The 66,025-nt window shown below is 30.4% G+C and overlaps 9 protein-coding genes across 10 annotated transcripts; 5 read left to right on the top strand and 4 right to left on the bottom strand.

Moving 5' to 3' along the window:
- Positions 1-1,561: 1,561 nt before the first annotated feature.
- LOC126664925 (cyclin-dependent protein kinase inhibitor SMR2) lies at positions 1,562-2,647 on the top strand. The gene is made up of 2 exons (XM_050357556.2): positions 1,562-2,008; positions 2,387-2,647. The coding sequence occupies exons 1-2, from the start codon at positions 1,694-1,696 to the stop codon at positions 2,399-2,401; spliced, it is 330 nt and encodes a 109-aa protein (XP_050213513.1). The 5' UTR covers positions 1,562-1,693; the 3' UTR covers positions 2,402-2,647.
- A 12,204-nt stretch (positions 2,648-14,851) lies between these two features.
- Positions 14,852-16,001, top strand: LOC126665111 (uncharacterized). Its single transcript, XM_050357814.2, has 2 exons — positions 14,852-15,310; positions 15,657-16,001. The coding sequence occupies exons 1-2, from the start codon at positions 14,902-14,904 to the stop codon at positions 15,974-15,976; spliced, it is 729 nt and encodes a 242-aa protein (XP_050213771.1). The 5' UTR covers positions 14,852-14,901; the 3' UTR covers positions 15,977-16,001.
- Positions 16,002-20,210: 4,209 nt separating this feature from the next.
- Positions 20,211-21,959, top strand: LOC126674549 (uncharacterized). The gene is made up of 5 exons (XM_050369019.1): positions 20,211-20,431; positions 20,514-20,646; positions 20,724-21,020; positions 21,109-21,216; positions 21,528-21,959. The coding sequence occupies exons 1-5, from the start codon at positions 20,211-20,213 to the stop codon at positions 21,957-21,959; spliced, it is 1,191 nt and encodes a 396-aa protein (XP_050224976.1).
- Positions 21,960-26,511: 4,552 nt separating this feature from the next.
- LOC126665042 (RING-H2 finger protein ATL57-like) lies at positions 26,512-27,585 on the top strand. The gene has a single exon (XM_050357717.1). It carries the CDS (start codon positions 26,687-26,689, stop codon positions 27,425-27,427), a length of 741 nt encoding a protein of 246 aa, XP_050213674.1. The 5' UTR covers positions 26,512-26,686; the 3' UTR covers positions 27,428-27,585.
- A 2,202-nt stretch (positions 27,586-29,787) lies between these two features.
- LOC126658789 (uncharacterized) lies at positions 29,788-35,696 on the bottom strand. 2 transcript variants are annotated; one of them, XM_050352689.1, is made up of 8 exons: positions 35,565-35,696; positions 34,001-35,055; positions 33,501-33,619; positions 32,150-33,040; positions 31,759-32,065; positions 31,225-31,390; positions 30,638-30,743; positions 29,788-30,346 (listed from the first exon to the last, which is right to left on the bottom strand). In XM_050352689.1, the coding sequence occupies exons 2-8, from the start codon at positions 34,802-34,804 to the stop codon at positions 30,229-30,231; spliced, it is 2,511 nt and encodes an 836-aa protein (XP_050208646.1). In that variant the 5' UTR covers positions 34,805-35,055; positions 35,565-35,696; the 3' UTR covers positions 29,788-30,228. The 2 variants fall into 2 exon arrangements, with proteins under 2 accessions (XP_050208646.1, XP_050208647.1); XM_050352690.2 differs by lacking the exon at positions 35,565-35,696 and adding an exon at positions 35,161-35,523.
- Positions 35,697-46,869: 11,173 nt separating this feature from the next.
- On the top strand, positions 46,870-51,260 carry LOC126674559 (uncharacterized). The gene is made up of 6 exons (XM_050369029.1): positions 46,870-47,256; positions 48,525-49,143; positions 49,309-49,882; positions 49,980-50,593; positions 50,720-50,983; positions 51,255-51,260. The coding sequence occupies exons 2-6, from the start codon at positions 48,526-48,528 to the stop codon at positions 51,258-51,260; spliced, it is 2,076 nt and encodes a 691-aa protein (XP_050224986.1). The 5' UTR covers positions 46,870-47,256; position 48,525.
- A 701-nt stretch (positions 51,261-51,961) lies between these two features.
- Positions 51,962-54,777, bottom strand: LOC126674567 (uncharacterized). Its single transcript, XM_050369040.2, has 7 exons — positions 54,442-54,777; positions 53,768-54,037; positions 53,557-53,691; positions 53,222-53,481; positions 53,014-53,137; positions 52,216-52,733; positions 51,962-52,124 (listed from the first exon to the last, which is right to left on the bottom strand). Exons 1-7 carry the CDS (start codon positions 54,775-54,777, stop codon positions 51,962-51,964), a joined length of 1,806 nt encoding a protein of 601 aa, XP_050224997.1.
- Positions 54,778-54,861: 84 nt separating this feature from the next.
- LOC126665658 (uncharacterized) lies at positions 54,862-57,557 on the bottom strand. The gene is made up of 5 exons (XM_050358512.2): positions 57,190-57,557; positions 55,785-56,618; positions 55,401-55,706; positions 55,164-55,223; positions 54,862-55,094 (listed from the first exon to the last, which is right to left on the bottom strand). The coding sequence occupies exons 1-5, from the start codon at positions 57,490-57,492 to the stop codon at positions 54,906-54,908; spliced, it is 1,692 nt and encodes a 563-aa protein (XP_050214469.1). The 5' UTR covers positions 57,493-57,557; the 3' UTR covers positions 54,862-54,905.
- Positions 57,558-58,692: 1,135 nt separating this feature from the next.
- Positions 58,693-59,557, bottom strand: LOC126664490 (uncharacterized protein At1g08160). The gene has a single exon (XM_050356893.2). The coding sequence runs from the start codon at positions 59,507-59,509 to the stop codon at positions 58,895-58,897; it is 615 nt and encodes a 204-aa protein (XP_050212850.1). The 5' UTR covers positions 59,510-59,557; the 3' UTR covers positions 58,693-58,894.
- Positions 59,558-66,025: the final 6,468 nt, after the last annotated feature.

Below are 66,025 nucleotides of genomic sequence, written 5' to 3' on the forward strand. Positions count from 1 at the left end.
GTTCCCTTAAATTGTGAAATAGTGGTGCAAAAAACCAAAAGGGAATCCTATGCCACAACTATAAATACAGACAATCTAGGAAGAGGGTGTGATATGACAGCTGAAGAAACACAGTAAAATACAATACAATGAAAAGAATAAAATAGACATTAATTCTTCAATTTCATGGGATATATTCAAGAGCAACAAATAAATTAGCAACTCTTTTATATTTTTAGTTTTTGGGATTATTTAAATTGTATGCTTATCCAACTAAAGACACAGGCACATGGTTTCAGTAATATTTAGAAATTATATATAAGATTGTCTTGTTCATGTAGCTAGCTAGATAGTTATTAAACAAATAAGATGATGATTAGCTCGTTTAACTATTACGTGGTTTCAATTTTTGATATAAAAGATTATATAAAATTATTTATAAAAGGTTCTTGTAGAATGAATTTTAGCAAAAGATATCCATTCTTTTACAATAAATACTATATTTTTTTAATAATATCTTTAGTTGATATAAATAACATAAATAACATAGAATATATGTGACATACAACTTATGTATTTCTTGATAAAAATATTACATTTTCCCTTAATGTATGTTGAATATTTTATATTCAATAAATAAATATTAAGGTAAGTTTATAGAAAAAAATTATATTCATTGATAATGTTTCATTGTATCTTGTTACTGGAATAGTTAATTTATCCATCTCTTTAACAGAAGTGTAGATAAGTAATAATGAAAAGATAATTTCAGTAATAAAACGTGCACAATCACAATTACTTAAAAAATAATGGAAATTTTGAATTTACATTTATGTATCGTGCTTACACGTTCTATAGCTTAATACCCTTGAGATAGCTTTGTGTATAATGGCAAAGTTAGGATGCTATCATTTATGTTTCACCATAGTTTTTCCTCATAGGTCATAGCCATACATAATGAGTTATTTCAAATTGTATGTTCCCTCCAATCCATTTTTTAAAATTATTTTCAGATTGTCTCATTTTAAATAATTTGTTTCTAATTTTAGTTAAAATTATATTTTAACCCTTATAATTTTTTAATGAATAATATTTTAAATATAAGGCGAAACTCATCTAGAGGCACTTATACTATATCATTTTTGTTTTTAGTTCTTCTGTTCCCTCTACTTATATAATTTTTGATTTTCATGTCCTTTTTTAGTTTTTTCCAGTACCTCTATTTACAATTTTTTTTATTCCTCCAGTCCCTCCAAAAGACTTAAAAATCGAGATTTTGCCAAATACAGGGACCCAAATATAAACAACTTTAATTAGACATCATTACAAGAGATAAATAAAAAAAATACACATTGATGTTTTCATAAAAACATTGTCGAATATTAATTTCTAATTTAAATATCAATTTGTCCCCTCAACTTGTAAGGAAAAATAATATAGATGTAAAAAATTTATATATATTAAGTGAAAAAATACATAGTAAAACCAAGTAAAAAATATTCCCTCTATCTAGATATATATATATGGAGTAGTATATATACAGAAAGAATAATTATAAAAAAGACCTCTACTAAGAAGAAAACTATATAATAAAATTTCCAAATTAAATATAAGAACGAAAATACTCTCTTACAAGGAGAATACCAAAATTGTCAAAACTCTCTCTCTCTCACTAAAACTTCTTCCTTCACAAGTTTCCATATATTCCTATTCCATGTCTAAAGATCATCATCATCAACTTAACCCACAAATTCTACCTAAACTTCAAGAATTTGCATCACAACACCACGAAGAAAATCAAGAAGATGGTGATGATCATCATCAAGAACAAGAACAAAAACAAGATCATAATCAAGAAAAACAACAACAAGAAGAAGAAGAGTGCAAAACACCAACTTCAAGTGATCATAAGATACCAAAAGTTCAAAGTTGCCCACCAACACCAAAAAAGAAAAAACCTCAAAAATCATTATTGCATAAAAGAAAATTTCCTGAGTTTGAGTTCTTTGAAGCTACTAATAAAGAAGAGGTAGAGTCTTTCTTTTTGTCAAATTTTGAGATTTCTAGAGTTCAATCTCGTCCTATCAAGAGAAGGTGTAGAAGTTTTTAATTATTTATAATATATAGTTTTAATTACTTTCGTATCATGATTATCACCATCTTTCGTATATGTTAGTATGAATGTTTTGTCATAGCCAAAATTACTTGTTAGTGAAAAATTTAATTAACTAATTAAATCATATTGTCAATATTATTTTAGTCGTGTCGTGTGTTATAATATCATCGGCGCTGTCCGTAAAAGATCGATATAGTGAACATAATCCATGTAATTATTTTTCTGTTATTTATTCTTTTGATGATTTGTATATCTTTGTTGAGTTATGAATTTGTTCATGATGTTTGCTAGGTCTATTGTAAATGATGACAATCCTAATATATTTATGATGGTAATGGAGAAAAGGACGGTTTCATACCTATAGAATCAAGACAGGATTCTTTAAGTGGTTTTATTTTTCTTTTCTCTTTTCTTCTCAATAGTTCCTTTACAAAATGTGCAAGTTCTCTTATGGTAGTACAATATTCTTTTTATGTTTCTTTCCCCTTTCTATTTATATCGATTTATTTGTTTTGTCCTTCTTTATATATGTAGTGCAATAAAGAGAGAAAGAAAAATTTATATATATTGTGAATAATTAAGAGCTCTTGATCATATCATAAAAGATTTAAGTGCTTCTTTGTTAGTTTAATTGATTAAGGAATTTTGTTAACAATTTTCTAACTTGTTATTCCTCTTCTATCTATGTACGTCTTCAGTAGCTTGAAAGGAAATCTTTGTCCTGCCAAAGGTTAATTTTGGAGATAAGTTTGGGACATTTTAATTCAATTTGTAATTACAAGACCTTAATAATTTCAATTTTTACATTATAATTTTTTTAGTCCAAATGACTAAAAAAGATAAAAACTTTTATGAAACTTTCACAAAAGTCCAAAGAATTCAATTTTATCAATTTGTCCTGAAACGCATGATTCTGTTTCAATTATGTCCAAGTATGCAATTTTATTTATGTGGCGCATGCCACATCAGCGCCACATGAGTAAAATCATGTAGTTGGACATTATTAAAACGAAATCATGTGTTTCCAGATAAATTTGATAAAATTGAAAGGTTTGAATTTTTGTATAGTTTTTTTTAAAGGTTTGACTTTTTATGGTTATTTGACCTTTTTTTTTCTTCTTTATTTCTTACGGATATGTATATCCATATTATATCTTTAGCTCATTCGATATTATTGATTTGGGTTAATGTCATAAAAATTCACCAAGCACGTTTTCTCATTTTAATCACGCAGTTTAAATTTTTTATTTTCATGCATGAACTACCACTTTTTCTCATATTCATGCACGATGCTGAGGTGTCACGGCTTCATTAGTGTAATTCGCTGAGATGGAGGTCATTTTACACCAATGAATGAGTGCCACCTCAGCACCGTGCATGAATTTGAGAAAAAGTGGTAGTTCGTGCATGAAAATGAAAAAATTTAAACTGCGTGATTAAATGATAAAACGTGTAAAGTTCGTGATTTTTTTTAACATTAACCCTATTGATTTTTGTAGTTTGATATTATATAGTATTTTTTACTCTTCTCATTATTAATTGTTCCTTTGGATCACTAATTTGTTTTGTGTTCATTTGCCACTAATGACATCTCAATTAAACTGCAGTCATTTTTAAAAGGACTAATATTGAAATAAATTCAAAATTTTACATGCTGTAGTAATTTCAAGCAATTTTTTTTAAATTTTTGTAATAATGTTTTTTTAATATTTTGTTGTAATTTTAATCATTTTTTTCAATCAATTTAATTTTTCATTCTTACACCTTAATATAATACCTATTAGTTTTATATGGATTTTCCGGTTATTTTTAACTTCAAACCCTTTTTTTACTTCATCCACCGAAAAATTAGAAAATTTAAAATTTGATTTGATTTGATTTGATTTTTCATTTTTCAAGATTGCCAACTAAATTTTAAAATTATACAAAAAGTGGATTTTGCTACTTACGGAGTTAATGTACAAATTTAACTAAAATTGAATAATTAAATTGATTAGAAAAAGAATTTAGAATTACAGCCAAAATAAAATTGGGACATTATTATAAAAATAAAAATATTGATTAAAATTACAACCGCAAAGATTTAATTTATTTTATTATTAATTTATTTTTTAAATTATAAGATATTCATTTCAAATGTCGGAACTAATTTAGAAAAAATAAAAAATATGCTCATTATCTGAATAAACTCTATGGAATGATTTTAGAAAGGTTTAATCACCAAAAAAACCCTCACCTTTTAGCCCCTTTTCAGTTGCACCCTGACGTTGCAATTTTGTCAGTTGCACCCTAATTCGCACCTTTGGATTTCAATTCCACCCTCAAAATCAAATTGGACTTTTTTCACTTGGAAAAAATTCATAAAAACCCTTATAAAGTAATCGTTTGAATTCTTTTCTACATAAAAAGTTAAAAATGGATGACTTATTTTAACTTTTTTCAAATGAAAAAGAGATCAATTTAGTACTTGAGGGTGAAATTGAAAACCAAAGGTGCGATTAGGGTGCAACTGACAAAATTACAACGTCAGGGTGCATTTGAAAAGGGGCTAAAAGGTGGAGGTTTTTTTTGGTGATTAAGCCTTTTAGAAACAAACGTGCCCACATAGTCAGATCAAAAGATTCTAATTGATGGATTTGGTGTGACTAAACTTATTCTTCAAACTCTCTACATCTATAATGTTTATTATTTTTAGGCCTAATTACTTAAAACCACCCACCTTATAACTTTTTTTCATTTATACTATGATCTAGGAAAATTTTCAATTGTATCCTATTTTTGATTTTTGTGTTTCATCTCTACCCTAGTGAGTTAAATTGACCTATTTTTTTTTTAAAGAAATTTAAATTAGTCCTTTATTTTTAACATATATTCTAATAAAACGTTAATATTAATCATTTATATATCTTGTTATTAATATTTTTATTCTTAAATTAATTAAATTATTAAAAAATTTAATTTTGGGGTACAAATGAAACATAAAAATCGAAAATATGGTACAATTGAAAATTTTCCTAGGTCATGGTATAAATGAAAAAAAGTTATTAGGTGGGTGGTTTTTAAATAATTAAACCTTATTCTTATGATACGAAATTTGATTTACGCGCAACATCTATCTTACCATCTTATTCGAGCAAATATTATAAATATTAGGCCAAATGTTATAAAAAGGCCAAACCTTTTACAAAAGTTTCACAAAAGTCCCGATCTTTCAATTTTGTCCATTTTGGCCAAAAACAGATTGTTTGGTTTCAATTGTGGCCAACTCTTAATTTAATTTCAATTTGCCTATGTGGCGCCTATGTGGTATGCATATATATTGAAAGGTTACGACTTTTTTGAAACCAAATAATCAGTTTTTGGCCAAAATCGACAAAATTAAAAGGTCAGGACTTTTGTGAAACCAAATAATCAGTTTTTGGCCAAAATCGATAAAATTGAAAGGTCAGGACTTTGTGAAACTTTTGTGAAAGGTCTGGCTTTTTTACGACATTTGGCCTAAATATTATGAAAAGATTACATCGCAAATCTTTAAAAAAAAAAATTAATAGACAAAATGAAGAATTGTATCCATAGTCTGAATAAAATTAATAAATATTAATAAAATATTTTAATAATATGGTCCTGTAAATTGATAAAAATAAGAGATAATTCAATAATTTAAATTATTTTTATAATAAGATTGTGCATATGAAGAGTATTTCTTTAATATAAATTTATATTATAATTCAAAAGAAATTTAAAAAGAAGCATAATATGCTGGATTAATTGCAAAGAAATTGAACTTCTACCATTTTAGCAATTCAAAATATGAACTAATATTTTTTACATTTCGCAATACTAAATAAGTTTTTGATAAAAAAAAATATTGATGTGAACACTATAAAATATATTGTTCCGATGTCCATATTAATATTTTTATCGAAAATTTGTCAGGTTTTTTGAGTTGAAAAAATTTGGTTGTTTGTATTTTAATTTGTCAAGATAAAAAACTGATGTTAAAATAGTAAAATAATACTAAAATTTATAAGCTGTTTTGCAATTATTTGTACATTTTTGATAAAAAAAAACAGAAATTATTTTAAAATTTTATGAGTTTTTTTAATTATGAATTATTATAAAAATAAATTAAGAGACTAGCAATGAATCTTCGGGGTCAAGTCATGTGCAGTAATGGCACCGAATCCCTCCCTACCCGAAAGTATAATATGAATATACTGAATTGCTCCACAACTTTGACCCCGAAGATTCAGTGCAGGCTAATAATCATTCATCATCTCTGACTTTTAGGGCTCCGAACATAAAACCTCCCGATATTTAAAAACGAGCACAAAATTCTCTAATTTTTATAGCGGCACTCACAAAACCTCCTGAGACTAAAAAAATCAGCGATTTTTGTAAAAAAAAAAGGTGACGTGGCAGTGATTTTCAAATGACAGACCCAACAAATTCTGATCCCATGTCAGCTCATGTCAGATGTCAGGTGACACCTCATCAAAAAAAATCCAAAAACCCTAAAATACTCCCAAATATTCAATTAAAAAAATTACAAAATGCCCAACCCTGACCCAATTAACCAAACCCAATTAAATTCAACCAAACCACAACACTCCTAACCTGGCCGGAATTTTTTTTTCCAGCTATCTTCTTTTTCCATCTGTTCTTCATCAAGAACAGACCCAATCTGGGTCTGTTCTTCTTTGGTGAAGAACAGCTGGGTTGTTCTTCTTGATGAAGAACAAATTCGTTCTCCATCAAGAACAGACCTAGATGGTTCTGTTCTTGATGAAGAATAGGTGGAAGAAGAAGACCACGGCCGGAAAATAATTTCGGCTATGGAGGCGGCGGCGAGAGGGTGGTGGTGACCGGAAAATAGTAGGGTGGTGGTTAGGGGTGAAGTGGTTGGTTAAGTTTAATTGGGTTTAATTTGAATGGTTGGATTTTTTGATGAGGTGTTACCTGACACCTGACATGGGGTCAGAATTTATTGAGTCTGACATATGAAAATCGCTGCCACGTCCCTTTTTTTATAAAAAATCGCCGATTTTTTTTGTCTCAGGAGATTTTGTGAGCGCCGCCACAAAAATCAGGGGTTTTGTGCCCGTTTTTAAACATCATGAGGTTTTATGATCGAACCCTAAAAATCAAGGGTCATGGATGATTATTAGCGTTCAGTGCAATTATATTAATTTGATAATTTTTAAAATCAGAATCAAGCTAAATAAATAATGAACTAATAAATTTATTTTAGTTTAATGTGACAATTTTAACTAACTTTGAACTAGTTTGTAATGTATAAAAACCAAACTAATAATTATTTAGACCATAATTTTTAGCTTGATTTGGTTGAATTAGTTTGATATTTTTATATAGCTTTTTTGATCAAACTAATTTTTATCTTGATCTGGTTGAATCGATTTGTTCTTTTTTTTATATAAACCTACTTATTTTCTTCGTCTTCTTCAAAGCCACAACACAATGACGAATCTAGACCGTGATTTGAAGTAGGGCACATGTATTAGTTCTTAGAATCTGAGTTTTTGCTGGAAGCCCCTTACTAAGTTGAGGTGCTTTATTTTCTTTGAATTTTTTAAGACATTTAATTATCTTCTCTTTTTCTGTTTTTATGAATATTAGCTTACCTGATTAGTCATAGCATTTCATATGCGTATATTTTCATGTGGTCAGGGTCTTGTTTATTTACCTATCTTAATGGTAATTTCTTTTAAATCAAAATTGGGGTAGGGCCTAGGCACAACCTGGCCCTACCTTGGCTCCGTCTCTGCCACAACAGATCAATTTTTTGATCGGTGATGGTCTTGTTTCTTTTATATTAATATTGATCAGCGATGATTTCATTTTTTTATTTGTATTTTTATATTTGGTGATTATTATGTGTTTCTTTTGAGTTTTTTTTTCATGGTTGTTTCTATGTCTCCTATGGAGTTTATTTTTTTCCATGTGGAAATTTTTATATTGTCCTTTATGTGTTTTGGTGCTCCCTTTGTGGATTTTGTAATGCCGTGCAGATATGAATCGTGTATACTAGAATGTTTGTTTTAAAGTTTTTCAGTCGAATTCATCAAAAAAATGAAAAATTGTTATATGGTTTATAAAAGCTATCAAGTGAAATGGACGGACTCTTAAGATGTACATTAAAATAAACTCCATCAAAACATGTGAAAAATAAATGTACAAATTTTCTTAATTCAGTTGAACAATTCAGATCGAAATTACCATAGATGCAGATTTTGTTATTGATAAATGTAATGCACAATTAACGAATACAAATCAGTTGTTTGCCAAAGATATTGTAATATTTAGTCTAACATTTTATAATTTTCGATTTCATATGCTATTATCGAAAATTCTTATCTCATTTATTTTATACAAAGAGGATTGTAACCTTTGATTATTTATTTGTATATTAATATATTTACACCAAATGCTAGTGCTCTTGTAGCACAGTGGTAATAGCCACAGGCATCTTGTTAAGAGGTCTCATGTTCGAACCTCGCTTCCCTCCTTAATTATCAAAAAAAAATTACACCAAATTATATGCCTAAATTGTAATTTTTTTTAATATTATAATAAAACTCCATTTTTGTTGACTAAAGGCCTTTATCCTTAGTCCCTAGTTTTGAAGGATTATACAAATACCGGAAAAATAGAAAATATTTATAAAAATACAACCTCAAAGCTTTCTTCACAAACAATACCATATTTCCAAGAATATTTACAAAAATACAATTTTTTTTATATATAAAAATATGATTTTGTATACATTCAGTACAAATTTCGTATATATTCAATACAAATTTCGTATATAAATTTAGATAATATGCATATATAGTTTTATTGTATATAATCCGTATATAGTACAAAATTATATACGAATAATATACGTTTTTTTTTCAGATATGAAAATATCATATCTAAACTTTCAAATCTGAAATTTCAGATCTGATAAGGGGTGGCGCCGTGGAGATGGACGAGCAGCGGCGTGGAGGAGAAACAGCAGTGACGATGGCATGGAGGAGCAGCGGACGGCGGCGTGGAGGAACTGACGAGCGGCGGAGCAACAAACACATGACAAAGGGCGGTAGCAAAGGTTAATAGGTGAAGGTTAATGGTGGTGGTGGATATTAATGGAGGAAGAGAAATAAATTAGGGTTGAAAATAAGAAAGAAAGAAGATGAGGAGATGGTATTTCTATAAATATTTTTAAGAAAAAAGTTTTATTTGTAAAGAGAAAAATGAGGTGGTTTTTTTACAAATATTTTGCCTTTTTTGATGGAGGGTATAAATTTTTCTAGTTTTGATGATAGCATAAATCCACTAATTTGTTTACTTAAGTGTTGCAAGGCCCATGTTTTAGAAGGTTCGTGATTAGTTTATCTTGGAATACAAGAAAAATTGATGGAGAGCTTTTGGAAATTAGCCTCAGCAATTCCAGCTCAGAAGACCAGATCAGCATGATAATGTACCTCAACTTGACCATACAGACTGGCAGTCACTAGCAAATAGAATTATCAGTGTACCTTTGTTAGCCCGAGTCACTAGCAAATAGAATTATCAGTGTACCTTTGTTAGCCCGAGTCACTAGAAAACAGTATGTTCTTAGCATGGTATTCCACCTCAGCATTCAATAGGCTCCTCTATTTGTCATAATGCACATCTTGCATTGAAGATAAGAATTGAAGAGATATTAAAGAATGACTCAGCCCTACTCTTTAGAAGATTCTTGAAGTCTATATAAAGGTCTCCTTCTACCATTTGCAAGGGTGTGAAATATCAAGAGAGAAAATCTATCACCACCACCATTGTGCTTCAATTTAGTTATCCCCCTCAAAAAAACTAGGGTTAGTTTTGAGTGAGAGTACTTACCACCAAACATATGTAAACAACTTGTGAGTTATAAACTAATTTCTGGATAGAATTAGATTTATATTCTCAAAAGGGATTAGTTTGCTGAAACTAACAAATCAGCTTGTTAGTTATAGACTAATTTCTGGATGGAATTAGAATTGTATTCTTAAAGCTTTATTTCTAACCTGTAATAAAGATTGAAGAGTGTAATAATTAAGGATGGGGATCGTTAAAACATGGATATTAGTAGAGTTGTCGAATCACTATAATTCCGGTGTGCTTCTTTATGCTTTATGCTTTACTTAATTTCTGGTTAATTGGTTTTAAAAAGAGTGTTTTTCAAATTAATTGTTTTCAATCCATTGGACCTTAACACTTGCACAAAAACAATTTTTCAATTGATTTTATATAGCTGACAAATTTATCTATATTTGTTCAGTTTGTCAGAAATCTATCTTATCAGTTTGAACTAATCCAATAGTTTATCGTATTTTAAAAAACGTTCACCTTCTTAAGCTATTGCTGGATCTAATAATTTTTTTAAAAAAAATTATAAAAAAGGTTCGTTAACTAAAAATTCTCCAACCTTATATATTAATTATTTTTTAAAATTTATAAACATTCAAATGAATATTTAGATAAATTTTTTAGTTGGTCTTCTAGTTTTCAAATTATATCATTTGTTAATTTGTACTCTTATGTGACTATTTATTACACTTTTTTTATTGAATGCATTTATCAATAAATGTGACCAATAGTTTAAAAACCGAACCAGCAGTCAAAACGATATAGCCATTAATTTACGGTTTAACTGTTGATTTAACCCATTAAATTTAAAATAATATAATATTTTTAAATAAGTCTACATATTTAAAATTTATACACACATATAATTATAACAAGTAAATAAATTAAAAAAAGGAATAAATTTAGTAAAAAAAACTAAACCAAATTCACTTTCAGTTTCTGGTTGAAATGTCCGGTATTTTAAAAGAATGATGCGTAATTATGGATAAACACAAGATTCAATGCTAACTTAAGCTACATATAGCTATAGACATAGAGAAATGGTCCAGTGCAGAGTACGTACGGTTATTAATATCTTACTATATCTTTTAACTCAATGTTTGTAAGCTTAGAGGAAAAAGAGGGGAAACAGCATCAATTTGTTTGAGTTCCACATTAAATGGAGCTTTGGATACCATATTTTCATAAATATATTCTTCAACTTTTAATTTGGAATTAATTGATATTATTACGTATGTGAGGGTTTCTTATTTTGTCCTCTTCTTACGTGCCCACACATTGTAGAGAAACAGGATATATCTACCTGACTTGAAGGTAATTTTTTAGAATAAAATATCAATTTAACCACTTTTGGTATCAGATATCAAAAATATTATTTTCATATACATCGGTTAGAAAACTCATAACTTTACTGATGAAATCTGTTTTCTCCACGGTGATTTACCTGCAAAATAAGATACATGACTGATCGAATAGCGGTTGTTCGATTAGCTTTTCAATGCTTAAGTCAGTAATGAATTTAAAAGATATTGTTCATAAATTATAATTATGTGTATAGGCATACCTCAAATCCTTTTATAATGAGCAGGGAGGAATAGATTATAGAGTTGAAATGTGAAAGAGATTCTTATTCATCGCATGAATCCAAATAGAAAACAAATTCCTATTTAGTAAAAGTCCTATTTAGAAATGTTTTTCAAATAGGGTAGGACCCCTAAATAATAAGAACGTGATTCCAACTAGAAAAGTATCTCCGAGATCCGTACGGTCTGAATCTTCTATAATTTTTAGAGTGGTTGAATCGTAAAATTAATCTCAGATCTTTGGCAAAACATGTTAGATCTGAGATCTAAAATCTACCGTATCCTCGTAGATTCGGTCATCACTAAAGTTGGGCGAACCCTCTCAGATTGCCTATGTCGGGCGAGTTTTCAAAAACTCGGCTATGGCTTGTTTAGAAGAGTCCACATATTCTCAATGACATGCAGTTCTGCTACGACTCGGTTCATTATATCATTATATATTTTGGTTTCCATCACGTATAGTCGTTTTCCTCGTCAGTTCTAATTAAGATCAACCAAAGGTTAATGAAAAATCAACGAAAGATTAATTTATAACAATCTCTTTCCATATAATTTTAGTTTTTTTTATTTCTTTTACACGTACGGTCGTCAATTGAATATCAACACAAGAGTAACATAGCGTACGACACTGAACACTATAATTATTAATCAACCACAAATTATGCTCTACAATAAAAACAGCACGAAGATACAAAAAACACAATAAAATGCAGAAGTAATATAAGCTCTAAATATTCACAAAATTTATTAAAATAATATGAAAAGCAGTATGATAATTTAAACACCTTTAATGTGAAAAATCATTGTAAAGTAAAAAATAAGAAAAACGACGAAGCATATTTCAAACCTAAAATGAAAAAGAAGAAGATGAATGATGATGATGAAAGACGATTTAATGACGAATAAAGATGATGAATGACGATAATAATAATGAACAGAGATGATGAACGACGGTGGTAATGAAAAACGCCGACGACAATAGTAAATTTCAAATCTAAAAAGAATTTATAGCAGAGCAGCGACGAACAAAATCAGACAATAACAATGATAATGGTGATGAGAGAGTATTTAGGAGATCTGAAGAAATAAAAAAATGCAGAGCAAAAAGAACAAATAATAAAGATGCATAAAAAATAGAAAAGAAAAATAAGATGGAGACTTAATCTTGAGATTGAGAAATAAAATTTCAAAGAAGAGAAGGATGCTACTTTTATTAATTTTATTGCTTTAGGTCATAATTTTTTTTTTCGCGAATCAAATAATCTTCTATTAATATCAAGCAATTACAAGTGTATGAATTTAAAAAGAGTACAACCGTTAACAAGATGTAAAACCCATGATTCGCAGATCGTCTTACAAAATAAAAATTACATAACTGCTCTATCACAATAAGATCAAATACTTCTGTGATTAATAGAAAACTCACCGATCCTTTATAAAAAAAGATAAACAAACCTTTTATATAAAAAGGACAACAAAACTTTTATAAAAAAAGACAATCGCAGTAATAAAGATATATAAAAAAACTAATATAACCTATAAACGATTTCATTTTCAGTTTTAAAAGGTTTACTCTATTTCAGATTCTTAATTTGTATATATATTAAAATTGTTGTGCCTCGTTGATAAATTTACCAACAAAAACAAAAGAAATAAAAATGAGTCGGCTATTGATTTTATTTTAAAGCAATAAAAAAGAATAGCTACTGTCAATGGAAAAAATAAATCATTAATGACAGCCGAAGCGAAAAATAAAAAAAAATTCTTGACGGCTATGATTTTTTATTTGAGTGAGAAAAAAGAGAGGGGCGATAATTAGACTATGGATCCATGTCTTATTTTACAAACTACAAAAATATAGTCTTTTTTTTTTAAATAATACAAATCAAAAGGTGGTCGGTTATTAATGAATAAGTAATTTGATGGGCTTTAATAGTCCCATAAAGAGGCCCTTACAGATGGGCCTGCATTGACTCTCTCAAGACAAGTATTTAAGAGACTCTTATAAAAATATTTAAAATTTTAAAATATTTAGTAATAGGTATTAATTTTTTTAATCTATAAATATATGACTTAAAAATATTTATAAAATTACTAAAAAATAAAAATTATTTATAAAAATACAGTATGTATATTATTAATAAAAATTCAGTATATTTAAAATAAACCAGAGCAAGTAAGCGTGGCCTAATTGGCAACGCTCACATTGCACCTTTCAAAGGGCGTGAGTTTGACACAACCCTCTGTAGTCAGCGGGCTGAATTAAAAAATGAATTTCCCAATAGTATTAATAATATAACTAATTTCCACTAATTCCCGCTAACCATATTTCCGATAAAAAATTAAAATAAAGCAGAGCATTTGAAAAGAGCATTTCGTATGATATTGGTGTAATTTTAGTATATTTTTGATATATTGATAATAATTTTTTAATATTTTTATATGCATAATTTTAGTATGTTAGTTTAATTTTTAATATAAAATATGGTGTAATGTAGGTATAATTTTATTTACTATTAATAAAATTTTAATATGTTTTGATGGGTATATTTTTAATATAATTTTGGTATATGTTATTTTAATATCAGTTTATATACATTATGTGCAAGAATTTAACGGACTGAAATTATATCAATAGTATGCATGCCATATTTTTATAGTTTTTTTTATTTTTATATTTTATAAATATTTTTAAATTAATTTAGTATTTTTATAGATAAAAAAATTAACATCTATTTTTATAATTATTTTCATTTTTTATTTTTGCTAAATCCCAAATTTTTTTAGCTTAGTGCATGATTTAGATATCTACAATAAAGAAGCATGCATGTGTTGATGTGAACCGGTGTTGAGTAGTTTTGCACTTAATTAACAAATATTAGTATATTTATTACTTCATAGATAATCTTTTAAATAATAAAAAAAAATAATGTAATTATAAATTTGTTATTCAAATAATAAATTTAATGTAATTATACATAGTTCTTTTTCACTGTGAAATGGTGAGTATAACAATGTTTCTTTTTCTTTTGAAACTGAGTAAAACAATGTTTTTTATATATATAAATAAACAAAACTTTCCCTAAATCTTTTGGATTAGAAGAACATTATAGAAGATGCTTTGGACACACAGTAAAACGCTAGAAATCATGCATGCATATTAACCCAGTTTTACCACACGTAGCCATTCATTCCCAGAACTTAGTCGACACGTGTCCTACCACATGTCATCCCTCTCGTTACTTATCTAGGGTTTATAAATTTCCTTCAAATTATTTCATTTCACGGAGGGAATCTCTCACTTTTTACTGCGTAAATCAACAAAAAATGGCTCCAAAGAGATCAGGAAAAAAAAGAAAGGTGATCGGAACAGTGTTGAAGTCGACAAAGAAAGTCATTAAAGAGACTGTGAAAGTTGCTGTTCTTGAAGGTGACACTCAAGAATCAGAACAACAAGATGATCAAAATGCTGAAACTGAAGAGATTATTGATCATCAAACGAATATTAAAATAATCCCTGTTCAAGAAAGTACTCAAGAACAAGTCACTGAAGAAGAAGAAGAAATTCCTATTCAAGAGCGTGCCGATCAAGAACAAAATGAAACATCAAGAAAACAAGAACAAAATCAGCAAAAACAAGAAGAGAATTCAAAAAAGGAAGATCAGTCCAAGAAAGATGTTCAAGAACAAGAAAAGCAAGCGCCCAAAGATCGGAAAAAGAAGAAAACCGGAGAAGGTAAATTTTGTGATGGATTTGCGACTGACATTGCAGTTGTAGCATTTTATAATACGGCTTTTCGCTAGTCAGAATTTTACATATTATCAATAATTATATTTTAAATGTGTGGTTTGATCAGAACTTTTTAACGTGAATTTATTAGATTAGTTCAATTAAGAAAGAAAAATTACATATTTTAATTGAATTGATGTTTTGATATAGTTGTCTCAACCTCAGTTAAATATTCACTAGACTCTCTGAATTTTTTAAAATATATAAATTAAAATTGTTAAAAAATAACTTGTAAATATACGTTAACTTAAAATATTCAGAATTTGACTATATATTTTTGGTCTTTATTCAGGGAAGATTGGAAAGAAAAGAAAAAGAAGAGTAGGTGAAGGTTACAAAAGATATGTGTACATGGTACTAAAGCAAGTTCATCCTGATCTCGGGATATCATCAATGGCAATGAGTATAATTAACACATTTATGAACGATGTATTCGAGAGAATTGCCGATGAAGCAGCTAAGCTTTCCGATTATATTAAACGAACGACATTGTCGTCTAGGGAAATTCAAGATGCAGTGAAGCTGGTTTTGCCTGGAGAACTTGGAAGACATGCCATTGCTGAAGGGGCTAAAGCTATTAGTAATTATGTGTCTTATGAGGCTAAATCTTGATTTGTTGGGTAGTTGATTTAGTAGCTAGTAGTGTTTTGACTAATCTACAAAAATACTAATGTAGATATGTACTTTCTATTCAATGAAAAACTGTGTTCTATTTTATCTTTCATGCATTGAATTGCCATATACATTGCACAGAAGGACTTGGTCTAATGGCCAGGTCCTTATAAGTGCACTACGAACCCCTTTGCTCAAGCCGTGGTTTGCCTGATTTAATTTTAAAAAATACATACTAACTCCCACTAACAACTAATTCTAGAATAGTTCTATCTCTGATAAAAAAAAAATTGCATATCCATTGACTTCTTTTCACTCTTCAAATTAATATTTTATATTTTAATATATATTTTAAATAATATTTAATTTTATATTTAAAATGAATAACTTTTTTTTAAAAAAAATTAATAATAATTTTTTATTTAATATAAATAAATATTATTAATAAAATTATATTTATAAAATTTAAACAAAATTTTTAATATTTTTTTTAAATTTGAGTATATTATTTATAAATGATTAATTTTACATTTAAAAAATCTTTAAACTTTTTTAAATTATTTAACACTAATAATTATTTTAAAATAGACCTGAAAACCCGCCAATGAACAGATTCATGCAATATTTTAAATGAAAAGATGAACAGATCCAGTTGGGTCTGTTCATCGTCGGTGACTCTCAATTTATGCCGTTAAAATTCTTTGTGGTTGCGTCTCTTTGTCGGCTCCGCCACCTCAGCTTCCTTTGCTGCCTCAGGCGTCCGCAAGGTAATACTAATTACATCCCTAATTAAATAAAGGTCATGTTCTATCATGAATAGATGCGGAATTGAATAATTATTTTGTAAAAATTGACTATTTTTTGTTTTGTTTTATAGAATAGTTATTTTATGAAATTGCTATTTCATGATTTTCTGTAATAAATACTCCTTCCAAAAAGTAAAAAAAAGCTATTACATTCCAAACTATTCAATTTTATGAACCAAATATTGCGAAAGTAAAAAATATTTAAATTGGTTTGCTGCTCATTACTTATTTTATTTTATTGCAGGTGGAGGATCTGGTGCAATTAGGAGCAAGTATAAGAATTGGACTTCGAGTTCCTTCAAGAACACCAGAGGACTAAAAACAATGGCCTAATTACTTAAAAACACCCCACCTTGAACTTTTTTTTTGTTTATATCCCAACATAGGAAAATTTTCCATTATACCCTATTTCGGGTTTTTCGTTTTCAACTCTACACCAAAGTACTAAACTGTTCTTTTTTCATTTAAAAAAAAGATTAAAATAGTCCCGTATTTTTAACTTATATTCTAATTAAACGTTAATGTTATTAATTATACAAAAATACCATCTTCAAAAAAAAATTAACTAATAATAACTATTTAATTTATATTAATTATCATTAATTTCTTCAAAATAAAAGACTTAATAAAATTAATACTTACATAATTAAAATTATTAAAAAAAAAATTCAATTTTTTTTTCCGAAGGAGGAGCCTTCCTGCTCTTCCTCCATGGAAGGAGGAGCACGCAGCTCCTCCTTCCATGGAAGGAAAGTTTTGCTGCTTCCTTCCATGGAAGGAAGAGCACAAAAATTAAAAAAATACATTTTTTTTAAATATTTAATGACGGGTTTTTAAATTGGAGAATTATTATGGTAGATTGAATTTTTTTAAAAAACAATTTAATTTTTTAATTAATGATTAGGATTTATTTAAGCATTTTAAAAGTTAAAAGATCTATATGTATTTTTTTAAATAAGAGAAAAGATGATATAATCTTTCTATTTGTTGTTATTAATATTTTTGTCCATAAATTATTCAAATTATCAATTGTCTCAATTATAATCTTGTTCATCATTCTTAGGTAATGTTTTTACTCCGAATTGATTTATGGATTCGTTGTTGTGTGATTTTGCCTAGAAATGCATAATATAGGATTTTGATAGATTGAATTGTTGTTATTGGTATGCTATGTTTAAGCTACTGATCTTATATGATTAAATGATGGGTTATACATATATAATCTGATGTTATAAGTTTTGGAAAGAGTTTGGCATGATTCAATAACGAATTGGTGTAATTAAACAATGATTAGGCGATTTCTAGACTTGTGCGAATTGGATTCGTTTAATGAATTATTTAAATGGTTGAATCCAAATTGATTGATTATTATGTGTTCTTATATCAATAGCTACTGATATAAAAAGTTTTTATTTGTAAATGAGAATCGAAATTGGTTGGTTTGTAAAAATTCTACGATTTGCGAAAATGGCGATTTTAAGGAAATTGAACGTTACGAATACAATATGGTTTTCAAATTCTATACCTACTGATATAATATATTCTAAGTGTTGTTTTAAAGGTTTTAAATCAGTAGTAACATACATTGTTTCATCGATTGTTGGTTTTTAATCGTTTGGCTAGTTTAGGCAATTTTCGGCAAAATTGCCATACTTGGTTATTTGAGTAATTTGGCTTAATTTTGATTTAAACCAAGTTATTAAAGGCTGGAAAATATATTTTGACAATGATTTGAACTTATAAAAGATGTTAGTTTACCATGGATTGTCTTGATAATCGATGATTGTCTTGGTATTTGAGTTGTGGATATTCTTACAGGATTTTAAAGCTATTTTAAATATATACTTCAGATTTGAGTTTAGTTAATTTAAAATGATTGAAATCATGTTTAGTTACACTTAAGGTGTTTTATTTGAGATGTATGAACTCCGGGTGAAAGTGGCCAAGTGTTGGCAATATTGTTATATTTTGTTGTTATGGCTTTGACTTGTGTTGGGTTAAGCTTATAGTGAGTTCTTTATTTTCAAATACATTGGTTTGGTTTTAAAGGATTTAACTTTGGATTTTACTCTGGCTGGGTCGGGTTAGACTTGTGTCGCCCGACATGTTGTGTTAAGCATATAGTTGATATATGGCTAACACGTTACTCTGGGATTTCTTGGATATCGAAAGGTGTTTGAATTATATTACTCTGGATTGTTTTTAAAACGAGAACTCACCTAACCTTAACTAGTTATTGTATTAGTTGGATATGTAATGTACTTTGGCTTTGAGCTTACTGTGTTTTGAATGTTGTTCTTTGGTTGTGTTAAGATAATAGTCCTATGTGGTGTTTAGTAATCTTAGAGTTAGGGGATGTTCGGATTTTAACTTATATATTGTTTTAGACCCGTCGACTGCTCGTGCTTCGGAGTCTACGCAGGGTTAGCTGTTTGCCAAGATTCACGTGGATAGCAAGCAGTGAGTTTGTAGTGCTATTTACCGCTTTATTAAGTACCGCAATTTATTTTAGTATTATAAATGCTTTTGAACTGTTTTAAGCAATTATGGATCTGGATTGAAACGAGCTACTCGATAGGCTTGTATCGAGACTGTGTGCACCGGTAAGTACTCTGAGATCGGCAGACAAATGTCTTGCTTACGCTGGTATATGACGAGGATATGTTCCCGTCCACTCTGGGTTTATCAGTATGCTATGTCATACTTACGCTGGGATCATTTCAATACTGCTTTCCATAATCATACTATATTAGTATAAAATGTTTTGATTTAAGGGTTTTAAACTTAATAAATGTAAATAGTATTGCGAACTCATCTCAGTATATCTGACCCCGTTGTTTTTCCAAATTTTCCAGGTTTATGATTTGAAAGCTGGTCCACTCCGATTCTTTTGATTCCTCGGAGGTTTTTATGTTATTAAACTAGTTTCTGTTTTCAAACTCTTAGACCGCAGTAAAACTAGTTTATATATTACATTTGTTATTGCATTGGGATTATTGTTTAGACCGATTATTTATTATTAGCATGCACTACTAAAAAGCATGGTTTTCCCGACGGATTTTCCCGACGGATTATAAATCCGTCGCCAAATCTGTATTTGCCGACGGATTTGGTGACGGATTTAAAATCCGTCGGGAAAATCCCAAATTTGCTACGCGGGAAGCCTCCCGCCCTTTTTTGGTCGCCATTTAGCGACGGATTATAGATATCCGTCGCTAAATGTAGCGACGGATATCCCATCTGTCGCTAAAGTGGGCTCAGCGAAACTCACCGTTTCACTGGGCCCAATTTAGCGACGGATATTTTGAATCCGTCGCTAATTGTAGCGACGGATTCAATATATCCGTCGCTAAATGATGCGTTAATGAAACGCAGCATTTCATTAACGCAATATAGATTCTTTGTTTAAAATTGATTTATTTGCAGATATGCGAGGGAGGAGTGCTAGTGGGACAGGCCGGACTCGGCCCCCCACACTAGCTGTTGTTGAGGAGGAGGATGACCTGGCAGCTCCTCCAGAGGTGGCTGAGGCACAGGAGGGTGTGGAGCCAGCTCCAGCACCTCGTAGACCTCGAGCTCGGCGCCAGCCTCTTGAGGGGGAAGTCTTGGATGCCGCTGGCAGAGTCCGAGTCATCCCTAACGCACAGAGGTAAATAAAAAATTTGTATTTCTTAATAATAAATGTGTTATATATAATATTTTTCTAAGTCATAGTGATTTTCGAGAAACAGGAACAGGTTGCTCGATACCAGCACGGTATCCAGAGAGTTGCGGGAAATCTTCCAGAGTCGGTGGTGGGCAGCAGGCACCGCTTGGAGGTTTTTGCCTGAGGAAGCTGTTTCTTTTTACTTCGAGGAGTTTAAGGTAATTGAATAACAAATTTATATTTTTTATCTATATTTATTTGTTTAATTAATTTGTTAAAATTAACACTTCCGCAGAAAAAATTCTTCTGGGAGGACGAATTCGAGGAACGAGTCATCCGCAGTACTTTCGAGAAGCATGCTGCGAACCGTTATTCCGACAGGCTGTCGACCTACAAGACTTCTCGTGAGAGAGACGTGTCTATTACAGACGACGTATGGGAGGCCTGGGAGAGAGTTTGGGACTCTGATGACGCAAAGAAGAAATCGGCCCAGGCGCGGGCCAATCGGATGAGCGAGCCGGCCGGACCTGGTACTGGACCGGTTCGACATACCGGAGGCTCGATGTCTGCTTTGAAGCATAAGGCTGTTTTGGTATATTTTCTTTATTTTAATTACTATTGCATTTTGTGTTATATTTTTTTGTTAATTGAACTTACAAATTACTAAATTTGTGTGGCAGGCTAGGGAGCTGGGGCGTGAGCCGACACATGCTGAGGTGCACAAGCGGATGCACACTCTGAAGGCTGACCCGACACGATTCGTGGACGAGCGCGCGAGGATTGCAGCTGTAAGTATCTCTTTAAACTTTATTGTTTGAAACTAGTAATTAAATAGTTTGAATATAATAGGTTAATTGTTTGAATCGCGTAATCTATTTAGTTTGAATTAATTAACTTTTTTGTTTTTTAGAATTAAGTGGTTTGGTTGTTGATATGTGAATTGTACAATTTTATGTCTGCAGGATTTCCCTGAAAAATGGGTGATGTTCATTTTATAAACGAAATGCTGCCGGATTTTTATTAAAAATAACGTGAAAGTTTTAGTTGTTCATTATATCAGAATTCATATTTAACTAATTGTTTTACGTTGTTTTTGTAGGAGCGGTTTGAGCAGGAGATGTTGGCTGCCACACAGACAGCCGAGGGGAGTACTGCATCTACCCCAGTGGACCCAGACCAGGTTTATCTCGCTGTTGAGGGGGTGAAGAAGCGGCGTGTGTACGGATTAGGCTCAGTTGGTTCTGAGTTCGTCGCCTCTCAGCGGGGTACTTCTAGTAGACGACCCGGAACCTCCTCTCAGACCGTGTCGCCAGCCGCCGATGAGAGATTCCGTACAGATCTCATCGCTCAGTTCGCGGATACGATCCGTGATCAGGTCCAGATTGCGGTTGCGGCGGCGATGCAGCAGTTGCAGCAGCGGGCCCAGGGAGATGTGCTACACACTCCTCCACCACCGCCACCTCCACCGTCACCTCCACCTCCACCCGCTACTGATGACGGTGTCACAGATGACGGCACCACAGACTTGTAGTACTTTAATATAGCGATGTTTTTGTATACAGTTCTGATGTATCGTACGTTATATATTTATATATATATTATTTAGTATTTTCAGTGTTTTTTAATCTTTTTTACAATTTGTGCGTTATTAAACACAGGATTTATATTTAATTAAAAGCCGGAAAGCGAAAATATTCTGCCCAAATAGATTACATTTCCCGACGGATTTTGCATTTTAGCGACGGATTTCATCCGTCGCTAAATGCAACCCGTTTTTGAAATCCGTCGCTAAATGCAACCCGTTTTTTAAAAATGTGAGTATGGCGACGGAAATATCCGTCGCCATTTGGCGACGGATAAATGGCGACGGATATTTCCGTCGCCGTTTGGCGACGGACTTATCCGTCGCCAAACACGTCCCCTGTCGTCGCCAACCGCGTCGCCCAAGACGTGTTTGGCGACGGATATTTCCCATTTGGCGACGGATGAATCCGTCGCCAAATGGCGACGGATAATATTGAGGCGTCGCTAAACCGATTAGCGACGCCACAATTGCCGACGGATACCATCCGTCGGCAAATCCGTCGCTAAAGGGTTTAGCGACGGAAAACGGCGTTTTAGCGACGGAAAAATCCGTCGCTAAAACGCTGCATTTTAGTAGTGATGTTTACACTGGAATATTTTATTATTATATTTAAGGCATGCTGTGGAATATTTCAGATACTTAAGTTATTTATATTAGAACTGTATTATAAATTGCTAGACTTAGGTTGGAGTCTCGGTTGCCCCCGAGCAGTTTTTCTGCAGGTTTAAATGTTTATTTGATTTCCGTAAGGATTGCTACGGGTTTTGGTACAACCATACCCATACCCTAGCGCCAGTCACGATTCATGAAATTGGGTCGTGACAGTTGAAAATAAAAAACCCGAAATAATAATTGAAATTTTTCCTACGTCGGGGTATAAACAAAAAAAAAATTCAAGTTGGGGTGTTTTTAAGTAATTAGGCCAAAAAAATTAGTTCTCTTTATCAATCCAAATACTAGTTTGTTTATACTCGCATTAAACTGATTCTTATTCACAATTTTGTTGATTATGAAATAATGTTAGTCGATAAAAAAAATTATTATTGACTTTTAAAATTTAGCGAAGATGGTTTTTTTGTTTAATTATAACATTGAGCTCTATTTATAATATTTATTAAAATTTAAAGTATTGAAAAAAAAGGTCAATTAATCTGATTGCTTTAGGGTATAATTGAAATTAAAAGGTGTGGATTTTGATGATTGAGGGTGCAATTGAAATCGAAAGGTCTTCAATTGAGTAAAATTAATATTTTTACAACGTCAGGGTGCAAATGAATTGAATTAAAAGATGGAGTATTTTTCAGAGAATCAGCCTTTTAGAAATGGTGCAAACTATACTTCAAAAAGGTTTAATGTAAAAATTGAAAAAAAAAAGTTATTTATACTTCTAAAGTTTGACTTTAGGATCAAATAAACTCTCAATATCCGAAAAGATTAAAATATACTCTTAATATTTTAAAAAGTGAATAACTAGGTTCTTCGATTTTGACAATTAAACTCTAACATTTCATTTATGAGTTAAACTCAGGGCATAGATTGTACACTTTTTAAGATGTTAGGCTCATATTTGAACCTTTTCAGACATTAGGAGCTCACTTGATCCTGTAGACAAATTTTAAGGACATCAATAACCATTTTTCCAAAAAAAATTAGATCTTTTTAGACTTTTCGGAATTTATCTTAACTATTTGAAATATTTAAATGCTTTTTAGTGTGGTCAATTTGCCGAAATCTATTCAATTAAGATTCAGTTTAATGTATTCAGATTATGTTGAAATACAATTGATAATTTTTATACTTAAAATAAACAATAAATGATACACGATTGCTATTATATAATTAAACTAATTTTGAGAAAATAGATAAACTTTTAGCAAATTGAATAGACTCATAATTTTAAAAAGTTTAGAAAATTGAAAATTGTTTAGTGTTTAGCAAGGTGAGGTGGGTGACGACAATGGTGATAAATGTAGAAGATGAAATAGGTTTAGCAGGTGGTGATAGATTTTGAAGATGAAATATGATTAAGATAGATTATTCCAAATCTGCTTAGCTATTTTCTCAAGAGAAGTCAAAAAATTGGATCACGTTTTAATAGCTCCGAATAAATTAAATACATGCACTTTTACTTTTTTGTTATTTCGTAATCCACTGGGTATGATTCCTTATAGCTTCACAGTACCGGAGGATCAGTTCCTGGAGAAGAGGAACCTGTAGATCGTGGAAGTTTAGGCAGAGTAGAATATGTCCCACGCACGACGATTTGACTACTAGTATATAAGCAAAAACACATCCTTTTGCCCTGTATAAGTGCGTGGCAAGCGGAGATAAGTCTAAGACATAGACATATGCTATCCATTCCGATGAAGTTGCAGCTTTAGGCGAAGAGCGAAAGCAAAACCTACCGGGGTCATGGCGCAAGCGGGCCTTTAAGCCTGATCCTATGCGGTCAAATACCTAGAGGCAAACTCTTATCTTCTCTTCATACAGTATTTCTGAACAAGTTGAAAATTTGATTTAAAAAAGATGAATGTAAAAGTGCAAAATAGTCCTTATATTTTTAGAGTGTGTTTAATTATAATTTTTTATTTTTTAAATGACACGTCTGCAGATGAGTAAGCAAAATTCGCTGACATGGCTGCAACGGTGTCAATTATTCTAGGTTAGGGTGGAATTGAAAACGAAACGTGTGGATTTGGGTGTCATCGGCGATTTTACAATGTCAGGGTGCAAATGAAAATGGACTAAAAGATAAAGGATTTTTAAGACTAGTAGCCAAAAAATAATTATTATTTGTTAAATTTTGTGAGGTAAAAGCTTTTTTTGTATTATTAATAATATTAACATCTAACTAGAATATAGGTTAAAAATAAAAGATTATTTTAATTTTTTTTCAAGTAAAAAGAGATATTTTTAATGTTTTGTAGTACTATTAAAACATGAAAATGCAAATTAGAATAAAATTTGGATTATTTTTTACGTCAGAGTACAATTGAAAAAATTCTAAAAATAAGGATTTTTGAATAATTAAATCTTATACTCTCAACAAATAATCGCTGCAAATTCCAAATTTACATTTTTTTTCTTCTATTTATTGTAAAAATTAAATAATAAACTAGAATGTTTTAGATTTAAAATATATTTTTATTGTAAAATTATATACTATAAAAACATATCAAAATTGATTTTTAATTTATACTATATATAAAAGCACGGATGGAGGGGAGAGGGGACAGGCAAATTTACTGATTAATCCTTTCCAGTTTATTACCAAATAATAGTTTTATAGTAATTAACTAATTATTTATTTAATTAATCACTAAACATATATTGTAATTAAAGTCTTAATTAAAATATATAGCTAAATTATCTTCAATTTAGTTTTTAATATGTAGAAAATAACTAAATTTTCTCCAAATTAGTAGGAATATTTATCTTTTATTTTGATTGAATTACAAAATTAAAATAATGCATTTGGTCGATATATTATTATTTTAATTTTCATCTTACTATTTTTAAAGATATTATTAATAAATTAAGTTAGTTATTTAATTATGGTTATTATAAAATTAAAAAAAGAATAAATTCAGTATAGAAAAAAATTTAATAACTGCATATATTATATTTACTTTTACAAATTTTTTTAACTAATTTAATATTGATTATAAATATAAAAATTGATATAATTATAATATATTTGCTGATATATACATTGACGAATCACGTTACGAGCCACGTGCATAGCACGTAATGCGTAACTAGTATTAGAAAAATAAATAATAAAAAAATAAAACGATAATAAATAAACATACCAAAAAAAACTTGGGATAAAAACATGCAGAGCATCAATGCTTATCTCTGAGCAAGTGAACCTCAAAAAGCGAGGCAGATTTTGTAGCCTAGTTTAGGCAAATTTTAACCATATTATGCTTTTATTCTCTTCCTGGACTTGCGTTAACTTTTGTATGATATACAAGACATACACATCTGTCTACCTTATATATTTATATTTTTAAAAACACAAATATATTATTCTATATTTAACCAATTTATAAAGAAATATAAATATTATTCTATATTTTACTCCTAATAAAGTTTTAGTTTACCCACTGATTATACCAATCCACCTCTATACATGTAATACACTATATTTGTAAATGACTTGTACTATTCATAAATCATGTGTAATCAATCCAAAAAAACACTAGGATTGATCCGTAAAATTCAAATCGATCTCGACCTATTTCAATTATAAGTTCAACTAAAAAAGATTACAATGTTCACCACCCGATTTTTTTACACACATAAAATTATATATTATAATTTTTTATAATTTAAATTACATCATTTTAATTGGTTGAATTTCATTAAAAATATAATTATACATTAGCTGATGTCAGATAGTTTGCATATCGTGTTAGAGCTAGAAAATTTAAATCCATTCGAACTCGAACTCCGTTAGATTCATTTCCGAAATATAATTTTAATACAATTATTTTGTTTTGAATATCACATTTTATAATAGTTATTTAAAAGAATTAAATAAACATTACATAACCTCCAACAATATTTATTTCCTTTTTCTGTCGCTTTTTATAACCCATCTCATACATGATATATGTATATATCCATATATTTATCTTCTGTGTCACTTCTCCCATCACCTTTCTTTAATGAATACCTACACCCGAAAACTACTACCAGTCCAGCCACCGTTCACCGGCATGCCGTCCCATTCGTCACCGCCACAGATTCCGGCACATCTAGTATATGATCTTAACCCTCCCTTTGATTCTGCCATGGCGTTGACCGTTCTTGTTATTTTAGCAGCTCTTTTCTTTATGGGATTCTTTTCTATCTATATCCGTCGGTTTTCTAGTGATCCGGTGCCGGAGTTCACTGCTTCTAACCGACGGAGCCAAAGGACACGTCACTCTAACCAACTTCCGGTCAGGGCAGTTTCTGGTTCAAGTTTAGGGTTAGGGCTAGACCCGGAAGTTATAAGGTCGTTACCGGTTTATTCTTATTTCCATGGAGAAGTTAAGTATCAGATTGAGTGTGCAGTTTGTTTAGGTGAGTTTGAAGAGAAGGAGGTACTTAAAGTTATACCGTATTGTAAGCACGTGTTTCATTTGGAATGTATTGACACGTGGCTTAAAATGCACGTGACATGTCCTGTTTGTAGAGGGGCCCAGTTCTTCGAAGTGAAAAGTAAGGGAGACGGCGGCGGTGGTTCAGGTACGGTGGTTGGTGAGGGTGATGGGGGAAGAGATGAAGATCGTGGAAGATCAACGGTTGAGAATGGTGGAAGTTGTACCATAGAAGTGGGGAGATTGAGTGTAAGGAGAAGTGGTAGTTGTTCCAGTTTAGGAGAGAGCAGCAAGTTTACGTTAGAAAGAACGTCAAGTTCATGATACTTGTGAACTAATTTGTAATTTAAATTAATATGGTAATTATTAATTGGAAATTTTATGTATTTTTCATCATTGTATTTGTACAGCCACAAATGTTTTATTACTAGTTGGAGTCTGGTAATATTATTTTAATAAATGCATAATTGGTGATTTTAGCAGCAGCTGATTTTTTTATTATTATTGTAAATGGAAAAAATTGATAGACAACCTCGGCATAATGTTGCTAGTGCTATGAAAGCCAACAATGGTTATAACTTGTATCTTTTCATATGAATTTCAAAAAAACTTCTCTTTTTGCAGTGATTAAAAATAATTATTGATTTTAAAATTTTATTTTTCAAACCAAGCCTATAAAGCTTCTGGAATTGAGTAGCAAGGTCATTTAATCACAACCGACAATTGATTAGTGATCAAATCAAATTTAATTAGACTAAGCCACAATTTCGAAATTAAATGTGGTTGGATTCATCACAAATAAAAATTGGTTGGATTTCAATTTTAGCTATTGAAAAATCAGTTTAACCAAACTGCACAGATATACATTACGTTTAGGTGATATACTAACCCCTTCTTGGTGGTTACTGACGGAATAAGTGAATATACAAAGAGAAATGCAAATCCCACATCGACCAGAAAAGAAGAGAGGACAAGGCACGCCACAAACACTATAAAAAGGCCACAAACCCATAAGTCTAAAACACGCAATCTGAATGGACAAACGTCCCATACGATAAATCGTTTATCATCAAATCAATATCCAGTACCGATACTCAAATTCTTAATCCATTAACTACATCCGACATTCGAATCTATTAGCTAGGAGGTGTAAACAAACCGAGCTGCTCGTGAGCAGCTCAGTGTTCGACTGGTTAAGAACTCGATTCATATTCGTTCGTATTCTAAATGAGCCGAGTTCGAACTTGATTTTATGTTTGTTTATTTAAACGAGCCGAACATGAACATAGTGGTACTTGGCTCGTTTAGATTCACGAACAATTTGATTAGTGGTTCGTGAACAAACTAGTGAATGAGCTCGTTTACAAACTCGATTAGGTGTTGGCCAACTGACTCATATTTAAATTAATTTGTATAAATGTCTTTTATAATTTTAGAATTACATAAGTTTAAAATAACAACAATTTTCATATAATATATCAAAATTACTTAATTTTGATAAGAAACTGATGAAGTTTTGTGCTTGCAAATTCCATCCATTTTAGTTGTTACGCGAACATGCTCGCGAACGGGTTCATGAACGAACCCGTTTGGTATTTATCAAGCTTACTCGTGAGTTCACTCGCGAGTTTGTTCGTTTAGCTGCTAAACGAGCGAATACGAGCTGAACAGAAGCTGAACACCAACATTATAAAATCTAAACAAACCGAACATGAACTGGTGAGGTGTTCAAAGTTCGAACGAACATGATTTGCTAAACGGGCTAAACATAAGCACTATAAAAATCGGTTGGTTCATTTACACCCCCTAGCTATAGCTCATGGTTTCAAATATATATATACATATTTTTTTACTATAAAATGTATACTTTCTTCGTTCCATAAAAATAAAAAAAGTTACACTTTTATAAAAATAAAATAATTAATAAATTTTAGTAATCTGCGCCTGAATATTAACTTATAAAAATCAGAACATTAAATTAATTATACAATTATTTATAACTATTTAATTTTTTTGTGACATAATAAACACTTACAAATATTCATGTAATAAAATTTTATATGCATATTCATAAAAAAGAAAAATTATATGCATATATTTCAAGAGATGTGTCTAATATTGATATGCTAAAGACCCTAAGAGTGTTTTGACAGTTTTTTAATTTCACCGAACACTATTTTTTATCTTCATAAGAAAAAACATATCTACTTTTACAGAAAGAAAGGAAGGAGTATAATATGCAGAAGCTAAGAATCAAACTATGAACATAAAAGATATTTACTTAAGCACTTACCACCAAGACACTTCATTAATTTTTTGCAAAATTTGTAAAATAAATCGATATCAACCGAACCCCGACTTCCTCATTTGGTAGATTTTGACTATTAATTCTTTTAAAAACCGATCAGTTTAAGATAAGTCGTCGGTTCAACCACGAACAGACCCATGTTCACCGACATTAAAGGCCAATCTGACACAAAATGGCACATCAACAAAAGTAGGAGGCAAAAAAATATCCAACATCATGTCAATTATAAAATAGCAACCCTATATGTACACCTTTTAATGTGATATAAAGTTCCCAATCAATTGAAGGATACCTTCCTAAGATGTTGCAGAATACCCATACTAATTTCATGTCACATAACGAGGAATAAAGTACTATAAAGTGGAAAATATAAGTATACTTTGGAAAAGAGAGAGATAATAATAGAACAATCAACAAAATTAGCAAGTTGTACAATATATCTTTTACAGGGCGTGCCGCCGAGAGCACATTGCTATATGCCCCCACTTAAAATTGATTGAGGGCTTTCAGGAATCAGAATATAAGTTGCTAATTTTGTACAACGCCTAAGAAAAAAAAAAGTTTCCCAGAAAATCTAGATCTCCCAAGCTAATACTATAACATGATTCCACTCGATATTATCTTTTATTCACATCAAGATGACGAACCAAACAAGATCAGTTCAATCAATCATACAATCAATATCATCAAAACCATGGCATGAAGAAATAAATAAATACCTGGCAAGAACTGACAATTTCTCTATATTGTTAATCCAAATTGCTTTTGTATCTATCCTTTGATCTTTGATCTTTGATCTTTTTCTTTATCAAAAAACTTATAAGATGGAGTATGCGCGGATCACCTCAATAACCGGTGCTCTGCACATTGGACACTTTTCTCCTTTTCGGACCAACTCACTTGCACATTTTGAACATGTGCACATGTGCCCACATCTGCAGTAAGAGATATCATAAACAAAGAAATAATAATGCAATATTAGATAAATAGGCAATAATTCATTCTTGTCTGGCCTCATTAATGCTAAAAATAACAAACAGGGATAATTACTGTAATCTCCCTGATATTAGGTCGAATTAAATTTTGACCTACTATGTTAGGGAAGAAATAGTAATTTTTCAAAGTTCATGTGGGACAGAGTAATCCATATAAAAACTCAATAAGGGGTAATAGTAATTAACCCTAAAAAATAATACTACTAAATGAAAGATTATGTTCAATTTTACCTGTACAACAAAGAATCTATATTGCTATCACAGCATATACAGCAAACTCCTTTTCTCACATGATCCCATTTAGATCTATCCTCCGGCAAACTGTTTTCACAAACCCCTGTCATAGAACATCTTCTTTTGTAAATTCACAAAAGGAACAAATCACATCCTTTGAAAAAACTTCGGGAAATAAAAAATAATCGCCAGCATATTTATGATTTTTTTTTTAAAGTAACCAATAAGAACATGTTCTGATGCAACATGCATGCATGTATGGAAGGTACATGCACATACTTATATAAGATATCAACATCTAATAGCATGTTGTCCAAAAAAGAGTTTTCAATGGAAAAAGTAACAACATGGAGAGTACATTTTCTAAAACCTAACTCGCACAAACGACATAATGATCAATTGTGGCCCTAACTTGAATGAATAATGTCATATAAAGAAAATATCTATTGAGATGAAAAAATATCTTGTAAAATTATTTCCAAGAAAATTTGCCCCAAAGCGTTATATTTTTGCCTGAAATAGGAAAAAAAATAGAAAAAAGGACAGGTCAAAAAATTGTGAAGTTGCACAGAAATTGTACACACCTGCTGAACCAGCTGACCTATTCAGGGCAGCAGAAACTTCTTGTCTTATTGACCGCTGCAACTCTAGTTGCATATCCATACAGGCTTCAAGCATCCTCTGCATGTTATTCATTCTTTGTTGTAGCCTAGCCATGTCAATCCTCATATCATTAATGATGTCCCACTCCTGCACCAAATCAAGAACACAGTCACATACTCGCATTAACCTAAAAGCCAATCATAAAATTTAATAGAAAGTTACTGTATTTGTAAGAGTAGAGAGACGGTAGAATACCAATGTTAAAATGAAGAAAGTCTCAGTTTTTCAATTAAGAGGTAACAAACAATTCATAAAATTTCTGTCAAATTGCATGACTATAATGATAAATCAATAGAGACGGACACAAAAATGATTCCCATCATTTGGAAGCACCAAATAAGCTAAACATGAACTGTTAAATATGTAAACAGATATTAAATTCCATGCTTCAAAAAGTATGGTTGTGTTGAAAAAAAAATCCAACTTCTGAGAATCTCAGAGGAAAATGAACTCACTATTCCAAAGCGTTGATGCATGTCGTGCTGTGGCCAAGTAAAATGCTGCGGTTCCTGATCCCAGAGCTGCTGAACTGGGGGAATTGATTGGGAAGGTAGAACTGGAGGACGCTGAACAGAATCTTCCTGACCTTCATTCTGATCCCTACTCAGCTGCTCCAGTTCTTGATCTGCTGATGCAGGAGTTGCAGATGCCCCTTCCATTTCCCAGTCAAGCGGCACATGGCTTTGCCTTTCAGCATATGATCGTATCAATTGATCAAGACTCTCACGGAAGCCACTGTGTAGCAGAGTAGAAACGCTTCTCCTGTAACAACAAAAACATTCTATTGAATTTGTTGATTACTTAACAAGCCAATTAAATAAAAACTTCATTTAAGAATTATCTTACCTGCTTAAGAGCTCCCTGAGTTCCGCACTGTACACATTATCATCATCAGGAAAGTAAAAAGGATCCATCCTTCCAACAGAAACAGCTTCTCGTTCAGAAGGCTCTTCTAACCAGCTATGCACAGCCTCTGGAGACTCGCCACCTTCACGCCACGCTTCAAATTCACCCCTGTCATCATTTTCTGGCAATTCATTAGCATTGTTTTCATGATGATGTTCATCTATGTTATCTTGAACACCCTCCCTCCATTCATTATATCCAAGAACATCTCCAAACAAGCCTCTATCACCGCTTGCAAATGATCGACCCTCTAGCTGATCTACTTGTGAAGAAGATTCAAGCCAATTCACATCTTCAGCTGCATTTCTTTCAAGACCATCCACTTGACTGGATAAGACAGCGCCAAAACTTCCATTCCCATTTTGCTCTAATTGTTGAGACACTATTTCACTGGTTGAATGCAGAAGGATATGCTCTTCAACTTCATTTTCATTAATATCTTGTCGCAAATTAGTATCCACCTCATCTCCATTACCATCTCCCCTCTCAACAAGTTCAGAATTCATGAATATTTGCCTGCCTCTTATCCAATCTTCTGAATCTTGTCTTGAACCTGCATCGGAACCAGAAGTGAGCTCCCGCGAGCTTCTAGCTTCAATGATGCTACTTTCAATATCAACTCTATTATCTGATAACCCATGGTCCTCACTTTCTTCAATATTTGAATTGGTTTCTTCATGAAAATCCCCTACATCCTGTTGCGAAGTATTTGCTTGGGTTTGTTCACTTCCATTACCATTAATGTAAATGTTCGATGAGGTATCAGAGCTGCTGCTGCTCCTGCTACTAGCTTGACCAACAGAGTGGTCCAATCTGGAGAAGAACCCTTCCCTTCATGGAAGAAAAAATTTGCATGATATCACTATAAATGCAACAAACTGCAACACTAAAATTACAAGCAACTAAAACTCAATAATCAATACAGAGCCCTATGTCAAAATTAACTGTTTCAGTTTAGTTTTTGGCCTACCCAAAATTTCATATCCTAATCTTAGCCCAAAAAGAAATAAGAATTTGCAAGTTTCTGAACTGATTTTTTTATCAAAAAAAATGACAAGCTTTAAAAAATTTCAAGAACAGCCATTTTATTAAGTTCTGACAATTTTTGAAACACCCCAACTAACAAGATGACATACTCTTAAATTTGTTTTAGAAAACATAGACCCAATAAGACATGTATAGACTAAAGCACAAGAAGTTAATGTATCTAATGAAACCATGGCAGAAACAAAAGGAAAGCAACATTTTTCAGGATAATGTGGATCAAAGATGACTGAAAGGATTGAAATACCTCAAATCTGATACTGTATGTCTTTGCCTCAGTAAACCTAATTCACTTGCTGCTGTTGATGTAGGTCTCTCAACTTCAATTATTCTGTCATTTCGCAAGAATCTACCTCTAAGTAAGGCCTGCGCACCAGTGCAAAATTATCAATGACCATGTAAAATGCAATAAAAGTACAAATGATTTGGAGGCAGACATTTCTACATAGAAATGCCAACAAATATGTGATTGGTAAAACTGTAGGATGATAAACTTAAATTTACCAGGAACTATAATTATTCAAGGAGAAGGTAAATCATATTTGCAACTGTTAGGGAATTGATGAACAGTGCTACTGTCATAAAAATGAACACGTCAAATTGCCAACCACCCGAAAATGACAATTACACTGATTGAAGGTTTGTTAATTTTAATTTGAAAAACGGGAAAATTATATAAAAGCACACATGGTATGAAAAAGGAGGCTGAGTGAGATGACTGAGTATGTAACCAATAAAGAAGCATGCCTGAATGCGGTTGCGATGAGCAAATTGTGATACAGCCCGATGCTGCAACAGACCTTGAAGCTCTTGTCGCCTCTCTATCTCAGCCTTTTTTAGCATATCAAGCAGAGCCTGTCTACCACATAACCGGCGAATGCCCCTTCTAGTATGCTCAGTTCGGCCTCCAAAATGATCAACAACAGAACCACCAAGAACTTGTTCAACATGACCCACATTTGCAGCACCGTGCTCTTCTCTATGCTGAACACGAGAGACTCTGTGCCGACTGTTCATTTGTACACACTCTCTTGTGTTTCTAACTCTCTCCTGCTCGGATTCACCAAGCCGTTCTGCTCTAGAATTGTTGGTCCTCCGGGATAAACTAGATGTGCGTTCCCTTGCAGCACAGTTCATCCAATCCTGAAAAATCTGCCGGACCCTTTCCCTTTCAATCTCCCCCAGATCAGAAGAATCTTCTTGTCCACTCTCTGATCCAATTGGACGAGGCGACCATTGTCCGTAATCATTCTCACTCATACTAACATCCTCAGAAGTGACGCTGTGCTCACTACTATTGCTCTCAGATGAATCCACCCTCGAAAGATCAGAACTCAGTCCATCACTTCTAGTCTGGAATACTCTCCCACCTATCCTCCCTCGGGGTTGAGTCACCACCTGCTCATCCTCAAGCTCCCGCCACATCTGTAGAACTGATGATGCTCGGGTTCTACTCCCATCATCACCCCGTCTTGTAACACCTTCTGACTGAGAGTCCCTAAGAAACGAAGAATCAAGCACAGAAACATTGTGTAGACTAGCAATTGCCATTTGTATAAGCAGTATCAAGTATCAACTACCAACCAAAACCTATGTATCCATCTGCTTAAAATGCATTAAAATTTTGCATTTAATCACAACAAACATGCTTTCAGATGATTATTTTCACACGTTAGATCTCTGTATAAAATAGATCAAGATCCCCCGAAATCACCGTCATCCTCTTATTCATCACCTTCATTGTCGGTGTTCTTCACTGTGAAGCTAAATAAAGGCAGTGAAAATAGTAATTTCTTCTATTCCTGCATGAAATGAAAATAAAATTACTCCCAAAATATAAACAAAAAATCCTATAATTATTTTCTGTAAATATGATTCTACACGTATTTCATCCAATTCTCAATTACCTCAATCACAACTAAATCTTATAATTACACAAAACAAAATAAATTGAATTTCAAATTGGATCTCTGTTTCTCTCTGCAATCAATTCAATTCCAAACACCATTTAACCTCTGTTTGGCAACTGAGAAAACGCAAGAAATGAGAGAGAAAACAACCAAAACATTATTAAACATCACATTTTCATTTAATTCCCTTAGATCAAACAAACTCCTCGTCTCAATTCCACTCTCTCCATTTCCAAAAATCAAACACAGTTTATTCCAATTATCCCCCATTATTTTCCGTTTCAATTTTCTCAGCAACCAAACAAATAAATCATTACAAGAACAACAACAATCGGCGAAAATATGAAAACGCAACCGTTTTAAAAATCCACATTAACCAAACCACGAGACGTAATTCTTACCAGTAAGGTCTGTTCTTGATTTTTCTTTTATTTGAAGTAAAGAAAACGAAACCCCAAAAATTGAGAGAAATTTGAAGCAAAGAGAGAGCTTTTTTATTATTTTAAGAAACAGAGAGAGGGAAGAGATTTCTTTTTATTTTAATTAATTACAGAGCGATTAATAGGGACGGTAGACACGTCATTCGTTTTTTTTTAACAGTCTTTAAATCTTGCCGTATGACTAACGTCATTCCAAAATCCGACACGTGGTGGATGTCACTTTCTGTGTGGAAATTTCCTACAGTTTTTGCCTTATTTGGTTAAGAGATAAGTAGAAAAGAGAATTGGTTAAAAAATTATTAAATTGTATTCAATGATTTTGATAATAAAAATTACTTATAACTTTTAAAAGTTAATTAAATAATAAAAAATAAAAAATAAAAAATAAAATTATTCAAAACTCTCATTAAAAATGAACAGTCGATTAAACCGGGTCAATTATTTTAATTTTTAATTAATCCATTTTAATTTAAATTATTTAAACATTTATTATTAGTTTGGTTTTAATTCAGTCAGTAAAAAATTTAATTTAACATATGATTAAAAATTTAAAAATATTGCCAATCAAATAATTTAAATTATCGTAAGTATTTATAGATTTTAATTATTAGTCTTTATATTTTTATTAATATAACTAATAGAGAAACTAAATAAATTAAATATTTTAGATTTAACTAATATAATTAAATTAATTTAGTTTAAATCATAATTCAATTTTAGTTAAAAATACCGTATTTTAGTAATTTAGTTTTAATTTAATCGTTGGTTCTGAGTACAAAAAAGTATATTTGTCCCCCCCTGAAGGAATGACTAACCTTTAATCGAAAGAGAAGTACTTACTAAACGACACCCGACTGCTGTCCCTCTTTTATTTGTCTTCACCTACTCCCACTGCATACGGCGCCGTTTGGTCCGTATTTTATGTTTATTTTCGGACGGAAGGGTAGAAGTGGGAAAGCCGTGAGCTTTTGTTGAATGGTGACGGCGATTGTGACACTTTAGAGTGGGAAGCAACGGCAATTTAAAAATAGTGGCTTTTTGGGGGAAGTGGTCGATAGATTTACTAATTTTAATTTATTTTGAATTGGTGATTGAATATGATTAAAAGAGGTTTAGAAAAAGAATTAACATGATTATTGTGGACTAGTAGCTCTTGGCTCAAAATATAAGGTAATTAACTACAGTTTTTGTGCAATTGTATATCACGAGTCATTCATTATATACCTTGAATTTGTGGGAGCCAATATGAATGTAGGGTTTTTTTCAAGCTTTTGACTACAAAGTTGTGAACCAATCTAATGACAACAAAATTGTAATGAAATACTCCATAATGCATATACGAATTCATTTATTTGTATTTTGATTTTTGACAACAGTTGTGTATTACTTCCTCTGTACTAAATTGATAAGTAGTTTAGAATAAACACAAATATTAAAAAAATTAATAAACCATATAAAATAAGTAATTCTATAAAAACATATCACACTTACTCTTATTTAATGCAGTGTTGAATTTGTTTATTTGTGGATTTTTTTAATATAATATATTATAACTAATGAGGGCATATATGTCATTTAAGCATTTAAGCAATAAAATTACGACCTATAATTTAAGACAAAAAATTCAAAATAATGCCTATCAATTTGGGACGGAGGGAGTACTATTTTTTCTAATCCATTTTCATTAACATTTATGAGAATTCAATTTTTTACATTTTTTTTCAAAATTTGGTTTATAACATGCAATTTATTTGTATTATTTTAATCTATTCATATGAATTGCATCGAACAAAGGATCTATGCGCCCCTACACTTGTAACACGAGATCATCTAATCCAATTTATACCTTTTTGAACAATTAATTTCAAAACTCTTCATTTTTAGATCAAATAATCCCATAATTTATATTTTTATTTTAAAAATTAAATTTAAGATAATTATATCACAACAATTAGGAAAGTATGTAGTAATTATTTTTTTACATTCCTCACCTCCGAATTGTATTTTACGCGTCTTAAAAATACAATTATGGGGTTATTTGATCCAAAAATAAAAAGTTTTGGGTTAGTTGGTCAAAAAAGTATAAATTAAGTTAGATGATCCCGTGTCACAAATTTAGGGAGCGCGTTGACCCTTTGTTCATTTTGAACCTATAGCCAAAAAAATTCACTAATCATAGTTTTCCTTTTGACTCATAAATACATTGTACCAACAAAGTTAATTCCTGCAAACTTAAATTAGCCATTGAAATAAAATACGCATTTTCGACACTGCTTTTACTGTTTTTATTTTTACATGAATGTTCTTGGTTAATTTAATTTTTCCATAAAACTTGTGTTTATACAAATAATAACAATTGGCATCAGAGCAGATTTTATATTGAATCATATTGAATTATATATTTATATATAGTATTTAAAAGAAAATTATTTTCCGACATTATTTATTCGGTAACTAAAACTTTAATTGTGGTTTAATTCTTTTTAATTGTTGTTTGGGGTCAAAATTACATGTTTAGTATAAATTTTATTGTTTCTGAATTTGGTTTTTTGGTAATTGCAAGTTTAAATTTGGTTTTAATCCATTGGTTTTAATTTCTTGCTAAAGTTTATAGCATTATGGATTGAAATTGAAAAATACTATGGATAAAGAATGTGCACGCCATGGCATATAATGAAACTGTTGATTAAGAAAACTTCCAACTTGGCCCTATAATTTTATTATTTTATCGAATTTGTCATCATAAGTTTTTTAATTTCTGGTTCAATAAGTAGCCCCAAATGTTTCATAATAGATTTTAAATTCCAAGCCAAGTTAGATCATAATCAATTAATATAATTATTAAAAATCGACTACTAACGTTTATCATCAGCCGCTAATACTCCAACACCGCCGCCGCCTCAAACCTAGTTGTTTATCCTCCAACGAACACTTTGAATGCGTCTTTCTTATAGGAAGGCGAACTCAGACAGGAATTCGTCTTCCTCTAAGGAAGATGACGTTCGCCTTGCTTAGAAGAAGGCGAACCTAGACTTGGGTCCGCCTTCCTCTAAGGAAGACAAACCTAGTTTATTCGTCATTGGACGAATTGCTGGGTCTGAGGCGGCGGTGATGTTGAGGACCGGCAGCTGAAATTTTAAAACATAAATCATAGTATGAATATAACGATTTTCAATTATTTTTTTAATAAAATTTAGATTAATTATATATCCATCAAATATATTATAAAAAAAATTATAGGTTTAATTAGGTTTAGTAAAAAATTGAATTAATTTTAATTAGTGTTAAATACATTATATTAATATACACCACATCCGGGTAATGATTTTTCACAAAATCACCGGGAGATCTAATAGTCCAAGGGTTATCCATCCCTTAGAGGTTCCAGCTTAAAAGATTCATAATTGTTGATGGGATTGTAAGTCATCGTCGCCAAAATAGAGCTTGTGTTTTTTTTTTTTTGTATTGCATCTGCAGGATTTTTTTTTAAGGATGGAGTACATGGACTGCACCATACAGAGCATAAATCCATCTCCGGAACAGATACAACAGAAAAAAATCGAATTGTTTGATTATTAAATAAAAAAAATTGTGAATTATAGCATATGTTTTTTTTTTATGTATAAATTATAGCATATGTGGAAAGATATGAGAGTAATTGCTGTTATAAATTTTAATAATAAACTAATTAAGTCATCCAGTTTCATGTATTTAGAAATTTTATTTACTTATACCCTAGGAAAAGAAAGATAGATTTTCAACGTGAAATTTATAGTGCAAATGCTCCATGTAAATTTATTTATTAAATTTAAACTTGATTGGGTTATTACAAAGCCTGCGTGAAAAGAATTTTCAAGATGACATGCAAATATAGATCTGAAGACATGAATTGACTTAATGTTTGTCGGTGGTGATGCTACTACTTAATTATGATTATTATATGTAACAAATTAATAAAATGTTAGTTCCATCTTTCAACCATATGATAATTGGCATTATTGAAGGATTCGATTAACACTACTTCGTGGCCAACATGAATCTGCCTTGCTTTACGTGACAATTATTACAACAATCTATCAATTAAGTACTAAATAATAAAACAAATCAAAATTAAATCTAACTTTTGGTGACAAGATAATTATAAAAATATATAATGTTCATTTTACATGATAAATGAATATCACACTACATAACTAATATCTACATGCAAGGACTCGCCAATATGGGCCCAGCCTGAGTGGTTAAGGCATCTCTAAGTGCATCGAGAGGTTGTGGGTTCGAACCACGCCTCGATAACTAACAACTAACATGAGACTCTAAATAATCGATTTCCACCTTTGATTAAAAAAAATAAAAAAAAATAAAAACATGCAAGGGCTCGACCAATGAGATGTTTAGGACCGGCGCAATCAGTAACAGAGGGAGAGGGCCATGAAATGGCTATGGCCTTCCAACTTTTATAACAATGTCAAATTTCTCTTTGATTAATATGTCAAAATTAATATCAATTTGTTTATATTTTACAATTCGGTTCCGCTATTTTTAAAATTGTCTCCTTTATATATTATATGTTGCAATTTGACCCCTTAATATTTAAATTCTTACTCCGTTAATAGGCGCAATAAGCTATGCGTGCCCCGCACAACAACATTTGACTCTTTTTTTGCAGCGAAATACAATATTATCAGATATAATTTTAATTTAAAGAGTTTATTTTTTATTGAGATATTAAATATTTTATATATGAAAAAATTGATTAATTAATTATTATGTTCTTTACTTTTATCATTTGCTAATAGGTTAAACCACTAAAATGAATTTTCGTAATCATCAATCAAATCAAAATAATAGAAGATCATTTATATTACGCAGTTCATTCAGATTTAGACCCTTCTTATTAATTTTGGATTCATACAAAAAAAAAGTATTAATTTTGGTCTTCTCTCCTCATATGCCAACGTTATGCTAAATTATAAATCATTAATATACATAATGATAAAAACTAGTGTACAATGCCGTATAGCAAAGTGCCAATTAGTGACCACTTGGAGGGAGACAAGAGGTGAGGTTCGTCTTAAGAAACATGACAAAACACACTATACTATATATTGATAGAAGAATTTATATTGATCAATTAAAATTGTTTAATTTATTTATTTTTTAGTTCGATTCAGATTGTTTCGGTAACGGAGGAAGGAGGGGACATGTATGGACATGGCCTCCCCCTCCCCCTTCTTTTTTTAAATGTCAAAATCAGTATCAATTTTTTTTATATTTTATGTAATACCCAAATATTTTAGAATAATTAAGTCGTGCCACGTGTCGCGAATTTCGATAAATTAAATTAAGAAGGATTTAATTTAATTATATCGGGAATAAAGAATAATACTTATTAAGAGGATTAGCGGGAATTAAGAAAATAACTTCAGAAATTAATATTAAATAAAATATAAATCCCGAGATAAGAATTATTTCGCCAAGATCCGCGAAATATTTTGTAGTAGTTGTGATATAAATTTCGGGTCAATCGGAGACTGTTTAAAATTTGGACGCGGATGCGTTTAGGACTGAATTCGTAATTTTGGAGAAGTTTAAGAGCTAAAATGTAAATTAGTCAATTGAGCCTCAAGAATAGAAATTAAAGGATTATTGACGGAAAATAATAATTTTAGAATATTTATTATTATTTATTTGGATATAAATAATAAGTACGTAATTGAGTAAAGTAAATAATTAACCGTTTGGTTAAATTAGAAAGTTTAAAAGAGAATTGGTTCAAGTTAATTTTCGGGACGGTGTGTGCGGCACGCCCGCGAAGCGGGGCGTGCGCCCGCATACTATGCGGGCGATGCGCCCGCATACTATGAATATGCGGGGCGTGCGTCCGCAACCCGCTCCTCGGGGCGTGTGTCCGCCGCCCGCACGAGTCGGCGGCTCGCCCGCAAATGAAAATTCGACGATCGACCTAATTTCGAAAAATTTATCGTACACGCATATCGAGACTTGAGATCAATTAGTGCTCGATTAATTTATCGACTAATTTGAGACGTTAACCTAAAAAGAGGTTAAACGGGAATTGATCTAGAGATGATATTTAATCCGTAAACGAGTTAGATACCGTTTATCGAAATATACGTGGGAAGCACGACGGTTAATAAAAGTAGTGTGTCGTGTCTCGAGTTTAGAGTCAATCTAAGAATAAGATTCTGACGTAAGTCAATTATTTTTAAAATAATTTTAGATCCGGCGAGGCAAGAAGCCGCTGGACCAGGAGCTTGGGAAGCTAGACGTTTCTAAGCACCAGAGTATTTTGGAATAAGCGGTCACTGTGAGTTTATACGATTTGCTTTTAAAGTATTTATTTAAGCAATTATTTTATATTTCTTTATGTTTGAATTGCATGTTTTATATGTGAAATTTTATATGAATTGCGCATACGTTTGATTTGAAACCAGTATTGATCCGATGGAACATGCTACCTATTGAGCGACAATAGGACTGCGTGATCACCAGTTTTGATTTGATACAGCTGTGAGCTGATTATGATTATGAAACATGAGATTTGAGGTATGGTTTCGATACGAGTGAGCACTCGGCTACGGTGTAGTCTGAAGTCCCCGTATCTAGTGGGCTGGGCCCACCAGTGAGTTGGACTCACAACTTGATATTAATGATTGTGTTGCACGATGAATGATTAATATGTTTGAGGATTAGGGTTTCAATCGGATCCTATACTTGGCTACATGAGATTTGAACGTTATTGCATTGTTTTATAATTTATAAAAATACTTATCAGTAAATGTATGAACTCACTCAGTATATTCCCATATACTGACCCCTCACAATCTTTCTTTCAGGTGAAAACATTTTGAAGAACGGACTTCCTTTCCTTGTTTCGGAAGTTTACAATAGCAGTGTTTTAAAATCCGGACCGGCCGGTTCAACCGGTTTGACCGGGAACCGGAGGCCACTCCGGTCCGATTGCACCTTAAAACCCGGAAATCCGGTTCGACCTCTTTGAACCGCCAAAAACCATCAAAAACCGGAAAACGCAGGACCGGTTGAACCATAAAACCCGTCCGGTTGGATTTATTCTCACAATATGATACATCAAAAAGAAAAACCTTCAAATCATATACCCATAACTCCAAAACCAATTATGTAGTGATCTGTGTTGCAATTACTCATACCCAAAAACAACCACCAGCTTTTAATTTGAAATGAAAATGCCATGGGTGTGTATAAAATTACATTTATCAAACACCATTGAACAAAACCAAAATAATTAACTCTGATTTCCAGTCCTATAATGCACTGCAGGTTGGAGGAATAGCACTGCCGATTTTAGAAGAAGAGCCGCCAACAGTGTTTGTAAATGTGAACATAAAAGATAAACCCTAATAAATTATGATTGCATTTTATAAAATATAAAAAGGGCTGCTGTATGATGTAAAACTACAAAGCCCACTATATTCGTTAAAAGTCCAAACTTAATATTTTCTTACCAATTTATGTTTAATACATATATTTTTATTTTTATTTATTTAAAAAGGTTCAACCAGTGGTTGAACCGGTTGGACCGGTTAGACCTTAAACCGGTGGCCGCACCGGTTCTGTCACCGGTCCGGATTTTAAAACATTGTACAATAGTAAAAGGGTATGTCAGGGACGTTTTCTTCATAGAGCTGCAGTAGTCGGTAGATGTCTGTATGAGATGTAAGATTTAAATTCAAACGGTATATTTAAAGGGACAGTTCTGATTTGATATAAAAGTATATATATTATTTATTTATAAATATTATATTTTAACCGTTTGATTTCTTTAACCAATTACCATAAGTGGAATTGGTTACGATTATGATTAGAGACAGGGCAGTGTTGGACATGAGATGTCGCTCAGTAAGACCCTAGTCTATAAGAGTGATTCGCGATAGTTTTCAGAAAGCAATAAAGATATCTTGATATTTATAATAATAATGTTTAAAAAGATTTTCTGAAAATGTTTTATATAAAATAATATATTTAATTCGCGAAAAATTTATAGTGGTTTTAGGCTATAGGTTTGCTACGGGTTCCGGAGCTACCACTCCCGTTCCCTAGCGCCGGTCTCGGCTCAATAAATTGGATCGTGACATTTTACAATTTGACCCTCTTATTTTTAAAAATTGTACCCTCCATATAATACATATAGCGATTTGACTCCCTGAATGCTAAAATTTCGGCTCTATCACCGGACCATTTTATATATTCTCTAAGCTTTAGAATTAAATATTTTGATGTATTAAAATTGAGTCTAATTGAAGTGTATTTAAAATAGAGTGCGTATAAAAATATTCGAAAGATGCAAATAGCGTTTAAATTTTTTTACTACTTCAATTCACCTAATGTTAATATTATTGAAATTTTATTATGAAAGAATTACTATGTTATTTTATTTTTAGTAGATCAATTGTTCGATTTTTATTACTTTTTATATTTTTATATCGGTGGATTTATGGTGTATTGTGATATTTTATTGATCTATATATTCTACCTCCCTGAAAAATTGATCATTTTTTTCATATATTATTGCCAAATTAGAAAGTGAGCAAAGAAAAAACAAAACTAAAAAGGGAAAAGAGCTAACTAGAAGGTCAATCATAGCCGTAAAGAATTGATAAATAATTGAAGATATTGAATTTAAAGGTATTAGTGGCGCATATATGTCCATTAACAATGAGACATTGGCACAAACTAAGGGATAGAAAAAAGAAGTGTTAAACGAGTTAGGTTAGGTCACATGTCTTTTAATGAATATAACATTTCTCCTTCACATCAATATTTTCTGCTATCTTTTTCTTTAATTCTCTTCTTAATGAAAATTTAACCATGCAAATCGTAGATATTTTTCTTTGCCAAGAAAATTGTAGATTTAAATGTAATATTTTTATCACTAAATTGTGGCCATTGCATTTCTAAACTCTTTTTTATCATTAGAAAGTAGCAACATTTCATGAATAATGAATATTTAGAGCTTTATAAAAATCGAATATAACTGAAAAAATAAATTTATTTCGGTTCAAACTACTTTTTTTCAAGTTGAGTTTGATTTTGGATAACTCGTCTTTTTGTGCTAGCTAAAACACAATGACCAAATTAGAAAGATCAGTCAAACCAACCGGTTTATAAGGTTCGGTTTAAAAGATTATTTTTTTCAAAATTTGATTCCATTTGATTTTGAGATAGAAAAAAACAAGACTTAGTTCGGTTAGCGGATACACACACAACGAAGTATGTTTAGTCATGGGCCATTTATGAACAGTTTTAAATCGAATTTAAACTTAATCTAACTCTTTCATATGTAAATTGAAATCCGAGCAGAGTTCGATTAAAAGTTAATGGTTAAAATTCAATCTATAAATTAAATTTATACTGATTGACATCATATAATTTTAAGTCTATATAAATTTTATAATTAAAAACAAAAGTCAAATATATCCATAAACATATGGATTTAGATTAAAACTATACTAAATAATAAAGGATCAAATCACCCTTATTTTTTATGAATTCAAATCACCCTCTTAACTTGGCACAAAATATCAAATGAGTCAATCTCGCGGCTTTTGGTACAAACAGACCTAAAATTTATGTTTTTATATCAAAAATATCTTTTTTCAACCCTTGTCTTAACTCCTCGAATGAGTTTCATTCTCCACTTTAAATATGAAAAAGTTTTAAAAAAATCCATATATTTAATTTATTTTATAAATTAACATTTAATCACACTAATTTTTCATTATAATCTTTATTATAAAAATTAAAACATCAAATAAATACATAAAAAACAATTTAGGTATTATTTTGTAATTTTTTCACTTATTCATCCTCAAAGTGTTCATCCCCAAGAAGATGAACAGCCACTATTTGTCCCTTGAGGATGAACGGTTCCGGTGTTTATCCGGACGAAATTGCTGGAGTATGTGGTGGCCGTAATATGCGGTGGTGGTGGGATATAAATTTAAGATTTGATTAATAAAGGTTTTAATTAGATTAAAATAGAATTAAATATAATTAATTGAATAAAATTTAAAAACTCACTCTCGAAGAAGCTGTTTTGATTAAAATGCAAATTTTCGATTTGTTTGTATCAAACGCCGCGAAATTGACTCATTTGATATTTTGTGCCAAATTGGAGGACGATTTAAAATAAAATATCTAAGTTGGTCCCGCTGACTGGACAGTTAAACCGGGTTATTGAACAGGTATCTTGATGGGATTAGAGTGGTATAATTCAGTAAAATCGATACCCAGAAATGATGGCTTTTAAGGGCACAAGCTCCTACTTTTTAAGGGGTCGAACCCATAACATATAGGGCCACAAAACATGGGTTTAGATCATGCTAAACTTGCGCCTTAAGCAACATTTTTGCATCTCCTTTTAGAGGCACTTTATATAAATTAATAAATTAAGCATTCCTTGTTTCTTGTACAAAAGGGGTTCATCATAACTCATAAGGAACCATATCTCATCTGGCATTGATATTTATGTTACTGTTACTCTCAACTTATCTGTTTTTTCTATCAATTCCGACAACCGGGATTGGATGGGGTCGGACCGAATCTAATCGGATTTGATTTTCTAAAATTTAATTTTTATTCCTATTCAATTTAGTCTAATATTTACTATCCAGATCCAGTTCATATATTAAATTTATGTGACTCAAATTGAATCTTTTCGAATTTACATTGAAAAATAATCAATTAGAAACGTTCAAATATGCACATAAAAAACAGCTATTAATTATACAAACCAAAATTACAATAAACTGATTAATTTTGAATGAGATTTCAGATTAACTGTTTTTGTCACAAAATAACAATTTACCCAAAATTCCATTTTGCTTCCTTTTGTATAAATCGAAATGGGTAGCTAGAAATAGCAACTGATATTTATCTTCCACCAAACTTTGTTTTCCTCATTTATGTATTTGGTGCAATACTACATCAACTTAAATGATAATTGACAATTAAATGTAAAAAAATAGCTAGATACGGTGTTGTATCTTCATGAATACCAAATTTGTAAAGTTTTTTTTATGATGTCCAATGAGTAATGACTCGCATTTTTTAATGTATGGCTAGTCAATATCTTCTTACCTTTTTTTTAATCTCTACAAAAAGAAATGGTTTAATCTTAAATATTTTAAAATTTTCGAATTGGGTTTTATGGTCTTAAATTCACTCTTTAGGAGTAATCCGGTATGAGAAAAATAGATATTTACCTAAATTACAAAAATAATTTGATATTCTACATCAGCAATGAAATCTTACGAAAAATACATCACGAATTTTCTAATTTTAAATTTTTACTCTCCGCTTTTTTTTAATTAAAAAATTACTCCTACTATATAAACTCAATGTTTAAAGAAATCATTACTTTTCACGCACAACTAGAAACCTTACTTTTCTCTCTCTATTTTTCTCTCTCTAAATTCTTCTCTCAGCTCGTAATCAAGCACGCTTCTTTGAAAAATTCTTCTTCGAAATTTCAGATTCCTAAATACAAATCTCTTCAACAGATCGATCACCGGAATTATTCTTCTCTGCTGCAAATCACATATAGAATTCAAGCAAAACAGCTCGATCTTCATAAAAACAGTGATTCTTAAAGGTAATTATCTGATCTTGTTAATAAAATTTACAGTTGTAACTGTTTTTTAAAATTTACAGTTGTAACAGCTCGATCTTCATAAAAACAGTGATTCTTAAACTCTAATTATCTGTTCTTGATAATATGATTATAATATTATTATTATCATATGATTATATTATAAAAATATTTTAGTTTAAATTGATCACATGATAATGTGATAATGTTATAATAACATGATAATAATATGTTATATTTTAACTGATAATCAAATGATAATATGTCTAAATTATTATAATCAGTTAATAAGTTTGCCTGATTATCATGTGATGTGATAATCAAATAACAATGTGTCCGAAATGTGATATGATAATGTGAATGTGTCTGAACTGTGATAACCAGTTGATAACCAGTTGATAACATGTGATAATTATGTCATAACCAGTTGATAACCAGTTGATAACCAGTTGATAACATGTGTCTGCTAATCAAATGATAATGTGTCTGCTAATCACATGATAATTTAACTTATCTGATAATCACATGATAATCACATGATAATGATAACCAGTTGATAACATGTGTCTGCTAATCAAATGATAATGATAACCAGTTGATAACCAGTTGATAACATGTGTCTGCTAATCAAATGATAATGTGTCTGCTAATCACATGATAATCACATGATAATCAAATAATAATAACATGATAATCACATGATAATGATAATTTTATGATATACATGTTTAATCAAATGATAATCACAAATAATGATAATAATATGATAATCAAATAATAATGTGTCTGTTTATTATCTTATGATAATCACATGATAATGATAATAATGTGATAATAATGTGATAATGATAATGATATGATAATGTGATAATCACATGATAATGATAATGTGTCCGAAATGTGATATGATAATGTGAATGTGTCTGAATTGTGATAACCAGTTGATAACCAGTTGATAACAGTAATAATGTCATAATCAGGTGATAATTCAAATTATCTGATAATCACATGATACTTTGTCTGATAATCACATGATAATCAAATAATAATGATAATAATATGATAATAATGTGATAATGATAATGATATGACAATGTGATAATAATTGTGATAATCACATGATACTTTGTCTGTGTATTATCTGATAATCACATGATAATTCAAATTATCATATTATTAGCTGAATATCTGCTAATCACAGGATAATATCATTATACAGCATTGTTATCATCTATTTTTCATTAATTTATCATCTATTTATCATTTTTCAGGATGGAAATTATTCAAGTGCTAATGCAACATGATGGACAATGGACAGAAGATGGAAAATATATAAACTTCAAAATAACAGGAATTTTATTGGAAATAGACTGCACATTTGAAAGTTTTATTGAATTGGTATATCAACATTTGCAAATTCAAGAGACTGACACTCAATTAGATATTCAATATCTAGTCAGTGATGATTATCCTCCAATCAAAATAAAAGATGAAGGAAGCCTCAGATTCTATATACAGTTAAAAAGGAGTGAAATGAACTTCACAAAATATCCAATCTGCATTATATTAAATAAGCCTATCAGATTTCTGGAATCATCATCATCAGCAGCTGCAAACGATTCAATTCTAGTTCAAGAAGACGATATGACATATCTGGATGAACAGTTCTTTAAAGAAAAAGAAATGTCTTGTTCAAATTTGGATATGATTGAATATGCAAACCTTCTTTGTGACCTTCAAGAGGATCTTCCGGAAACAGATTTTAATGAAGATTATATTGCAATAAATCAAACTAATCATAAATTAGAAGAAGGAGGCATATTCACTGATAAAGAATCAGTAATATCAGAGATGAGCCTCTATGGAATATCAGATCATTTTCAATACAAGGTACATTTCAATATTCTGTTTGTCCTTTTTATGTTATTATTATTTAAGTAATTATATTCTGAATTGTGATAATCAGTTGATAAGTTTGTGATACTTAAATGACAAGTTTGTGATACAGTTAACATTAGCATAACAGTATCAAAAACTGATTATTACTAATTACAGGTACAAAAATCATGCAAAAGACAGTACCGATTGAGATGTGTAGATGAATCTTGTGAATGGAAATTTTATGCGTCAAGGGTTGGAAACACAAAAATGTTTCAAGTACGAAAGTACAACAATGTTCATACATGTTCTTTGGAGATGAGAATGGGAGACCAGAAATATGTCAGCTCAAAAACAATAGCTAAAATCATCAAATCACAATTGTTGGATATAAAAACAATTTACACACCAAATGATATAATAAGAGACATGAGAAAGGATTACAGCATCAAATTAGATTATTGGAAAGCATGGAAATGTAGACAAATTGCACTAGAGCTTTTAAGAGGGAAACCAGAAGATTCATATGGTGTACTACCAAGATATCTTCACATGATAATGCAAACAAATCCAGGATCATTTGTAAGTTATAAAACAGATGTGGATGATACATTTCTCTATGCTTTCATGTCACTGAAGGCATCTATAAGTGGATGGAATCACTGTATTCCTATTATGATTGTGGATGCTACCTTTTTGAAAGGACCATATGGAGGTACTCTGTTTTCAGCATCAACTCTTGATGCAGCAGGTATGTTTTCAGCATTAAAGTTTTTATTAGCATACTGTTATCATTATGGCATTATCATGTGATAATCTGATAATCAAAACAAACTTTGATTTTACAGGAAAAATATTCCCTCTTGCATTTTCAATAACAGATTCAGAAAATGATGAATCATGGAATTGGTTTTTTACACACATCAAAAATGTTTTTGGTGTAAGGGAAGAAATGTGTATAATTTCAGACAGACATCAGAGCATTAAAAATGCAATAGAGAGTGTTTTTGCTGGAGAAGTTCAACATGATATTTGCATATATCATTTACTAAAAAACATGAAAAGCAAATTCAGAAGGAATCGGAAGACAATTAAAGATCTGTTCAAAGCAGCAGCAAGAGCTTATACAAAGGAAGAATTTAATACTCATATGGCAGAGCTTAACAATATAAATCCAGCAGTTATATCTTATCTCAAGGAAGCAGGTTTCAAAAGGTGGGCAGTTTCACATTCTGTGAAAAAAAGATACAACATAATGACTTCAAATACGGCTGAGTCATTTAATGCAGCAGTAAATAGGGCAAGAGAATTACCAGTTACCATGCTTATGGAATACTTGAGAAGCTTGGTACAAAGATGGAGCTACAAAAACAGAAATCTTGCTAGAGGAACTTTCACAAAATTGACTACCAAATATGATTCTCTGCTAAGGGAAAATTATATTAATTCCCTCAAAATCGAGGTAAGCATTCATTTAAACATAATAGTATTCTGTTTATTATTAGCATTGTCATCTGTTTATCAGGTTCACTTTAGTATTATCATCTGTTTATCAAAGTTCAGTTTAATATTATCATCTGTTTATCAGGTTCAGCCATCTGATGATGACATATTTACTGTTACTGAAAATTGTAAACCCTCCACTGTTAACATCAAGGAAAAATCTTGCACATGCAACAGATATCAAGAAGAAATGATTCCATGTAAACATGCTGCTGCTGTATTCAATTACAAACATCAAGACCCAACTGAATATTGCTCAAAGTATTTCACAAATGAAGAAATGCTTGCTACATATGCAGAAACTGTATACCCGATTCCTAAAGAAGAAACATGGGAAGTCACTGCAGAGGTTGAAGATGTCATTATCTTACCTCCTATAGGAAGAATTAAACCTGGAAGACCAAAAAAAAGAAGAATAAAAGGTCCAGATGAACAAAAAAATCAAAATAAGTGCAGCCGATGTGAAAAATATGGACATAATCGTAAGACTTGTAGAAATATTCCAAAAAAAGGCTAGAACTGTTCATTGAAAATTTAATTGTACTATTTTTCATTCAATAAAAAATTTTAATCATTCTTATATAATGTATTAATGATATAGAATAATTATCATAATATAGGTATGATAGGTATGATAATATTATCATATGAATATCACAATCATTCTTATATAATGTATTAATGATATAGAATAATTATCATAATATAGGTATGATAGGTATGAAAATATTATCATATGAATATCACAACATAATCATATAATTATCAACAGCATTAGACAACTTATCATTATTATAAAATTATCATTAGTTATCATGTGAGTATCATAAAATTTATCATTAAAGTGTAATCACATTATCATATTATTATCATTATCATCTGATTATCACCTGATTGATTATGACATAATTATCACCTGATTATCAAAAAACTGAAATTGTTATCATTAATCACATTATCATAAATTTATCACATTACCATTTTATCATAAAGTTATCACCTGATTATGACATAATTATCACCTGTTATAATTAGTCACATTATCATAAACTTATCATTTATCATTTTATCATCTGAATATCACCTGATTATGACATAATTATCACCTGTTTATTATTAGTCACATTATCATAAAGTTATCATTTGTTATTTTATCATCTGAGTATCACCTGATTATGACATAATTATTAATTATTACCTGAGTAGCAAAAAACTAAAATTGTAATCATTAACATTGTAAAAAACTTACACAACCATTTTTGTTCCAGAATCACATTTACACAATCACAAAACTTTAGTATAAGTTTTAAAAACTAAAAACAACAGTTCATTCAGAAATATAACCACATTTAGTCTTGATCTTCCACCTTCCATAGATGTACAAATTAGTTGCATATCTTTCACGAAGTCTAAAGACATCAATATTTCTCGGAATTGCCTTCCCTTCTATCAAGTATTCAGCAAAAGCCACAATGTACAAACCACAATCTCTGCATTGTTTAAAAAAATTGTCACTGTCTCAACATTTTAATTAATTGAAAAAAATAAAAAGAAATATGAAAGAAAAAGAAAGAAACTTACGCTTTTTCTTGAACAGGAAGTCTGTCAACATAAGCTACAGCAAATGGATCAATTTTACTCTTGTCCATATAATAAACAGAGTGGAAGTTGATATCACTCCGATCATAAAATCCAACAATGTCCAATATCAGCGGAAGCAATGTTGCATATGCAGTCATAACAGTAGCAGTATGATTATCATAAAGCTCACTCCTACGAGAGTTGTACACAAAAAAGGTCCTATACTCAAAACTGAGTTTAGCAAGAATCCAATGGTCCTGAGATTCACCATCAACTTTAAGGTGAACTGGAAACAGTATATTCTTCACATCAGACCAACACCTCTTATAAGCACCATCTTCTCCAACAATGAAATTATATAATTCAGCAAACATTGGTAAATCAGTCACACTACGTGTCTCCTGATAGAGTAAATACCCATTCTGAACATACTGATCGAAAAAATTACCACATACACTGTAATCATTGTTCAGAAACAAACACTTCTTCCTCAAATATGAAAACAGACAATCAATATGCTGAAAAAAAAAACAAAAAAAGTTAAAAACTTAGTAGGAGTATCATATAAAAACTCATTATCATAAGATAATCATACAGATAAAACTGTTATCATAATATTATCATTATATTATTATCATAATATTATGATAATATTGTTATCATACAGATAAAAACACCATTATCATAATATTATCATGTTATTATCTTAATAATATCCTATGTTATCATCATATTATCATTCCAATAAAATATCATATGCTTATATAAACTATAATAATATAAATAAATATAACTTACACTTGAATCCAAATAGGCTCCTGGTGTATGAAGCTTGTAAAAGAAATCTTTAGTAACAATACCCTCTCCACCAAGCCTTATCACTGGTCTTAACGTTTTGTAATTTGGATAATAAATTTCATTCCTACAAATTTCAAAACAAAATGTTAATAACAAATAAATAAATATCGACAGTATATTAAAAAAAATCAGATAACACAAAACTTACATTTCATTTTTCTTCTTGTATGTGCCAACACAAATCCAGTCATTAAATTCAGAAAGCCATTCTTGATTACACATATCAGACACACTTTCAACAATTAAAGGATTACGATTTACAAACGTATTACCAACTGCTTGAACTTTTCCAGGATTGTCTAAATTGCGAATTTTCATCAGCAGAGGAAACTGTTTTGCCATCATACTTGAACTATTCTCCAACTTTACATCCTTGTTCAACTCTTCATTCAGTTTTCTTTTTACAAGCTATTAAAATACAAAAAATAAATTATAAAAAACACTGATTAAATAAATAACATTATAATTAAAAAAAAACATTACTTTCAATCTCCTTCTCGGAGCAGCAACTTTCTCAGCTTGAATAGTTGTTTCATCAGTGACTATCTCTTCTTTCAAAGCTGTTGTTTTAGGTAATTCAACCTTATTAACTAGAACAGCTGGTTCAATTATTTTTTCCTGCATAAATAAACACATTTTAAATAAATGCATATGCAAAAATAAAAAATAAACAAAAACAAAATTTAATAAATACCTCAGTACGAACCCAGCACGACAAAGATGCAACAAGTGAAGATACTTGTTGCTCACAAGCAGCATGATCAGCAATTTCAGTATCACCAGATTCATCTGTTTCCTTTTCTAAAATTATATTTGCAGAAGGAACATTTAAATCTGATTGTACAGAAGGAGGTGTTATAAACTCATCGCTGCATACTTCACTAAGCATCGCAACTTCAGAATCAATTAGCTCATTTATTTTGCTTGACTGATCAACTTCTTCCACAGCAGCATTACAAAAAATCTGCTTCACCAGGAAAATAAAAAAGAAATGATGTTATCATAAAAGTATCATACAGTATCATACAATTATCATGACGCAATAATTACAAACATTATTACATTAAAAGAAATGATATTATCATAAAGGTATCATAAAAGTATCATACAGTTATCATGGCACACTAATTACAGACACATTACATTGTCAAATACATGTTATCATATACGTATCATTATTATATTAGATATGAAATTATCAAAACATAATCACATATAACAAATTATAATTATAATATTTCTAAATTTAAATAAGACATTATTAGTCAGAATAATAAAATGCCATTACATCACATATAAAAAGAAATACATTATCATTAGAATATCTTATATATCAGTATCATCAAATTATCCAAATTGTAAAGATACCTCCAACTCAGATTCTTTTTCATTTAAAACCAATTTTTCATTCTCTTGAGCAACCACAATATCAACATGATCAACTTTCTTAGCTTGTTCTTCCAGCTCAGCCTGCTCAATATCATCAATTTTTTGAATCCTATCACCCTCTCCATCTGAATCCATTTTATCAACCAACTCAGCTTCCTCAACTTGTTCAAATTTCTCAGCCAACTCAGCATGCTTAACTTCATCAATGTTTTCAGTAGACTCATTAGGATTACTATCAAAAAGAGCATCCACGTCAAAATTCCTCTCCGAGTCATCAACAACAGTGTCAGCTTCAGCAACAACACCACCATCCATCTCACCACAAATTCCTTCCTCAATTTCAGGATTATCATGCAATAAGCCTTCCAACTCTACATTAACCTCAGTAACAATCTATAAAAAAAAGAGATTAATAAAAAAACAAACAATAAATTATCTAGCTGTTAACAAATGAAAAAATATACCATTTCACCATCAACACATTCACCAACAGGTTCATCATTTTTACTATTATCAAGATCATTCGGCTGAACATTCTGCTGGACATCAGCACTCCGCCTCAAAACCTCATAAGACACGCTATCATCATTCGCAGTTTCTTCCGAAGAGCCAATGTTTTTCTCATTATCAGTCTAAAAAATAAATATTAAGAAATTAATATTTAGAATAATAAATATATGTGAAATAAAAATATCAAATACCTCATAGTCAACATCTTCACTATCAACAGAATTATGTATCTTCTTTTCTACAGTTTCAGCCTATATTTAACAAAAATTAAAACATTTTAAAAATTATCATACATTTATCATAAGAATATTATCATACAGTTATCATAAATATTATCAATATCATTATGATAACATTATCATAAAATTATCATAGAATAATGTTAATATTATCATAATGTTATCATACAATTATAACAAACCACATACCTTTCCAGAATTGACTTTGAAAATATTACTTAATTGATTTACTTCAAAATTATCAACAGAAGCACAAATGCGCTTTCGAACGTCACTCTCCAAATCAGAATAATCAACATCATTGTCAAAAATCTGAGCTTTCAATTCCTTGACAAAGTTAACGCAAGCAGACCTTGCCACTTCCATGATTCTAACTTCAGCTATACAAGCATCATTTCTTTCTTGCGCAGCAACGTGACCTTGATAATAGAGTCCATTAACAATAAGACTACCAGACTCATCGTCAGTTGCTACAATATTTGAAAGGACTGTGACCTATAAGAATTAATTAATAATTAGATCACGAAAAATACACAAATTAATCGAGCAAAAATTAAATAAGCATCATTATACCTTTTCAGTTTCATCATCAAAAACTTTAAAATCAAAGTTCTGCATTTTTTTTATATCCTTCGGTATCCAACGCATTAACCGAGGATAGGCAGCAGCATCGTTCAAAGTACACAGGTACTGAGGCACAGAAACTAATGTTTCATAAAACCAGAATTGGATGGCATACGGAAATCCATAAAGTCGATAGAAGGTAGATTGACTTGATGACTTCAGTTTACTTGAGAGCTTGTTCTTAGTAGACTGAACAAATAATTCAAACGAATATTTCCCCCATGGAAAATCATCATAATCAGAACTATCCAGCAAGTGAATGAAACGATCTTCAATCAAAGTAGTCCCAAGATTACCCAAAATAAAACATTGCACCATGTAAAGCTTCGCAAACTTTACAGCCTCATCATCATTCTCCCAAACAGCATCAAGAAATTTTGCTTCAATAACCTGACGTGTAATCTTGCTCTCATCACTAAAAAATTTATTAAAAAAATCACCATCCTCAAAATAACCAGAAAATCTTGACTCGTCACTTCCACAAACAAGACCGCTAACGAGACCAAACTCATACAAACTGAAACGCAGAATCTGAGATCCGTAATTAAACCAAAGTTCAGAAAGATTGGCATGATGCACCTCCCTTAAAAGTATAGAATGTATGAGTCTAAGACTAAGTACATCCTTGTCCAGCCATAAAAAGGAACCAAACCTACTGTTCTTTAAAATAGATAACTGATCATCATTAAGCTTCAACTTTATATTTTTGATCACTGAATTGGAACTTGCATTTCCAACTTTCCCAACAAAACGTTCCTTTGGATCAATTAACAAATCAAACTTCTGCAGTAAACAAAGACAAAAAACAAAAAAAAAATGGTATCATTTAAAACTCAGGCAGAAACTTCTCAGATATCACAATTTTATTATATTATCATCAAGTAATCATCATATAATATTGTATGATCAATGCAGTATCTTCACAGAGTTATCATGTTATCATCATGTTATAATTTCAATGATAGCAATCATTATAATCATATTATCTTACAATGACATTATATTATCATCATGTTATAATTTCAAATACAACAATACAACTATCTTAAAAATGTTATCATATAAACAAAATTATAATCATATTATCATCAGATAATCATCAAACAACAATACATTAACAAGAAGTTATCTTAACTTCCTTAAATCAGCAGCTCTTCATATTATAATATGATAATATGATAATATGATAATCTATCACATATTTATCAAACACATTATCATGTCATAATCATAGAGCTTATCTGACACATTATCATGTGATTATCATGTTACACATCTTCATATTATCAGTACATTATCATGTGATTGTCATAATATTATCATTTCATTATCATAACAAAAAAAACAAAAATACCTGCATAGAATCACTTTTATTCAAGTTATCACTACCAAGCCTTTTCCTCTTGATATCTCTTTGGTGCAAAACAACATCTCCTTTTCTTTTACAAGCAACATCCTTCTTCACAGACTTATATTTCACAATTGCTTTCTTCTCTTTTACACAGACAACAGCATTAGATTTAATAATTTCTTTACTTCTCGAACTCCTACGAAGAGGAGAAACACCAGCCTTTTCCATTGTTTTCTCAGGACTCTTAGAAGTCTTCTTTTTACTCAAAAAATCAGATAATGTTTCTTCAAAATCACTATCACTCATATTGTGCAATTAACTGAGAATCAAAAACAAACACAAAAACACTTGATAAGTTAATAAAGATAAAAAATATAAATATATAAATGCATGAATAGAAAACAAAGTAAAATCATAATAAAATCAATGCTAAATAACATAATCAGATGATAAACACATCTAATTAATAAAAAAACAATGCTGATTATACAATCAGATGATAAACACATCTCAATACTAAATGTAACAGTAAATTACTCAACAAAACGATATCGTCAACAGAGAAAAGAAAACAGAACACGTAAAAAATTCTCACCGGAGCACAATGAAGATGATGAAAGTAACGACAACGAGCAATGCGACACAGAGAATCGTAAGCGGAGAAGAACGAGAAGTTAGGGCAAAAAGAAGAGGCAAAACGAAGAATCAAAAAGTTTCAAAGATTCGACAGAATTGAGATAAACGAAAAACTGAGCGAAAAACAAATAAATGAGCAATAACTGCTCCTAGAGTATAAAAATAAAGATTTAAAAAAAACGGGAGTAAAAAAATAAATAAGCTAGGTAAATATATTAAGAAAAGACACGTGTGAGTAAAAACAAGAATAAATTTAAAACAGGAAGTATTTTACGTATCTTTTCATAAGGGAGGTAATCTTTACAAATATTTTTAAAATTAGGGTGTTTTCTCAAATTTTCTCATCCGGTATTGTGACACGGGCTAATGATCAAGAGGGTCAGTAACCCAGGCCCATAGTCCATATAATTCATTCTCAAAATAGGCCTTGCAACAAAACATTAACTAGAAAATACTTATATTTCATTTTATTTTATTAAAAAAATAGGGAGATTAAAGCTGGAACTCTCAAACCGAGTTACGATTTTTTATAATTAGTCTATATCGATGATATACATGATCATTCGATGAATTTGGGCTGATTCAGACTCAATCGAATCTAATTCTTTTATATACAAATTCAAATTAATTCCATACCATGTTAATCTTGACGTTTTTGAAGATTTAATAAATTCATCAAAAAAGTAGCTCGTAAAAAGAGGTGCTAATGTGAGTTTGGGCTCAGACCGGACTTAAATAATAAAATTATGCGTCTGAAACTCAAAACACTCTCTATTCAAATTCTACTTTTTAGCTTTAATTTCAAATTTAGCAATTCTGAAAAATAAATTAATTTAAGTACGCTATTTTAAGTTAATAATACCAAAAAAAATCAAATAAATAAATTTAAATACTGTTTAAATCCACAACAATCAATCTCTCAAAATAGAGAAAGAAAAGCATAACACAACCAATTGTGCAATTACACAAGTAAACAAAAATAAATGCAATGACTCGAAAACCCAATAAAAAGGTAAAAGAAACATAATCCTACAATTAAAAAATAATCACAAACTAAAGTGCCAATTACTAATCAGTACTCCACGTCACAATAAGTCCTTTGTGCAATCTTTGAAGAAGAAAAATGTACCACCACAGCAGGACAAATCACACTTAAATGTTTATGCTTAAACTTCATTATACCAACCTTAAACCTAATTCTTGCCTTAATCCTCAAATCTAACTGAAGTTGTCCTGATTTTTTCTCAACTCTCATATCATTAGATAATGATTTAGCCAATGCCGCATCTCTAGCCTCGAGCTTCGCCTCCAGTCGAGTCACATTTCGACGAGGTTGATGAAACGGCTCGAGTGTGTTAAAAGCTAGGGTTTGATCATCGTACGATAGTGAAACATCAATTACATCATAGTAAATAGAGATTCTTCTATTAGGGTTATGTGCCCTAATAAATATATCAAACGACGCGTTAAGGTGGTTGTTTTTTAGGTTAAAGTTACTTACCGAGCCGTTTTCGATTGAGTACTCGATTTGTTTCGGTCGGATTATTAGCCAAGTGATTAGCACAACTAAACCCAAGATAACGATTAGGGTTAGTATGACTAGAGCAATGACTCGGAGTAGTTTCGAGTGGGCTGCCGGCCGATGTGGCTGTGCAGGTGGCTGCTGAGAGGTGGTGCCGGTGGCCATTTTGGGTGGGAATTTAAGATTGATGAATTGATTGTTGAGATCAATGTATTATATAGGTTTTATAGTGGAAATGTTAAATCAATAGAAATTTTTGTTTTTGCTTTTTGTTATTTGGTATATAATAATTAGAGAGCTTTTTTGCTTTAACATTTCTTGTAAGAAACTCAAGAAATCTTAGGATTCGAATTGTTTGTTCCTGACTTCAGATTGAATGTTTTAAGATTCTTTTTCTTTAAGGAATTCTATATCATATTCATATCCAAAATTACAACTAATTTTCTGCAATATAGCAAATGCTAGTAGTTGTTAGTAAATACGTATATCTCTTTTAATAAGATTTATTTAGCTCTTTCAATCAAATTTATTTTACTTTAGTTATTGATATGTTAAACAACTATAAATTGTATATTCTTTTTTAAATTAAATATTTTATATTTTAAATAATTTGAATCATATTAAATTATATAGTAATTAAAATTATGTTTTACAAAAGAAAGAATTTAATTTTTTTTTAAAAACATTATATATACAAATTTGATAATAAAATTCATTTAACTCATAAAATTAATTAAATATAACTATTATAATCAACAATTTTAAATTTTTTGAAAATTCAAATAATTGCTTATATAATAAGTTTTTAGTTGTAATTTTCTTCAATAACCAATAGCTGACTTAACTTTATTAAATATTTAAATGAAACAATCGATGTTAAATTATATAATGCATAATGTCGTTTAAACTATTTTAAAATGAGTTAACTAGTTATAAATTACATAAAATTTATTTGATCTCAATACAGTTGAATCAAATATTTATTTCAAACTGAGTGAAATCATAATTGGAGAGTAAAATTCTTTCAACATGGTATATTTTTTTCATTTATAAGACTCAAACTTTAAACTTCAGAAATATTAAAGTCCTATACGAGGCTCCAATTATAATACTTATTTTATATGATCAATATATTTTTTTTTAACAATCGAATAATCTTTTATTAATAATAAAAAGCAGTTACAGGTGTAAGAATTCAGAAAGGGTATAACCGTTTCTAATGACCTGACATGGAACAAGATATAAATAAAATTACATAACTGCTCTAACACAATAAGATCAAATCCTTTTTTGTCTAACAGAAGAAAAAAAAATTAATATAACCCATAACGATTTCATCTTCCATCTTGAAAGGTCTTGATTCATCTCTGATTTTTTATTTGTATATATATTGAAATTGATGCGTCTCGTCGATAGATTTACCAACCAAAATGAAAAAGAGTCGGTCATTTATTTTATTCTAAAGCAATAAAAGAAAATGGCTACCGCCAACGGAAAAAATAAACCATTAATGGCAGCCGAAGCGAAAAATAAAAAGAGAAACGCTTGACAATTAGGGTTTTCTATTTGAGAGAGAGAGAGGAGGGTTGGAGTTAGCTAACACTAAGTCATATAGAATATATGATCAATATACTTAAAAGCTCAAATTATAAGATGAAGCTCGTAGTATATATAATTGAAAGAAAATCCCTATATAATAGTTCACAATGACAATTAGGGAAAATAAACAAAAAATATTCTCTAATTTTTAACTTTTTGTTGTTAACTAGGTGGCAGATCCACCGCAATCGGAGATGGTATTGGGCCTTCCACGGCTACTCCCATGGTCAACTCTGAGAGCTTGAATGATCGAAGATGGGGTGGATAGATATAGAGAGGCAGTCAGGATTAGGTTTGATGCGGGTACTAACGAGAAGCACAAGTTTGGATCCATAGCTTGTGTTGCAAGGGATAGAGAGGGAAGGGTTTTGGAATTTTTTTAGCAATTTATAGTCACATCTGGACCCAGAAATTTTAAAATTCCTTGCATTAAGAAACGCAATATTCTAGGGGAGATCAATAGGGTGGGAAGAAATTGTTTTTGAAGGCGATGCCATTCAAGTCATTTAAATTTGGGGCCAAAATTTGCATCCCGCAAACAACCTACACGGCTCGAATGAGGATTAGTCTGAAAGTGGAAGGCTCATAGTTAAGACCCGTTCAGGAAATCTCATGAACCCTGTACCAAAAAAAAATTGTTCAACGGAAATATATTCAATGACGAGAGATTTGGGGATTTGTCGAGATATTTGGCACTTAAAAAAATTCTGTGAGGTCATGTTCATACGAAGACTTAAAAATAAAGAGGCGCACAACTTGCCTCAACTAGCAAAATCAAGATTTATGAGTATGTAATTTGTGTTTGCGTCTATAATTTCCTTCTACTTTTTATCTAATTCATAGCTTGGATAAAAAAAACTAGGTGACGGATCCAAGACTTCTGCATGGTGGGGTTCACATATATTATGAAAATTTAAATTATAAATTATATAAATAATAGCTAAATATTATTAACATAATAATAAAAAATTATAAAATCATCTCTAATACAGTTCTATATTTTATGTTAAATTTAGCACATAAGAATAGCTAAATGCTATATTTAGAATGAAATTAAAAAAAATTCTACAATGCTAAATGCTAACAAGAGGTGTATAATTGATATTGATTATTATAGTAACTATTATCAATTATTATGATAATTATATACGAATTTCATATATCTTATCTATTATTTGTGATTCTATAAATATCTATGTATTTTTTTATTAATAGAAGTGAAATATTTTAAATATAAACGTACTTTGTTTTAAATATATATGTATTTTTTCTTTTTCTTTTTATTAATAAAGTGAAATATTTTTGAATATCTTCGTACTCTTTTAAATGTATACGGTACTTTAAATATTTACGTGCTTTTTTCTTCTTTTTTTATTAATAGAAGTGAAATATTTTAAATATTTACGTATTTTTTTTGTAAACATGTATACTTAAAATATCTACATACTTTTGATTAACAATAAAAAAATCCACATTTTGTATTATATTGAATTGTTTGTTCCATTATACATAAAATTTATAGAGAAGAAAACATAAATAATATCCAGAGAGTTTTCAAAAAAAGAGGGAAAAAAGTGAAGAGTTTTAATGAAACAAAAAAGTTAAAAATAATAAACATGATTAAATTTGTGTTAAAATTGTAAATAAAGCAATCAATAATGAAATTTGGCATGTTTTATACTGGATGCTAAATTCAGCATGAAGTATAGAATATGTTAGATTTAACATCAAGTATAGCATTGCAATGGAGTAAAACTTAAAGACAAAATGCTAAATTATAGAATTGGCATTCTTGTATAGCATTGCACTGTAGATGCTCTAATTATCATAATATCGGCCAAATAATTAAAAATTAATAAATTATTTGATTTGAGTGATGATAAATCTATTTTTTTATAATTTTTCAACATAATTGACTAAATAAATTCATCAAAAAATAATATTTTGTTAATAAAAATATATATTGATATTAGATTATAAATTATTAAATAAATAATTGAACAAATATAGATTTTTAAAATTTAATAAACATCAACAAATAAAAAGTATTTATAATTTTATTATTTTAACTATTGTTTTAACTTATGTTAAACTTATAATTTTAATTCTTTTACGTAGATATTGCAACTTTAGATTAAGAAGGGCCGATTTAATAGTATTTGCCTTATTTCACCGACATGCCTTAGGTATAGAATTTTTGGTTTTAGAAAAAGGATGGTTCTATAGACCCCACTGTACAAATTATAAGTCCGCCACTAGTGGTGGGAGCTCTCTCCAAAGCGATGTAGGTGTCGAGTTTAAACCTTCACATCCACACTTAAAAAAACAAAATTTTTTAAAAACGTACGTGCGCTCCTATTGATAATGTAATGTCGTCTAATAACACTATGAGATTTTAATGGTCGAGTAAAAAAATCTTATTGATTTTCTTTTCACCTTCAAATTTAATCAATTCTCTAACTAAAAGTTACAAAATCCTAATTAATATCAAAAAACTTGTTTTAAAATGTTTTTGGACTAAACAAAATATGGTTTGGCATTTTTTAATAGCAAAATAACATGGAGTTTGATTTAAAATAAAATTATAGAACAATCAAATAAAATTTCATCACTCGAATGAAATGCCTGATTCGATTACTGATTTCAAGATTGTTCAATTTAGTGCAAATATTATATTATATGATTTTTTATATGTGGTCGGCCTTATGGATTTAAAGACTACTTTACATATAAATATTAAGGTATTTTATAAAATTAACAGAAGAATATGCTATGAGACAGAAAATAGTACCTTGTGTAAGCCTTAATCAACTCATCACTTTCACGACTTGAGTGGTAATATGCCCCCTAAACTTGTAAGCAATGGACAATTAATATATAAATTAACTTTGTGGGCAAATCAGTACACAAACTTGGTGATTATGGACAATTTGTCCCATTTTGACAATTTGCCCCTCAACTTGTAAGTTAATTGTCTCTTAAATTGGCAATTTGCCCCCTAAACTTGTAAATAAATTTGTCAAAATGAGCTAATTGCCCATAATCACCAAGTTCGTATATTGATTTGCTAACAAAATTAATTTATGTGTTAATTGCTAATTGCTTACAAGTTGAAGGGGCAAATTGCTACTTAAGTTTCACTTTCACTATCAACATTCAGAAAAGTGATTGGTATCTGAAAATTTATACCTTCCTCTGAGTTCGAAGACTTACCACTTTGGACGAATTTGCTAAAAACGTTTTTATGAAGGCATGGAATCTTGAAAATAACATAAATGCACCATTTAATTAGGTGGTGTGACCTAATGAGTCTTTTTCCATGTGTGTTGATGAGCTGCCTCTGCAGAAATGCATATATCGTGTTAAATATATAACTATTAATGTATGAGATTTTATCAGTCGATTACCATTTTTGAAAAAAATAATCTAAATACAATATTTTAAAATCAGTTAGTTTATTATTAATGAACTATAGTTCAAATAGTATATATTTGCTGAGTATGATTCTGCTAAGATCGTGAAATCAAAATTCTCTCTAAGGTGCTAAAACCCCGCATCTTTTTTTTAGACATAAAAACCCCTTTTTTTGATAATCATAAAAATTAACATAACTGATTAACTTGTATCTACATATATATCCCAATCAATAATTTTACCAATTTTATATTGATAATCTTTGATCTAACCAGCTTCAAATCAATTCAATCAATTCTAGTGTATAAAAATATTTTTAATTATTTGTAAATTGTCTGACCAAAATCTTCAAGTGCTATCAAACTAACATAAATTAATTAATTTATGCGATTTTATAATTCATGAGAAAAATCAACATGAAAAATTATTTTAAATTAGTGTACCTTAAATTATAGTCTTCTAATTCCTGCTTCATCCAGATAATTTGAACAACACAACTCCCTGCAGCAATATATTTTACCTCAGCAGTTGAGACTTGAGAGAGCTAATGAGGTTTGCTTTTTGCTGAACCAAGATATTAGAGCATTACCCTTATTGGCGTATTAATCAATTAATAACGTGTCGATTGAATTTGTATTAAACATTTTTCTTTTACATTTTTCTTCAAAATCCTGAAGCAGTATTTGGACTCGGCCTAAGGCTTCATAGTTTGTAATAGGACCTAATAATATATATTTACATATTGACGTATTCTGTTATTGTAGTTATGTTTTGAATTAAAACAACAAGAGGGTGTGCACTATTAATACTTTTGTTTTCTATAGATTTTCATTCAATCCCTAAAAAAAAGTATCAGCTTCAAGATCAATTTATTAAGGATGAACTATAAATACATAGGATAAAAGCGTAGCACACCTACACATGAAAACCTTTCATGTGTTGGTTGTATCCGATGTCACGGCTGTAGTTTTTGATTTCATAAATCAATTTGCGGGTGATGGTGAAGATTGGGCGAAGAACGGTACTTTATTGGCGAAACAGTTAGATAATTTATTTTTTATTTTCGTAAGCAGATCTGCGAATCAGGCAGCATGTTGTCTGTTCCATGTCAGGTCATCGGGTTTAGTTTTCGATTTTTTCCGAATTTCTTACAAATGTAACTGTTTCATATTCGATTAATAAAGTTTGATGAATTCTCAAAAAAAAAAAAAAGCGTAGCACACCTTCTCTCTTCCCTTATATCATAAAATTATAAATGGCAACAATTTTTATATATAATTAGTATATATATGAAATAAACAATTGATAAAATATAAATAAACTTTTTTGTCTTTAAAGAGAGGGATGAGCAACAGTTTGTTCGGTTAAAAACCAATCGATTTAATCAAAACCGAAATAATTTTTTTAATCAAAACTGAAATAATTCTTTTTATTGACTGTATCAAAAAATCGAACTAAAAAGTTAATCAAAACTTTTAACAAAAATTAACCGATATAATTAGATTAAAATAGTTAACTTTTTTTTTTGAGGAAATTAAATTAGTTAATTTGGCTAATGGGATTAAATAGAATGAATATACCTTTCTTAGGTTTAATGTGTGTTGAGATATGCTCCAATGTGGACCATATTCCAAATCAGAGGAACCAAGAAAGCCTCCAAATTTGAGC

Source organism: Mercurialis annua, linkage group LG1-X, assembly GCF_937616625.2.
Source record: "Mercurialis annua linkage group LG1-X, ddMerAnnu1.2, whole genome shotgun sequence".
Classification (NCBI taxonomy): domain Eukaryota; kingdom Viridiplantae; phylum Streptophyta; class Magnoliopsida; order Malpighiales; family Euphorbiaceae; genus Mercurialis; species Mercurialis annua.

Coding starts and splice junctions, on each gene's coding strand:
- LOC126664925 (XM_050357556.2), top strand. CDS start 1,694: ATGTCTAAAGATCATCATCATCAACTTAACCCACAAATTCTACCTAAA.
- LOC126665111 (XM_050357814.2), top strand. CDS start 14,902: ATGGCTCCAAAGAGATCAGGAAAAAAAAGAAAGGTGATCGGAACAGTG. Junction 15,311..15,656: donor AAAGAAGAAAACCGGAGAAG/GTAAATTTTGTG, acceptor GTCTTTATTCAG/GGAAGATTGGAAAGAAAAGA.
- LOC126674549 (XM_050369019.1), top strand. CDS start 20,211: ATGCGAGGGAGGAGTGCTAGTGGGACAGGCCGGACTCGGCCCCCCACA. Junction 20,432..20,513: donor GTCATCCCTAACGCACAGAG/GTAAATAAAAAA, acceptor TTCGAGAAACAG/GAACAGGTTGCTCGATACCA. Junction 21,217..21,527: donor AGCGCGCGAGGATTGCAGCT/GTAAGTATCTCT, acceptor TTGTTTTTGTAG/GAGCGGTTTGAGCAGGAGAT.
- LOC126665042 (XM_050357717.1), top strand. CDS start 26,687: ATGAATACCTACACCCGAAAACTACTACCAGTCCAGCCACCGTTCACC.
- LOC126658789 (XM_050352689.1), bottom strand. CDS start 34,804: ATGGCAATTGCTAGTCTACACAATGTTTCTGTGCTTGATTCTTCGTTT. Junction 33,041..33,500: donor CATACAGTATCAGATTTGAG/GTATTTCAATCC, acceptor TCTTCCATGAAG/GGAAGGGTTCTTCTCCAGAT. Junction 30,347..30,637: donor ATAGATTCTTTGTTGTACAG/GTAAAATTGAAC, acceptor CTCTTACTGCAG/ATGTGGGCACATGTGCACAT.
- LOC126674559 (XM_050369029.1), top strand. CDS start 48,526: ATGGAAATTATTCAAGTGCTAATGCAACATGATGGACAATGGACAGAA. Junction 49,883..49,979: donor ATCAACTCTTGATGCAGCAG/GTATGTTTTCAG, acceptor TTGATTTTACAG/GAAAAATATTCCCTCTTGCA. Junction 50,594..50,719: donor TTAATTCCCTCAAAATCGAG/GTAAGCATTCAT, acceptor TCTGTTTATCAG/GTTCAGCCATCTGATGATGA.
- LOC126674567 (XM_050369040.2), bottom strand. CDS start 54,777: ATGGATGGTGGTGTTGTTGCTGAAGCTGACACTGTTGTTGATGACTCG. Junction 53,482..53,556: donor CTCCGAGAAGGAGATTGAAA/GTAATGTTTTTT, acceptor GTATTTTAATAG/CTTGTAAAAAGAAAACTGAA. Junction 53,138..53,221: donor TACAAGAAGAAAAATGAAAT/GTAAGTTTTGTG, acceptor TGAAATTTGTAG/GAATGAAATTTATTATCCAA.
- LOC126665658 (XM_050358512.2), bottom strand. CDS start 57,492: ATGAGTGATAGTGATTTTGAAGAAACATTATCTGATTTTTTGAGTAAA. Junction 56,619..57,189: donor ATAAAAGTGATTCTATGCAG/GTATTTTTGTTT, acceptor TGTTTACTGCAG/AAGTTTGATTTGTTAATTGA. Junction 55,095..55,163: donor GTGAAGATGTTGACTATGAG/GTATTTGATATT, acceptor TTTATTTTTTAG/ACTGATAATGAGAAAAACAT.
- LOC126664490 (XM_050356893.2), bottom strand. CDS start 59,509: ATGGCCACCGGCACCACCTCTCAGCAGCCACCTGCACAGCCACATCGG.